The sequence below is a fragment of the Spinacia oleracea genome, chromosome 4 (genome assembly GCF_020520425.1).
Source record: "Spinacia oleracea cultivar Varoflay chromosome 4, BTI_SOV_V1, whole genome shotgun sequence".
NCBI classification, from domain to species: Eukaryota; Viridiplantae; Streptophyta; class Magnoliopsida; order Caryophyllales; family Amaranthaceae; genus Spinacia; species Spinacia oleracea.
In genome coordinates this window covers 170533061-170605149 of record NC_079490.1, presented here as the reverse complement: position 1 = coordinate 170605149, position 72089 = coordinate 170533061, and the positions used below count along the sequence as shown (strand labels likewise).

The 72089-nt window shown below is 33.6% G+C and overlaps 6 protein-coding genes and 1 long non-coding RNA gene across 12 annotated transcripts in view; 3 read left to right on the top strand and 4 right to left on the bottom strand.

Moving 5' to 3' along the window:
* LOC110787862 (boron transporter 4) overlaps positions 1 to 150 on the top strand; it is a 7179-nt gene extending 7029 nt beyond the window's left edge. For all 3 annotated transcript variants that reach the window (XM_056842840.1, XM_021992500.2, XM_056842839.1), the window contains exon 13: positions 1 to 150. This exon is cut by the window's left edge and continues 309 nt beyond it. The gene's annotated coding sequence lies outside the window, so the exon portion shown is untranslated.
* A 1101-nt stretch (positions 151 to 1251) lies between these two features.
* LOC110787893 (coatomer subunit delta) lies at positions 1252 to 9143 on the bottom strand. Its single transcript, XM_021992532.2, has 12 exons — positions 8997 to 9143; positions 8485 to 8555; positions 7370 to 7409; positions 6292 to 6515; positions 5594 to 5836; positions 5301 to 5469; positions 4481 to 4782; positions 3112 to 3301; positions 2858 to 3011; positions 2461 to 2523; positions 2203 to 2299; positions 1252 to 1680 (listed from the first exon to the last, which is right to left on the bottom strand). The coding sequence occupies exons 2-12, from the start codon at positions 8485 to 8487 to the stop codon at positions 1591 to 1593; spliced, it is 1575 nt and encodes a 524-aa protein (XP_021848224.1). The 5' UTR covers positions 8488 to 8555; positions 8997 to 9143; the 3' UTR covers positions 1252 to 1590.
* Positions 9144 to 33754: 24611 nt separating this feature from the next.
* Positions 33755 to 41886, top strand: LOC110787894 (probable boron transporter 7). 3 transcript variants are annotated; one of them, XM_021992533.2, is made up of 12 exons: positions 33755 to 33831; positions 35263 to 35459; positions 36632 to 36821; positions 37185 to 37323; positions 37427 to 37595; positions 37906 to 38066; positions 38344 to 38517; positions 38656 to 38868; positions 39455 to 39768; positions 40698 to 40971; positions 41079 to 41300; positions 41555 to 41886. In XM_021992533.2, exons 2-12 carry the CDS (start codon positions 35273 to 35275, stop codon positions 41576 to 41578), a joined length of 2067 nt encoding a protein of 688 aa, XP_021848225.2. In that variant the 5' UTR covers positions 33755 to 33831; positions 35263 to 35272; the 3' UTR covers positions 41579 to 41886. The 3 variants fall into 3 exon arrangements, with proteins under 3 accessions (XP_021848225.2, XP_021848226.2, XP_056698816.1); XM_021992534.2 differs by having other exon boundaries at positions 33770 to 33831; positions 35254 to 35459; XM_056842838.1 differs by lacking the exon at positions 33755 to 33831 and adding an exon at positions 35079 to 35157.
* A 5636-nt stretch (positions 41887 to 47522) lies between these two features.
* On the top strand, positions 47523 to 57978 carry LOC110787863 (boron transporter 4-like). Of its 2 annotated transcripts, XM_021992501.2 has the most exons (13): positions 47523 to 47641; positions 47998 to 48117; positions 48219 to 48301; positions 49159 to 49348; positions 51141 to 51279; positions 51814 to 51979; positions 52486 to 52652; positions 53322 to 53495; positions 53892 to 54104; positions 54941 to 55266; positions 55857 to 56145; positions 56576 to 56782; positions 56981 to 57977. In XM_021992501.2, exons 2-13 carry the CDS (start codon positions 48014 to 48016, stop codon positions 57002 to 57004), a joined length of 2082 nt encoding a protein of 693 aa, XP_021848193.2. In that variant the 5' UTR covers positions 47523 to 47641; positions 47998 to 48013; the 3' UTR covers positions 57005 to 57977. The 2 variants fall into 2 exon arrangements, with proteins under 2 accessions (XP_021848193.2, XP_056682910.1); XM_056826932.1 differs by lacking the exon at positions 47523 to 47641 and having other exon boundaries at positions 56981 to 57978.
* Positions 53770 to 58910, bottom strand: LOC130459508 (uncharacterized). Its single transcript, XR_008918921.1, has 3 exons — positions 58827 to 58910; positions 55117 to 55237; positions 53770 to 54080 (listed from the first exon to the last, which is right to left on the bottom strand). It is a non-coding gene; the product is annotated as an uncharacterized lncRNA (long non-coding RNA).
* Positions 58911 to 64209: 5299 nt separating this feature from the next.
* Positions 64210 to 66105, bottom strand: LOC130472162 (uncharacterized). Its single transcript, XM_056842632.1, has one exon. The coding sequence runs from the start codon at positions 66103 to 66105 to the stop codon at positions 64210 to 64212; it is 1896 nt and encodes a 631-aa protein (XP_056698610.1).
* A 2377-nt stretch (positions 66106 to 68482) lies between these two features.
* Positions 68483 to 70378, bottom strand: LOC130472161 (uncharacterized). The gene has a single exon (XM_056842631.1). It carries the CDS (start codon positions 70376 to 70378, stop codon positions 68483 to 68485), a length of 1896 nt encoding a protein of 631 aa, XP_056698609.1.
* Positions 70379 to 72089: the final 1711 nt, after the last annotated feature.

Sequence of the window (72089 nt, the reverse complement as noted above, 5' to 3'; positions counted from 1 at the left end):
ATTAGCTTTACGAATCATTGTGGAAAGAATAGAAGGGGAAATTGGGTGTACAAATTTTGTGCAATGTTTCTGCTACAAAAGTGAGAATTGAGAATTGAGAATTGTAAAATCTTCGTTTGTTTCGTTATCTAAGGCTCCTAATTCTTATTACTTGTTAGATCAAACCTAAAAAATACTCACAGAAAACATACAGACCAGATCAGATCAAAATCTAGAAAAATTAGACCATACCGGGTGAAAAGAACACATCCCCTAATTGGTGAGTTGAATTCCAATGAAATCTTAGCCCTATAAATTTCATTAATGGATAGACAAATACTTCCTCTGTTCTTATTTACATGACACAATAAACATAGTCGTAGCAGAAACTTCTGTAGCAGAAAAAAGAACAGAGGAAGTACAATACATATTTTTGTGCAATGTCATGTGGGTCTTATTAGATTCGTCTCAATAAATATGTTTTAAATATCAACTTCTTATAATTTTTCTTATCCATAATGGAAGATATTAACGTTTGAAATCGTGCATTGGCAAACGTGCCTAAATAATTGTGTCATTTAAAAAAAAACAAAGGAAGTACAATACTCTAAAGCGCACCACTTACAAGCCTCATGCAGTCACACTTGCTAAGTTGGCAAATTGGTAGCCCTATCCCCTCTGCTAGGAGGCCTAAAGAGCTCCTGCAGACCCACTTGTCCTTGATTTCCTCCGGACGTACCTAAGCCCTAGGTAAAGATGATTGTTTTCCGGGCCAGGTGGTGGGCTTGAATTAGCCCGGGCCATGTCAAGCCGTCTCTGTATCGGGCAGGGCCGACCATAAAGTTTTTAATAGGGCCCGGCGCAAGCCAATGAACCCTCATGTCAGGCCGGGCCGTCATGTGAATCGTGTGTTAAGCCTAATTTTACTAAATTTAGCGTATTTTGTCATTCTAGGTCGAGTCATGTAGTGCCCTTATCGTGCATTTTTCCAAAAATTATGGCCCAAGGCCCACAACTTCATGCTCGTGCCAGGCCAGGCTTTTTAGTGTTAGGCCGGGCCACAGCCATCTATAGCCCCAGGTCCCCAGCCACGACACCCATTGATACTTCACGTAATCATCTGGAGTATTAGGCAGAATGAATCGATCTAATACTACTTGCCCAGGCAATGATGATTGTTGTCTAGCTTTTCAAGGAACAACACAGATGCAAAAGCTGCTATGTATTTCGTACAACAATTCCATTTTCATGATTAATTGCATACAATAATCCTTCAGAAAGTGCCTATTTCATTCATGTGTTTATTTTTTTTGGTAAAGAGAGTTTTACAAAGCTAGAAAACTTCATTCCAATAACTCTAGTCTTTATCTATTACAACATGCTAATTTCCAACCGCGCTAGTATTTTTAACCAGAAATAAGGAGCTGAATCACTTCAACTGTATAAAACCAATCCTCAAGAACAGGCCACTACACAAACAGAATCAATTTTCACATATAAAGAAATTAACTACATGCGTAAATCAGAGCATGTAAATTAAGAAAATGCATAAAAATGCTACGGGTGCGCAAGCAAAACCATATGATAAATGATGCCAAGATTGTGGTTTTATCAGACCACTTGATAGCTTTCTGTGTGAAGTTGGACTCTCTGAGAAAATTTGGGAGGAGGTCCACCATTTATTGGCAAGATATTGGTAACCTGCACAATAAAAATTAAAAAAAAAAAAAAAAAAACCCGAAGTCAGAACATAAACAAGTACAGAATCAGCAGCCACGGCACAACACTTACAAATGAAACTGTCAATATATACTCTGCCCGGAAAGATACTAACAGGGAATTTTGCACTTTCTTAGGGTTTGAATGTGATTTTCATTCATTCTTATCACAGCTTCAAACAAACAAATTCCAGAAAGTAATGACACATAAGGCGTTGTTCTCTTCACCTTGTTCTTATAGCTTATAAAATCAGAACAGAAAAAACGAAAAGCACTCACAAAACCAGATCAGATGAGACAAAATCAAAAACTAGAAAAATCAGACCAGATCAGGGGAAGAGAACAAGGCGTAAGTCATATATTTTCTTCCCTCGAAAAAAAAGTCATTCCTTTTCTAAGACCAGCATAAACGTAAAAAGGGAGGAAGACCAAGTTATAAGTCACAACATCGTCTATAACAAAATTGGAACAAAATTGGACTTAGGAAAGTGTCAGGAAATCATACCTTTAAGTCACTGAATGTCTTAGTAGCAGTGAATCGCACTGAGATGGGAAAGAAGGCTGACGAGTCTGCTGCAGGTACTACAAACTCCAGAGCCCCACTGCAACATTAAAAAGATAATGATTCAATGTCCAATTCATGATACCTACTAGAGTCCGAATTCTTCTTTTCTACACCGTATTAGTTAATATAATTTTCATTTTCTATACGACGTGTTATCCATTCATAGGGAAGGAATGCAGATACTAGTAAGATACTCACCTGCGATTAGAGTCATCAATCAGATCAAGGGACCACTCCAATACAGAATTTCTGGGATCATACCTGCCAAAGAAAAAATAAATGCATAATTTTCCAACTTAGTAAACAAAGATTTGACCCCAACAAGATAAAAAAACTACAGCAGAATATTGGTTGAACTGTTTTAGGAACGGATGCAAAATTACAATCCTATTATCAGAGTTTCTTAAAAAAAATGTGGGGCACAAACTCAAACACTGTATAACTACAATAAGCACATATAGTAGGCAACTAGGCATTAGTAGGACTCTTGACTGTTTAACTCATGTTAGGCATCTTTTACTAAGATTTTTAAAAAACGCTGGATTAGTCACTTTATTTATTTAATTTGGTAGAAGGATTCATCACTTTCACTCACCTCCAGTCCCCTTCGATTTGTGTTACATTTGGTGCCTCTCTAAGAGCAGGGAGGGGTACTGAGATAACAACATTTTGTAAATCAGACATTGCCGAAGCTTCATACTCAATGCTGACATAAGTGTCATTTCCAGAAACAGAAGGCCAGCAATTGACTGCCAAATAAGAAAAAATAATGAGAAGTTGGAAAATATCAAAATTAAAATCCCCAGTATAAGCACTAAGCAGATAAAGTATGCACATCACTAAACTCACTCGTCAAAGGAACAACAGATTCATCTGTGCTCTGCATTCTCCATCTTAGAAGACTAACACCATCTCCTTGACCGGTGGGAAAAGGCCTGTTAGGATCTTTAAGACCCAAAACACTTTCATTTGAATACAGCTCCTTGTTGATGTTAGGATGCGTTTTGAACAAGACATTAGGATTACCGCCAGACTCAACCTGTATATTGCATAGCATACAAACCATTAAAACAGACTGCATGGGTCCTATTATAAACATACACAGTATTAACCTAGATCTGCCCTTGATGTGTGCGTGGAATGTCAAACGGCATACATCCCAGACTACAATAATATTGAAAACATAAAACTCTTGTACTATGTTTGAATAGCAGTTATGGAAGGAAAGGGACGGAAAGGAAGAATAGAGAAAGAAGGGGAGGTGCGAGGATGGAAGATGGTAGATAACATTTTCCTTCCAAATCTTTCCAACAGTGGAAGGATTTCATTTATTACAAGAGAAAGAAAATGGATCCCTGCGATTCTATTCCCTTCTCTCTCCCCTAAGTAATATCCAAACAAGAGGAGATGAGTACCTCGCTTTCTCTTCCCTATTTTCCCTCCATACTTCTGTATTCCAAAAACACCGTCAGATAATCGAGAGGTAAGGGCATTTTAAGTAGTTCAGATTTTTGATAACAAGTTCACAGGAGCCGAGGGTAGTTTCGGTAGTTCACATGCCCTTGAACTATTCTTCGATTCACGCCGATATAATTCAATAAAATCCAAAAACTTTCTGCCTAGAGGACTTTAAGCTAGGGATGAGATTCAAATTCCCAACTGTTTCTTATCCCATGTTTGCTTAATGGCGTGAGAATTTCTGTTGGGAAGTGGAAGGAGATTGAAACCCTCATAGTCCCAACAGATTAATAACTAGGGAGTAGAGAAGGGGAGGGAGGCATGTATTAAGTGTGGAATAAGGGTTTGTATGCAAAATATCCATGGGAGATAATCTTGGTAAGTTATAGTTTATTTCTTATTTATTCCGCACCTATTCCTACCACATGCCAAACAAGGGATTGGGTATATATTTATTTGATTATAAATGCATTGTCAACCAGTTAATCAGTTGCCCATTTCATACACAGCCTACACTCCTCATCTCACACCACATGCCCTCTGCTGAAAATTTTGGAGTCAAGTATCCTTTCTCATTAAACTAATTACCCAGGTTAAATGGTCACTTTACATTGCAAAGCAGCTTTTTAAAATATCATCATTATCATGATTAAAAAAATATAGCCTATTAAATGGTCAGACACATGGGAAAGTGAACTTAAGGGGTAGGTTGAGACTTGAGAAGGCCATCATATAGCAAAGTTGGAGCAGCAAGAAGTACCTGAACTTGGATATAAGCATCTTTGTCCTCAAGAATCTGAAGTGATAAAGTACCCTGAACATCAAAGTTACTGAGACCTCCATCTCGTTTGAGTGTCACATTGAGCTTCTCCTCCACAGTCAATGTTAGGGGATCAGTAGGTGGTGGAGCAGCAGCCTTAGACTTACTTAAAGTTGGTGGGACATCCGCGACAATCATTTCACCTTCTGCTTTCAGTGATTCCAAGAATTTGTTTGTCCCTTGTGATTTTCCGAGCTTCATGCCAATATTCTGCGGGGCAGAAACAGGTGCTGCTGGACGACCTGATACCACCAAACAAAGAGAATCAGCAGTGGAAAACTGAAAACAGGTCATCATTTTTATCAGAATGCAGAAAGTACTAGTAGTTTCACAATGATGAGTAGAAAAGGCATCATACAAGCAGGATCAACAGTTATGACTGCTATTTAATTAGATCAACCATTTAGCATATAACAAGACAGACAGACAATGGCAACAGCTATTAATGAAATCCATAAAACGAGCCCTAATTAATACAGTTGGCAGTACTTTCTAAACATATACCAACTGCATAGCCATGTACTTCTTTTGATGCATGTATTAGCAACAAACCTACATTATAAGTCGGCTTCAAAAGTATGGGAAAACTAAGTACAATATATTTCTCTCATTCTGGCTTAATTTTAATCAATGCAACATTATCCCAGCGCTTACCTTAATTGCTGTAAGGGAGTCAGATATAAACAACCTTATAGTTAGCTAGATTTTATTTTCAAAAGATAAAGTTTGTGTATTATCAAGTAAAGCATCTAGGACAAACCTTTCGACTTGGTGGAGAACGAATCCTGATCAGTTGATGGTATAAACCCAGAACCACTGCTAAATCCACTATTGCTGCTAGATATGCCCATGTCATTGAAAGTACTTTCAAGTCTTGAAGTACCCATGGACGACATGTAAGACCCTTTGTCACCCCTGTTCTTTTCCATCTGCCAAAGCCAAACATTGTTTTAATGATGAAGCTCCATGTATGTAACGATCCAGTTGCCTGCCAACCATGGACAGATACAGCACAGAGGCAGGATTGAACGAAGTGAGGCAAACAAAGTATACCTTGTTTTTCTCAATTTCATTAGCTTTGCGCTTCATTACATCCCTGGTTTCACTGATCTTACTTGCCATCACCAGCTTGTGCAATTTCTCTTCATGACTTTCCATCTCACAATACTGCTTCACCTGCGCAACGGTGACAGTTTCTTTGTGTCCAAGAGAAATGAGTTCATCGAAGGCAAATATGAGCTCAAATGCTGCTCTACCTATTCCTTCTTCGTCCAATGAGTAAGTATATTCTGGTACCTTTGCATAGTTAAGGAATAACATTCATGGGACAGTAAATTTTAACTAAAACCACATACAACAACATCAAAGAGGAAGAGCTTTAGAATATGGAAGGATCAACAGAACACAGGAACAAGTATATCAGCAGCATGAACATGCATACAAGTAAAACAGGACATAATCAATGCCTCAACCATATAGTTCAATCAGAAAATTGGAAGTGAAAGAGGGAAGAAAAAAGGTTAAGGTTACATTATGTAGGCACGCATTGTTTAAAGAAAAAAGATATAAGAAGAAATTTGAAGGAGGGAGGGGATATCGATCAATCGATGTGTTCAGCTTGACTTTGATCATCTTAATTTTAAAAGTTTCACAAGCAATTTAGTCGTCAAAAGTACAAGTGTTTTAACTTGGAACTCAATTTTATGGAACCTTGGAGTTCTGATCAGTGAGGAAAGACAAATGAAGGATACTATTTTAGAAAGCATTCGTAAAGTCTCCAAGTCCTCCAAAATATTACTCTGCTTGTTTGTAATAACAAGCAAGTAAAGAGCTTCAATAGGCTGGTACACATATCTGACATTCTCAGTCTCAACATAAGTATGCTGCTTTCCTGTCCCAACCAGCTTGGGGAATGCAGCAAGGAGGCCTTCCATTCTTATGCGAGTCATGTCCACAAATTGCCTTGAGACAAGAGCTGCAAGGAAGTTTGAATAAGAATCAATGCCACCACGACAAAACTCAAATGTAAACATAAAACACAGTTACGTCAAATAATCTAAAATAATGCGTGCAATATCTATTCTCTAACCGTCTAACGTACTTATCCTACTTTAATGAGCAAAGAGCAGCGACTGAAGAATAATAAGCAGGATTTCAGCTATATGCAAAGACTAATTCAACTCCAGATTGAGCATCAGGAGCAAATCCCTCAAAATATGTTTTGACAAAAATAAAACATGATTCAAGAACTTCGAAACTGCAGAGGATCCAGGAATTGCATAAATCATTAATATTTGATGATGTATTAGTGTTTATCCTGACATGAAAAGCATAATGTTAACTGCATAGGTGATAGTTCTAAAAATTAAAGGCAACAAGTGAAGTCTGTAATCTGTAAACTGGCAAGTCAACCAAGATTAGAGGATTTTATTATAAAGTTGGAAATCCAGGACAGTGGAACAAAGACAACCATTTTCCCCCAATTGTTGCATAGTTCTTTTTAAAAAGAAATCCGGCAGAAGGCTAGGTGGTTTCTCACGCATATGAGGGGACTAAATAAATATTTCGGGAAATAGTAAGATAAAAAGATGGCAAGATCAATAGAGCTAAAGGCATAAGCTTAGATATGGAAATATCTAATATCCAAATTAACAAATAACCTGCAATCCTAGTTAGGCACCACTAGAAACATGAGAAATGTGGAAAGCCAACAGATACAATGACACTTCGGAAGACACCAACTCGAAGTCATTTTAGAAAAGAAATAACATAAATGCAAACAAAGGATCAACAGGTTTCACATTAAAAAAGCAGAAACAAATATCTTACCTTTGCCAGATTTACTGATGATGGAAGCTGCAAGAACAACCTGTATCATCCAGAATCAAGCAATCAATAACTATGCCACATTGGAAATACAGAACGGAAGTTCAATAACCTCAAAGCAAAGCGACGATGTGTCACATCAACTAAAATCTATACCTAGTATTTAAAAAGCAAAACCACATTTGATTAGATGACATGTGTCACCACATTTGATTAGATGACACGTGTTATCCATTGTTTCCTCCATCAATTTGGTTTTTTAATTTTATTTTTTCTTTGTTGTTTGATATATTATGCAACTCCAACCGCCTCCTTCATACAGCATCAATTCACCAATCTATTAATTCTGCATCTTCCACTCCATCTTCCCGATTAACACTCAATATTAATACACTATTTAATTTACATATATTTTTTCAACCTTCAAAATTTGCCTCTATTTAAATCATATATACTCTCTAAAATCACAAGCTCAATAAAATTAGAACTTTAAAAAATACACTAAATAACCACTATACAACTACCCGTTCTTTGAACGGGCTCAAAAGCTAGTTTCTGTTTGTAAGGATCACAATATCACACAATCTGGCACTCTAATGTCCACAAGAATTATCCTTGACACTTCCCTTCACCAAAACACCACGCGCAGTTACTTGAAGTCAATTAGTCCAGAAAATCAAAAAACAGATTTAACAAGGAGAAATTTACTTCTATTTCACCCCATTATAGAGCACAAGGTGAACAATATAGCCTATGCTGCTGATATGTTATGGTACAACAGCCATTCTCGTCTAGAAAACACATCATAGCACTATTACTCTACCCCTAAGAACCTTTCAAACACGAGGCGGTATTCGGATGTTCAACAGATCCCATGTGATGGGAAAATTACCACTTCATAGTTCATATGCTGTTCAATTCAGTCAAATCCAAACAATTAAAATAATCCAACTAATAGTACTTTCAACATTTTTGTATTGTTCATTACTTAACACCATTCCATACACTTCATCCAAAATCGCATCGAGCTTGAGCAAACTATATACAAAACCCAACACAACATTGGCAATTACAATTTACAATGTACAACAAAGGGAAATGCAAAGAATTTGACTTACCATCTTTACACCTCACAAAATCCCACAGCTCAAATCGATTGAAAAATGGAAGACAAATTCACACAGAACTCCTGTAATACAATGTCACAAATTAATAGGCGTATTTCATAACCTAAACATTGCAATGCAGAAGATCTATAGCTATAATATGTAGATCAACAAAATAATCGACAAGAATACAACATCAAACTCCTACAATGAGCCACAATGCGATGCAAAATTAACTGATTCCCAATAAAACCTACAAATTCTATTCCAAAACACCCTAATCAAACGATTTTGATGATAGAAGTGATCATACAAACACTGATTTTTAAAAAATTCATTCGAAAATTACAAAAATTAAACATTTCGAATCACCAGTGATTAAATTAGATCCGATGATGATTATAATTGAAATCAATCAATAATGGCAGATCTCAAAATGGAAATTCGAAGTTCTGATCAAATTGAACAAAAGAGAAACAACGTTTTGAAGAGAAGAAGGAAAGAGGAGAGAGAAAGACGCTTACTTGAGAGGAATGGAATGGCAGAGAGGTGGTAGATCTCCGAGCAAACGAGGGAGTGAGAAAAGGGAGAGAAAGTTTTACAACTCAATTTTCAGATTTGATTTGCTACACCTATTTAATTATTTTTTGCCTATAACTTGTTTACTTTTAATTGAAGGGAAAATAGAAATTTAATTTCAGAATTTATGAATTAAGTCCCGATTTTGTTCATATTATTTTTATAAAACAAATAAATTCAGTACAAATAAGGGTTACCAAAATATTAAATATGGAGAAGTTTAATACTTCATCTGTTTGGAAATACTCGCAAAATTGGTAACTTTCACGCATGCCAATGCACAATTTTGATCACTAATATCTTAAATTTTCTTCAAACAATAATTATATAAAGTTGATATTTTGAAAATACACATCGAGACGAATCTAACAAGATCTCACGTGACTATGTTTTATCTGACATATAAATCACCAACAATAGTCAAAGTAAAACATACGGAGTATATGAATAGTCGAGGACTTATGTCAAAATATTGCCATTACGTATTGTAGTAAGATTTTCTAAAGTTGGTGTCACGTAATACGTAATAGCAATATTCTGACAGAGAGGTGGTAGATCTCCTTTTCTCACTCCCTCGTTACGTACGTCGGACAAAACAAGTTAATTTCTAAAAGAATTTAGCACAAACAAAAAGTTATTTTCAGCAAGTTCTGTCCAAATAAGTCCAGGAAAACAATTCCCGATTTATTAATATAATTTTATTTAAGTTTCATTCAGGTGAACCAAAAAGAGAATAATTAAGGGTAGCAGTGAATTCAAGGATTATCTCTGACGATGAGACAAGTAAACCCGACTAAGGACAAAAGTAATCCTAACTTAAAGCACCAAACTACTAGAGTGACAAAAAAATAATATTTGTGTGCGGGCTCCCACGTGAAAGTTAATATAGAAACACCCTAAACTTAATGAATTTGGCTTCCATTTAATATTTTTATTGTAAACCGATTTTTAAAATAGTTTATGTTTTTCTTCAAAGCTGGGAAATGATTCTACTTAGGTTGGAAAACATTTTCATTTTTGTAAAGGAGTTAATAGTGATTGCACAATCTTGTATAGAGCTAACAACATTTAACATGACATGAATCAAACACAAAATGTAAAAGGGTTTACGACACGTTTAATTAAACATAGCGGGCCAGTGTTGAGAATCTCAACATGAAACTTACACGGCTTAACCCCCCTAAGAAAAAGCAACCAATAATATTTGGTGATACACCTCTATAATGGAGCCAACATTATTGAAAAATCACGACAACCCAACATGAATCGAGGCGAAAAAAGCCTAGTGTCAAAATTTTCCTACATGATTAATTAAATGGATCAACACGCATTACACATTTAATTAAACAATTCAAGTCAGTATTGAGAATGTCCAACTCTTTTGTATTCGACACGAATACGATCACTGGACACATTTTCCAGCTCTAATTCTATCTAGGCCCTGTTCTTCTGAACTTTATTTGGCTGAACTGAACTGAACTGAACTGCACTTAATGGAGCTGAAATGAACTGAACTTAATGGAGCTAAACTGAACTGAACTGAACTAAACTTAATGGAGCTATACTGAATGGAGCTGAACTGAATGGAACTGAATGAATAGTAAATAATAAATAATAAATGATAAATGATAAATGATAAAAATGATAAATGATAAATAATAAATAATAAATGATAAATAATAAATAATAAATAATAAATAATAAATAATAAATAATAATAATAAATAATAAATAATAATATAAATAATAAATAATAAATAATAAATAATAAATAATAAATAATAAATAATAAATAATAAATAAAATAATAAATAATAAATAATAAATAATAATAATAATAATAATAAATAATAAATAATAAATAATAAATAATAAATAATAAATAATAAATAATAAATAATAAATAATAAATAATAAATAATAAATAATAAATAATAAATAATAAATAATAAATAATAAATAATAAATAATAAATAATAAATAATAATAATAAATAATAAATAATAAATAATAAATAAATAAATAATAAATAATAAATAATAAATAATAAATAATAAATAATAAATAATAAATAATAAATAATAAATAATTAAATAATAACTAATAAATAATAATAAATAATAAATAATAAATAATAAATAATAAAATAATAATAATTAAATAAAAAATAATAAATAATAAATAATAAATAATAAATAATAAATAATAAATAATAAATAATAAATAATAAATAATAATAATAAATAATAAATAATAAATAATAAATAATAAATAATAAATAATAAATAATAAATAATAAATAATAAATAATAATAATAATAATAATAATAATAATAAATAATAAATAATAAATAATAAATAATAAATAATAATAATAAATAATAAATAATAAATAATAAATAATAAATAATAATAATAAATAATAAATAATAAATAATAAATAATAAATAATAAATAATAAATAATAAATAATAAATAATAATAATAATAATAAATAATAAATAATAAATATAAATAATAAATAATAAATAATAAATAATAAATAATAAATAATAAATAATAAATAATAAATAATAAATAATAAATAATAAATAATAAATAATAAATAATAAATAATAAATAATAAATAATAAATAATAAATAATAAATAATAAATAATAAATAATAAATAATAAATAATAAATAATAAATAATAAATAATAAATAATAAATAATAAATAATAAATAATAAATAATAAATAATAAATAATAAATAATAAATAATAAATAATAAATAATAAATAATAAATAATAAATAATAAATAATAAATAATAAATAATAAATAATAAATAATAAATAATAAATAATAAATAATAAATAATAAATAATAAATAATAATAAATAATAAATAATAATAATAAATAAAAAATAATAAATAATAAATAATAAATAATAAATAATAAATAATAAATAATAAATAATAATAATAATAAATAATAAATAATAAATAATAAATAATAAATAATAAATAATAAATAATAAATAATAAATAATAAATAATAAATAATAAATAATAAATAATAAATAATAAATAATAAATAATAAATAATAAATAATAAAATAATAAATAATAAATAATAATAATAAATAATAAATAATAAATAATAATAATAAATAATAAATAATAAATAATAAATAATAAATAATAAATAATAAATAATAAATAATAAATAATAAATAATAAATAATAAATAATAAATAATAAATAATAAATAATAAATAATAAATAATAAATAATAAATAATAAATAATAAATAATAAATAATAAATAATAAATAATAAATAATAAATAATAAATAATAAATAATAAATAATAAATAATAAATAATAAATAATAAATAATAAATAATAAATAATAAATAATAAATAATAAATAATAAATAATAAATAATAAATAATAAATAATAAATAATAAATAATAAATAATAAATAATAAATAATAAATATAAATAATAAATAATAAATAATAAATAATAAATAATAAATAATAAATAATAAATAATAAATAATAAATAATAAATAATAAATAATAAATAATAAATAATAAATAATAAATAATAAATAATAAATAATAAATAATAAATAATAAATAATAAATAATAAATAATAAATAATAATAATAATAAATAATAAATAATAAATAATAAATAATAAATAATAAATAATAAATAATAAATAATAAATAATAAATAATAAATAATAAATAATAAATAATAAATAATAAATAATAAATAATAAATAATAAATAATAAATAATAAATAATAACGCTACGAACTTGAAATTCGGGGAAATTAGGGGGGATTTGAATGCTGATTTTGAGAATGTAGCTAATAACAATCAACCTAGTACAATCAATTCTTCTGTTAATGCGAATGATTCTTCAATTCCATTGAACCCGATAAACTCAGAAACAGAGGATTGTGTTACGATTGTGATGGAGGATATACAGGAGGAGGTCGATTATTGGAATTCGGCTGTCATGCTGTATGTGGTAGGTGCTAATCCACCAAGTCATGTCATGGAGGGATTCGTTCGAAGAATTTGGAGGAATAAGGGGGTGGATAAGGTGGTGTTGGCTGCGAAAGGGGTTTACCTGGTTCGATTCACCACCATGGATAGGAGGGATGAAGTGTTGGCTTCTACCAGACCATTTTTTGATAGTAAACCTGTAGTGCTGAAACCTTGGACTCAGGATATGGATTTCACCAAAGAAGATCTGCGTTCTGTTCCCATCTAGGTAAAGCTGCATCAATTGGCATTCAAGTACTGGGGTGAGAAGAGTTTGAGAAAGATTGTTGGGCAACTGGGGGTGATGCAACATGTGGATAGTGCCACTGCTAAGAGAGATAAACTTCAATTTGCAAGGGTTCAGATTGAAGTCATGGTGGAGCAATCTTTCCCTGATGTAATTAAGTTCATTAATGAAAGGAGGGAACAAATGGAGGTGAGGGCATTTTTTTACATGGAGTAATAAGCAGGCTGGTGATGCTAGGGTGTTTTCCAAAATTGATAGAGTAATGGCAAATGACTTGTGGATTCAATTGTTTCCAAGTGCAGTAGCTGAGTTCTTATCTGAAGGACTCTTTGACCATTGCCCTATGGTGATTTCTGTTTATCCTACTCAAAATGCCAAGAAGCCATTTAGATATTTTGATATGTGAAAAATGGCTGATGGATATGCAAATCTGGTGGAACAAAATTGGAGAGTAGCTGATGCTGGCACTTTGATGTACAAAGTGGTTCTGAAGCTGAAAAGAATGAAAGGTGTTTTTAGGAAATTGAACAAGGATGGCTTCAATGACATCCATGTGGCAGACCTGAGAGCTCTCACTGAGTTACAGCAGATTCAAAAAGAGTTACATGATCACCTAGGTGATAATGATCTTGCTGATAAGGAAATTGATGCAGCAAATAAGTACAGAATCACACATGCGGCATATCTGTCTTACTTGAGACAAAAAGCAAAGGAGAAGTGGATTAAAGAAGGGGATGAAAACAGTGCCTATTTTCATAAAAGTATTCGAGCTAGAGCAATGCACAATACTGTCTACTCTATCCATGATATGCATGGTAATTGGGTGAATCAAGCTGATGCAGTTAACAATGCTTTCCTTGAGTACTATCAAGTGTTACTGGGGTCTGTTAGCTCTCACAGAAGCAAGATTTTATCTGATGTAGTCAGTGTTGGCCCTGTATTGGATCAGCTTCAAGGGCAAAGCTTAACTCTGGCCTTCACTGGGGATGATGTAAAGAATGCCATGTTTTCTATTGATGGTGATAAAGCTCCTGGACCTGATGGTTTTGGCAGCCACTTTTTCAAAGAAAATTGGCACATTGTTGGTGGAGATATTACTGCTGTTGTGCTTGGCTTTTTCAGAACTGGTAAGTTATTAAAGGAAATCAATGCTACTACCATAACTTTGATTCCCAAAACCAAGTGTCCATCTAGTGTAACTGAATTCAGACCCATCTCTTGTTGCAATGCTATATACAAATGCATCACCAAAATGATTTGTGAGAGAATGAGAGGTGTTCTTCCTGGGTTAATTGCTGAAAATCAGGGAGCCTTTGTCCATGGGAGGTTCATTATGCATAACATCATGATGTGCCAGGAAATAGTTAGACAGTATGGTAGGAAGAATGTTACTCCCAGCTGCCTAATTAAGTTGGATATGCAGAAGGCCTATGATACCATAGAATAGGATTTTCTACAAGAAATGCTCACTGGTTTGGGTTTCCCTAAGCAATTTGTTGATTGGATTATGACTTGTGTTACTACACCCAAGTTCTCTCTTATGCTGAATGGCTCATCCCATGGGTTCTTTGCTTCAAGAAGGGGGCTTAGACAGGGTGACCCACTGTCACCCTTACTATTTGTAGTTTGTATGGAATACCTTTCCAGAATTCTGTTAAAACTGGGACAGGAGAGTGACTTCAAGTTTCATCCTAGGTGCAAATCAACAAAACTCACCCATTTGTGTTTTGCTGATGACCTTATTCTCTGTTGCAAGGGGGAGCTAGCTTCCATTTCTATGCTTCTGCAGTGTTTCAAATTGTTCTCAGACACTTCTGGTTTGAAGGCTAATGTTCAAAAATCAGCTATTTATTGTGCTGGTATGCAGCAAGGGGTGATAGACCAAGTTGTTGAGCTGTCTGGTTTCACAATTGGTTCTTTTCCTTTCAGATACTTAGGTGTCCCAATCTACTTCAAGAGAATAACTAATGCTGATTGTGAATGCCTTGTGGACAAAATGCTGGCCAGAATCAAAATCTGGAGTTCTAGAAATCTCTCTTTTGCTGGAAGGATTACTCTGATTAATGTTGTGCTTATGAGCATTCACTCTTACTGGGCTCAGGTGTTTGTGTTGCCTAAACATGTGTTACACACAGTGGAGTCAATCTGTAGAGCCTTTCTATGGCAAGGTACCTATTTTAGCTCTAAACCAGGATATGTAGCTTGGGGAAGAGTGTGTTCTGAGAAGAAAGAAGGGGGGTTAGGGATCAGAAATGTTCAGATATGGAATATTGCTGCACTAGGGAAGTATGTCTGGGCTATTGCTAAAAAACAGGATTCCTTGTGGGTGAGATGGGTGAATGCCATCTATATTAAAGGGGGGAATTGGTGGGAGTATCAGCCAAGGGCTGATAGTGGTTGGTATTGGAGAAAGATTTGTGAAGTTAAGGACACTTTAAAACTGCATTATGATGAGAGTGCTATATGTGCTATGCCTTTTTACTCAGTAAAAAAGGTCTATCAGCAATTACTTCAGCACACTCAGCATGTATCTTGGTGTAGTGCAGTCTGGAATAGATCATCTATTCCAAAAACCAGAGTCATTTGCTGGTTGATGTTACAAGGTAGACTTCAGACAAGAACCAGATTGTGTAAGTTTGGGGTGTGTGATACTACAAGTTGCCTTTTCTGTGACAGTCATGAGGAGACTCATGTGCATCTGTTTTTTGACTGTCTATACAGTAGGAAGTGTCTCTTGGAGGTTAAGCAATGGCTGGGAATACCAGTGAACATTGTTAGATATATGGCTTTGATGAGATGGATACACTGGAAGAGTAGAGGATGCAAATTTCAGAAGCATGTCATGTATGCTGCTATTAATGCAACAATTTACACAATATGGAGAGCTAGAAATGAGGTTCTTTGGAACCAAAAGCTTCCTACTGTGACTCATACAGTTAGATTTGTACAGCAAAGTGTAATAGATAGAATGCAGCAATTAGGGATTCCCAGAATCAGTAGTAGAGTCCAGGATTGGTGGCAGAGTAAAATGCTTGTATAGCTTGGGTCTTTCACATGACTGCTGTCATGTTTTTTGGTAGGGGATGAGCTCTCTGAAAGCATATCCTAGGTTGTAAATTGGTTCAACTTTTTTGCTAATGAAGCTAATCTTACTTATCAAAAAAAATAAAAAAAAATAATAAATAATAAATAATAAATATAATGTTAATATTTATAACAATACTCATGATAATAAATAATAACTACAATAATCATAATTATTTATTAATAACAATAATTACATATAATATTAATATTTAAGTAATAATAACGATAATAATAATTATTATATACTTATATAAGTAATAAATGTCAATTTTAATTGCAATATCAAGAATAAAAATAATTACAAAGAAAGATGAATCCGTTCTTTTGAACTGAACTGAATTGAACTGAATGAAGCTGAACTGAACTGAAATGAACTGAACTGAACTGAACTTAATGGAGCTGAACTGAACTGAACTGAACTGAACTAGCTTAATGGAGCTGAACTGAACTGAACTGAACTGAACTTAATGGAGCTGAACTGAACTGAACTTAATGGAACTGCAAAAAAGTCCAAAAAAACAGGGCCCTAGTCTCTAAATCATTATGTCCCTTATCTCTTCTCCCATCCATTTACTTTCCAATTCTCTTTCATTTTACTCTATACTTTTCTTGTGAGGGGAAAAACAAATTAAAACTACTCCGAATTTTACAATTTTGTTTGCCCTTGAATATGTTTTCCGTTAAAATAAATAGAACCTAACCGACAAAATTGGGCCAAAATATATTTCATTGTGTCTAACTGTCTAAGACATGCTTTAACTAACATTTTGATTGGCCGAATGGAAAAAAGTATCTTGTTAAGGCCGTGAGCCATCTACAACATTGTATTCATTATTGGGCTATGTTGATTGTTTTAAGTCCAACTTCGAATCTTTGATGCCCTTTTTCATCGATCCATCATCCAAGTACTTCATATCATGTATTTTCAATCGTAAGATAATAAACCTTAAAATAATAAACAGATATTTCATGAAATACCCCCGATTTTTGAAGTAATTCACCAATGTCCATCAAGTTCCAATAATTCGCCAAATACCCCTGACAATTGACTTAATGCCCAAACTACCCTTACTGATAACGGTCCGTTAGTCCGCCGTTAGCCTAGTTTCATAATTCACCAAATGCCCCCTTTTTTAAATTTATTTCACCAAATACCCCTATTATTAAACTTATTTTCACCAAATGCCTCAAACTTAAAAATAGTTATTCTGATGTTCCAAAGGCTAGTTTTTCATTTGAAAAGTATTCGTTGGTCTTGCTTGGCTATAAAACTCATTTTCTGAATGTTTCTTGTAATTTAGATGTTTCTTTGCTTTGCTTTGCTAATTCCATTAGATTTGTGTTATGAGTTTTGTTTCAAAATCATCATCCACACACAATGAGTCCACGTATATTAGAGTACCTAACCAATTTTGCTATTGTGGTAGGAAATTTTCCATCCGAAGCTCCCCTCAATCCACAAAGGTTGTACTACAAGTGTGATCCTTGCAACAATCTGAGATGGTGCAAGGAAGTAGTCAAGAAAACAGGGGGCAGCAGCATGAAGGACAATACAGGGGAAGTTTAGACGAAGGAGAAAGTACTGAAAACAGGGGAAACAATAAGATGCAATAGGACTTGAAGCAAATGAAGAAAAAATTGATACTGTAATGTCAATACAAGGCATCTTACTTTGATTTTGAAATGAAGAAAGGCTAATCCTATTAATGTCATGATCTGGGATGGATAGGCAGAACTTAGGACTCAAGAGAGCACGCAAGTACTTTTGGCAAAGAAAGGTCAGGACTTCAGAGAACTCTTAGCAAAGAAATTGGGAGGCAACCAACATGTGAAAGAAGTTCTAGGGCAGGGTCTTATTATTGGTATAGAGTTGGATGTACAAGCTAGCTCGCTAGTTGATGCTTGTCGAATTTCAGGAATGTTAAATTGTTAATATTAACTACTGGAAAAGGAAAAATAGTGAGATTGGTTACTCCACTGACCATATTAGAACTGGAGCTCGAAACATGTTCTAAGATTCTCCTTAAGTGTTTCCCGTCCCTGGGTTGAAGCAGTTGAGTTGAATTTGTGTACGATGAGTCGATGCTTGTCAAATTTCCTTGTGACATCAATAGATCCAAAGCTCATAACTGGCATCGTAGCTGTAAATCAGGAATAAGTTTTCCTACTAGCTTCTCTTTGGATTATGCCTTGGGTTTAATGTACAAATTGTCATTTCAAGATATCCCACTCGTTAATCAGAACATTGATTTTCTTTGATGCTTGGATTCTTTTCATAAGTATCTTTCTCCCTGATTGTTAGGCTTAGTTTGTTATTTTGATACCTATAAATTGCGTAGCTTTGTATTGAGTGGAACACATAATCAACATTATTATTTTCTCTTCTTACTACGTATGTTTGTTCATAGTTAGCCGTTAGATATTATCATGACTTTAGTGGATCAAGAAGGCATAAGAAACAATAAGCAACGGCTAATTTTCAAACGAAAAAACTAGCCGTTGGAACATCAGCATAACTATTTTTAAGTTTGGGGCATTTGGTGAAATAAGTTTAATAATAGGGGTATTTGGTGAAATAAATTTTAAAAAAGGGGCACTTGGTGAATTATAAAACTAGGCTAACAACGGACTAACGGACCGTTATCAATAAGGGTATTTTGGGCATTAAGTCAATTGTCAGGGGTATTTGGTGAATTATTGGAACTTGATGGGCATTTGGTGAATTACTTCAAAACTCGGGGGGTTTCATGAAATATCCGAATAATAAACCTGATGAAAAACCGTAAAGTTAACCATCACGAGTTTGTGGGAAACTCACCATGTGACTTGGAAGTTGGAAGACATGCACAAAGTTGAACCCCGTCAGCTGTTTTGTGCTAGAAAGTTTCTCAAACATTGACCTGCGTATTTAGATTGACTAACCTAGAATAGGTATTGGTTCATTATGGTTATTCTTCATACCTACTGCTTTAATGCATGTTGCCCGTTTTAAAAGTCCTATGATTTAAATTTAATCATGAACTAAAAAAATAATCATACATATAATAATCAAGTTGATTTCGAAAACTGATAATAAAAAACTAAACGCTACTTTTCATGATTTTCATATTTTGGTTTTTTAGTTTCATAAAAATAGAAAACTGAACAATAAAAACGATAACGAACGATCCTTAAACTTGTCATAACTTATTTTAGTTATAATTTTACTTTGGTAACATACATTGTTAATTTTCCCGAATGTACTTATCTTATTGGATTTATTTTTCCTAAAATAAGTGGAAATAAGATGAACAAAACACGACCTTAATATTTCATACTTCCTCCATTCATTTTTACTCGCAACGTTTGTCACTTTCACACATGTCAATGCACAACTTTGATCATTAATATTTTTAATTTTCTTTAAGCAAAAATTACAAAAAATTAATATTTTGGAAGTTCACATTGAAACTAATCTAACAAGATCTAACATGATTATATTTTATCTTACTTATAAATCACCAATAATAGTCAAAGTAAAATATGAGTGTAAAAAATCTAAATGTTGCGAGTATTAAAAATCGGAGGAAGTATCAGACATATAAATACTTCATATTTGTTACATTTAGATAAAGGCCTTTCGCATATAGCTAAAGAATCAGCAAAATACAATTATAATTTCATGCATCCGACATTATTTGCCCCCATTTCCGTTTATAATTCTATGGTGTGAATGAGCTACAAAGTCGGGGATGAGAATCGATCCCAGGATCACCTAGAACCGGGATAGAAGCTCTAACTAGACCTGGTAATCGGGCGGGGCGGGTCAGGGTCGGTGCGGGTCAAAAGAGGGTCGGGTATTGAAAGGGTCATTTTTAGCGGGTCGATAATGGGCGGGTCAAAAGCGGGTCGTGGGTCAATAGCGGGTCATTAGTGGGCGGGTCAATAAACGAGGAATGAAAAATGAAAAACAAAAGAGCCATGTGCAAGTACAAGTAAATACGAAGCTATACACGTAATTTTTTGTATCATTACTATTTTAATTTTCAAAATAATTGTAGTATAAGTTTGACCCTATAATGACCCTGTCCAATAAAGGCCTGTCCAATAAGAGCCCTGCCCAATAAATGCCCTATTAACTTGACCCTAACCCTATATCCATTGGACTACCCTGTCCAATAACCAGATCTAGCTCTAACCAACTAAGCTATCCACCACTCTCATTTACGTTTATAATTCAAAGTAGGGTTGAATATGAAAAGTCTATTATAGTTGTGATTTATGGAGGAACACATTAAACTATATAGAATATATTCATTTAAAAAAAATTGTGGCTGAATTATTGCAATAATTATTGACTATTTATTTGGGTAGAACCGTAGAACACAATTTTCTTTCCCGGTCAATATGTGTCGTTGATATTTCTAGTATGGACAAATCTAGTATATGGACCATTTAAGAATCCAATACGAAGTAAGTGCTACAAAAAAAAAAGTCAGATACAAAAGATGCAATATTGCTATTACGTACTGTAGTATGATTTTATTTATTTATTTGGATTGCTATATGCGAAATCAATAATCACAACCCATTATACATCGTGTATAAATTACTTTCTCTGTTCTCAAATAATTATCATTTTAATTAATCTTCTTAATTATGATCAATGTTTGTAATAATAATGATTTTAATTTTTGCACTTTATGAATAATCTCTTTATGAACTACTCCGACGTAGTACTACGTACGTACTTTCTCCATTCTTTTTTAGACGACACAATTTGACTTTTGATACGGAATACTATTTATATAATTTATTTTGATTATCAATTGTAATTTATACATAAAAGTAAATATAGTCATTTAGGGAAGGGTCTTGTTATAGTCGCGTTGTATAGATTTATAATATCAATGTTTTATACCTATTGTATGTTGGTTCAGTGGTGATTGAGCCTGAACTTGGTCGGGAGGACCCCATGTTCGATCTCCCGCAACAACAATTGGGAGGCGACTGAAACCTATCTACTCAGAACTCGTCCCGAATCCGGATTAGCCCCAAGGGTGAACCGGTTGGTACACCAAAAACAAAAAATAAGCGTTGTATAATTTTTACCCATTATTAATTAAAATACATGAAATATTAATGATTTTATATATTGCATGGCAAGCGTGATAAAAAAAAATTATATCATCTAAAAAAGAAAAAGAAAGTATATGTTTTTAGTTGAAAACTTGAAATCCTAATTAATAATATTCCCTCAGATTCATTTTTAAATTATAAACACCCTTCGTTTCACTTTTTTTTTTTTCCCCTTACACTAACTATTTTTTTTAAGGTACTTACACTAATTAATTATATTCTTTTTCTTACTCTGTATATCTCTTTTGTGAATTTTCTATTGTATAATTAATTACTAACGTGTCAAATTTATTTAATATTTTTTAATGGTTCATGTTTGTTTAGAAAAAAATCATTTTCTTTTAACGTATGACATTATAACTATTCTATAAAAAAGTTAAGCACACATCGTATGCATAGCAATAGTATAGTATACATAGAACACGTTAATGTAACAAAAATACTCCGTAAAAAAATCAAGAGGAAGTACATGATATTTTACTTTTAATTTCTAGGTAGTTCTACTCTTACGAGTTACATTATACCCCATATCAATTAACAAAAATTGTTGTGTGATTGCATAAAATTATTCTATTTGTTCATAAGGGACCAAAATTATTCTTCCCCCTTTTGGACGATCAAATACGTAGTTCAAATTCTAGTAATATAAAGAGTGAATTTTTTGACCTACAACTTTGGAGCTTAATTTGTTTATGCAAGCATTTGTAGAATTGTACATGAGATTTATTTTGTTCAAGTATTGACTCAAAACTTACAAATGCCTCACGCATACTGAATGATAAAGTCAAATTAAATGATACTTTGTATTTTATTTTGTTGAAGTATTGACTCAAAATTCTAAACAATGATAATATTTTCAAGACAAAGTTAGCAACATAATCATTAATTATAAGGAATAGTTTAATTAATTACCAAATTAATTACTGGTCCAAAAACTAATTGTCCAAATGACAATATAATCAGGATAACCGTATAAGCCAACCATTTCGAGGAGTGTTTGGTTGGGTGTAAAACATTTTTCCGTAAAATGATTGCCTTATATTTCTTGGTCAGGAACATACTAAAGCACATCGAGGCATCTATTATGAATTAGGGAGTACATGTTAAGTTTACTATTGTTAAAAGGTTTATGTTTAGGAGTTTACGTTTGTGTTAGAGTTGTGTGACGTTATGTATAATATAAATACGTACAGTGATTCAGTGAATATCAATAGATAAAAGGTTAAGCCGTTTACTCCAACGCGCGGATAGTGCAGGGGCCTGCACGTAGATCTACGTGCACCTGCACCAAAACGCAAAAACATTAAATGAAAACGAAAAAGAACATAACAAACTAACAGAAAGAACATAATAAAGTAAACGAAAAGAACATAAACTAAAACCTGAAAAGAACACTAATGTTAAAAAACTAAAGAAAATATACAAAAATGAAAATAACATATTCTCTCTCCTGATAAACTATAAAAAGAACAATTATTTTTCAAAAAGAACATCGTGTGAAAAATACAACAGAAAAACAAAAAAATAAATATATTATCGATAATGTTATTAAATATTAAAAAACATAAATAAGTTAAAAAGAACACAAAATAATTAAAAAAAGAACAACAACTTTTTTACAAAACAGAAGAAAAAAGAACAAAACACATGGAAAAGAACAACATTTTCTTTTTCCTTATCAAACAAAAGAACAGAATGAAAGGGACGAAAAGAACAACAAATCTATGTTCTTTTATTAGTTGTATTTGTTCTTTTCAAACCACTTAGTGTTCTAATTAAAAAGACGAAAACGACGATATTTTGATGCACTTAAAACTAGATCTATATTTTTATTTAAATGTATTTTTGTTCTTATCCCACGCATCAGAACTATGTTCTTTTATTAAGTGTTATTTGTTCTATTCAAACGATTTTATGTTCTAATTAAAAAGACGAAACGAAGATTTTTTGATGCACTTAAAACTAAATCTATATTTTTTTTAAAAAGTATTTTTTGTTCTTTTACCACAAATCGGGCTATGTTTTTTTTATGTTCTTTTTTAAGTGTTATTTGTTCTTTTCAAACCATTATATGTTCTTTTTTAACAATCTATGTACGTTGATATAAAAGAACAAACTATGTTGATTTAAAAGAACAAACTATGTTGATGACACAGTAAAAGTAAAGTTGTGAAAAGAACATAACAACTTGAAAAAGAACATTAGAGGAAAGAACAAGGAAACGTACCTTAATCACTTGATCAACATGTATCAGGAACATCAATATCTTTTAATAAATCTTAAAAAACTGATCTCAATCCTCGGAAAATATCACACTCTCCAGAGATTCTCTTGCTTCGAAAACTAACCAAATTGAACTAGTGTTTTTTCTTAATTCACTCATTTTCAACAAACAAGAAACATTCAGAAGGAATTTAGAGAGAGAATAAGGAGAAAATGTTTTTTTTACTTTATCACTCACCATCTCACTCTTTCTCTTTCAAAAAATCTCTCTTATGTTGAGAGAATATAAATCATCTCCTCTTTCTCTCTCTAAAATGTATTTATAAAATGACTAATGATTATGACTCATAAGTACAATTATTATATATATAGTTGCTAAAAAATAGAAAATGAACAAATAGGAAGTAGAATCAAATAATTGAAGAACAAAGAAGGAGAAAGGAAAAATTGTTAAAGAGTGCATAATGAGAACTGTGCACGTGTTTTTATTTTGTTATTTTAACAGAGTATTATAAAAAGAACAAATGAAAAGACTAAAAGAACAAATATAGAGACTAAAAAGAACAAGTCAAGTACTTTGTCCCACAATAACATATGATTCGGAATCATCATTTTCATCATTCTGTTATGAATTATCAAGCACATTATTCTTAATATCTGAAAAAAATAATAGGTTAACATGTATAAAAACAAGAAAAAGAACGCAATCAAAAGAACAAAGGATAAATAAAAAGTAACAAGAAAAATAACACAATAAAATAAAAGAACAAGTTATGAAACGCAAATGAAATTGAAAATAATAAAAAAGAAGAACACAGTAAAATAAAAGAACAAATTATGAAACGCAAATGGTCTATTTTTCTACTATAATGAAACTGTTCTTTTAATACGAGCATAATGAAACTGTTCTTTTAATACGAGCATATGTTCTTTTAATAGGTAAAAATGTTCTTTTCTGGGAAAAAAATCGTAATTACGTAATCAAAATCTTCAAAATCAACGATTTCAACAAAATCAGCGTGTTATTACATAATTTGATTCATTAAAATCATCAAATTCATCAAAACACGATTATTACAAAATCAAAATCATCAACATAGTCAAAATCATCAAAAACACAATTATTACAAAATCAAAATCATCAAAACATACCATTTATTATTACAAAATTGAAAAATTACCTCCCAAAATCAGATTACCAGCTGCAGAATTCAGGTTTGAAGAAGAAGAATCAATTTAATTTGATGTTGAAGCAGAAAAATCAACGAATTTTTGGGGATTTTCATTAGTTTCTCTCTCTAAAACTCATTTAAGAAAACCTAGTTCACACTTTTTCTCTCCTCTTCATAGTTCGAATTCAAAATATAAAACCCAGAAGAATATATATCGCAAAAATAACAACGAATCAAATAAAAACGCGATAAACATAGCTGAAAAGAACAGAGCCTTTAATGTTCTTTTGTTTAGGGGAATTGTTCTTTTGTTCAAGGGCATTGTTCTTTTTTCTGGGAATTTAATAAAAACGCGCGTTTTATGTTTAATGTTGGTCGTTTTGATCCCGGTGCACCTAGAGCTACGTGCACACGCCTGCACCATCCAATTTGCGCCGTTTACTCGAGCAAGGTGTTTCCGAGCAATGTCTAGGTGGCGCTACAACATTTATAAAGTCTAGTATTTGAGATCATTGACGACGTCCCCAAATAAGCAAAGAGTAGCAGAATAGAATGCATGAGAAGTTTGAATTAGATAATTCCTTTTCCTTTTTAAAGCAAATTTAGATAATTAATTTGACTACAAAATTTCAACTTATGGTGACGATTTAATATTTGAAAAACTGCGATAACAAAATGTCACTAATTATGTCATTTAAATTACTTTTAGGTCACTTTTTGAATTAGAATGACACTTATCATTTGATGAGCTTGCTAAAAATGTCTTTATCTTTTGTGATAGTTGCTACAAATGTCTTATCTATTTTATTTTATTTTTGGACGAAAATGTCGTATCTAATTCATCATGGCTGACTTAAATGATAAAAAACACTCGATATGCCCATTTGCATAGACTAAAGATCTAACTTGGGACGAAAGTAATACATATGGAGTACATAGTTGGTGATTTTAATACTTCATTCGTTTCATAAATATCGCAATATCTTGTTTTTATACTATTTATATTAGACATTTGATCATCTTTTGAAATTCATATGTAAGAAAAATTATAGTCAGCGATATCTTGTTAGAATCGTATCGATATATATATTTTATAAATATAAACTACTTTACATAATTCGATATATTAAGAGTCAAAGTATCACTACAAAATTATGCATCAATTAGAGATGGATTTTGAGACGGATACAACAAACGTCTCAAAATAAAGACGGATTACTAAATTTCGTCTCTAAATTAAAATTGAGATGAAATTGTATAGGGAGTTTCAAAAATTCCGTCTCAAATTTGTAATGGATTTGCAAGAATTCCGTCTCAAATTGTTTTGAGACGCTCTCTATAGAGACGCCTTATTTTCGTCTCAAATCCGTCTCTAAGCATCATTTTGAGACGGATTTGGACTATATAGAGACGAAATTCCTCGTCTTTATAAAATGATTATTTTGTAGTGTATGTGTTTAAAAACTTAAAGTCAACCATTGTGCGATATTTAAGAAAAGGAAGAAGTATATTAAATTTAAAACTACGCAGGCTGTCAAGGTGAATATATATAATAAATACTAAAATACATCACTCAATGCTACTTAGCTTAGTAGTTACTAGTCTTATATGCACGCTATGCGTGCGAAATATAAAAACTAAAAATTGTGTTATGACAACTTGTTGGAAATTCTCATTGGGAAACACAAAGGAAAAAAGGGTGAGTGAAAATTCAAGAGTCCCACATTGGAAAAACTCTTCATATTCCTCTTGTTTATTAATTGGGGAATGAGTGTAACTCTTGTTTAAGAAAGTGTGAGAATGGTATGGGTGGACACATCACACACACGCGCGCGCGCGCCGGGCCGGGCGCGGGCCGCGGGCCGTGGGCCGTGGGCCTTGGGCCGTGGGCCGTGGGCCTTGGTCCTTGGGCCTTGGGCCTTGGTCCTTGGGCCTTGGTACTTGGTACTTGGGAATGCGGTTCGCGGGCGTGGGGTGGGTTTTGTGGGTCAACCCTATTCTTTTTGGTAACTGGACCGTTTTGCTTAAGTCATTGTTACGGGAATCTGTATTGATTACGTAACCGTTGGATTAATTACCATTAATTACGTCCGTTACTACATTCAATGTCTCTGACCGTTTTTGGCTGTTGCAACATTCATTCCCTCAGCCGTTTTTGGCTGTTGCAATGCTTTCCTTCTAATTATTTAAATCAGAGTTTCAGTTCCCTTCACACAGAAAATCATACACACAAAATACGAAAACACATTCTTACTCTCACACAAAATTGCTCTCGGTTTTGGGCATACGTTCTGACTCCATCCGGCTTTGTGAGTGCACACAACGTCGGAGTTGCGCTAATCCTGGAGGGCGACCGCATTCTGTTCTACTGCACCGGGAGGTAGCGCGGAATCGTCTTTTAGGACAGTGGGTGTCCACGACGCAACAATTGTTCTTCGTTCAGTTCATCGAATCAGATAAGTTTGTTCTAATTTTCGCTTTAATCGCAACAATCTAAAAGACGATTATTATGGCTTTGACTTCCAAATTCATGATTCCTGATATGTCTAAGTTAGAACCTCTTGATGGCAAGAATTATAAACGTTGGGCTGTTAGGATGCGATTCTATTTAGAACAAATTGAGATTGCTTATGTGCTTGATGATGTTGTCGAACCTGATGATGAAACTGAATTGCATGCTTTTGAGTTGAAATTTGCTAAAGATGATAGGACATGTAAGGGCATGTTGCTGCATCATATGTCGAATACCTTGCTTGATATCTATATGGGGTTTAATCATGCTAGGGATATTTGGGATGCATTAGAAAAGAAATATGGAACTGATGATGCTGGTACTAAGCGTTATTGTGTCAGTAAGTGGTTAGCTTTTCAAGTCCAAGATGATAAACCAATTATTGATCAGATTCATGCTTATGAAAATATTTGCATTGCTATGGCTGCCGAGGGTTTGAGTATTTGTGATATTACCCTTGCTATAGTTTTAATTGAGAAACTCCCACCCTCTTGGAAAGATACTTATTCTCCTGTCACTAAAATTGCTACTATTAGAACTTTGATTGCTCTTGCTTGCATTCATGATCTTGTTGTGCATCAAATGGATGTTAAAACTGCATTCTTAAATGGTGATTTGGATGAGGAAATTTACATGGTTCAACCGGAAGGGTTTGTTGTTCCTGGTCAAGAGAATAAGGTTTGTAAATTAGTCAAGTCCTTGTATGGGCTTAAGCAAGCTCCAAAGCAATGGCATGACAAATTTGACAAGACTATGACAGGTAATGGGTTCCATGTAAATGAAGGTGATTCTTGTGTTTACTCTAAGCATGATTCTGATGGTTGTGTGATTATTTGTCTTTATGTGGATGATATGTTAATTTTTGGGACTAATTTGGATCGAGTAAATGAGACAAAAAGTTTTCTAAGTTCTAAGTTTGAAATGAAAGATATGGGTGAGGCAGATGTGATTTTAGGAGTGAAAATCAAGAGAACTCCAAATGGCATTTGTCTTAGCCAAGCTCACTATGTTGAAAAGTTACTTAAAAAATTTAACTCTTTTGACGTCGATCCAGTTAGGACTCCCTATGATCCAAGCATCCACTTAAGGAAAAATAATGGTGATCCTGTTAGCCAATCTGAATATGCTAAGATTATTGGTAGTGTTATGTTTCTGATGAACTACACTAGACCTGACATTGCTTATTCTGTGAGTAGATTAAGCAGGTATACTCATAACCCAAGTCATGAACATTGGGATGCTTTGAAGAGATTGCTCAGGTACCTTAAGGGTACCATGGATTGGAGTTTGCACTACTCCAAGTTTCCAGGAGTTTTGGAAGGCTATTGTGATGCTAACTGGGTTTCTGGCAATGATGAAATTAACTCTACCAGTGGTTATGTTTTCACCCTAGGGGGTGGAGCTGTGTCTTGGAAATCTTGTAAACAATCTTGTACTGCTATGTCTACTATGGAATCTGAGTTTATTGCTCTTGAATTGGCAGGTCATGAGGCAGAATGGTTGAGAAATGTGCTTGCAGATATTCCGCTGTGGGGGAAGCCAGCTCCTTCAGTTGCACTTCATTGTGATTCGCAAGCGGCTATTGCTGTGGCAAACAACCATGCCTACAATGGGAAGAAAAGGCACATTCGTTTGAGGCACAAGGCCATCAAAGAATTGTTGTCAAGTGGGGTGATATCACTAGACTATGTAAAGTCTGAAATGAACATTGCGGATCCGTTAACGAAAGGCCTATGTAGAAAACTAGTTTTGGAAACATCGGAAGGGATGGGCCTGAAGCCCGTTGAATGAATTGTAAAATAATGAACTCCTACTCACAGAGTTCAAAGGACGACATTATTGTTATAATTCGGAAGCACAAAATTTTATTTTTTTTTGTCCATCCCCTAGATGTTATAATGTGCTTGCTACAATAGGAAAGAGGTTGAGCATACGGCTCTTAATGAACCCATACCATATGTTTGGTGGTGTGAATGTAGCTCACACTTGATGGGATTCACCTACGTAGGTGTGGAAGTGTGGCCGCTTCCTATGAGAATTGCGATATGGGCTATTCTCTAGAGCACCTATGAGCATATCCAGGTCGGACGTATGGCCAGTATAAGGCGTCACTTTATTCGCGGAGTCAGAATGTCATACATATTCAGTTGCGTGCTTTAAGTGACGGGTTTCTATCTCCCTATCAAGTTCAATACGAAAGTCACTTGGTAGGAAAGAGATCATAGCTTAAATGTCACTAAGTATTAATTCAAGTCGAAAGACATTGACACCTATTCAATTGTTTTGTTTGCCCAAAACCAATATCCTTCTCCTTTCTTTTCTTTCTTTTCCGCATATTCGAACCTGTGGGGGATTGTTGGAAATTCTCATTGGGAAACACAAAGGAAAAAAGGGTGAGTGAAAATTCAAGAGTCCCACATTGGAAAAACTCTTCATATTCCTCTTGTTTATTAATTGGGGAATGAGTGTAACTCTTGTTTAAGAAAGTGTGAGAATGGTATGGGTGGACACATCACACACACGCGCGCGCGCGCCGGGCCGGGCGCGGGCCGCGGGCCGTGGGCCGTGGGCCGTGGGCCTTGGGCCTTGGGCCTTGGGCCTTGGGCCTTGGGCCTTGGTCCTTGGTCCTTGGTCCTTGGTCCTTGGTACTTGGTACTTGGTACTTGGTACTTGGGAATGCGGTTCGCGGGCGTGGGGTGGGTTTTGTGGGTCAACCCTATTCTTTTTGGTAACTGGACCGTTTTGCTTAAGTCATTGTTACGGGAATCTGTATTGATTACGTAACCGTTGGATTAATTACCATTAATTACGTCCGTTACTACATTCAATGTCTCTGACCGTTTTTGGCTGTTGCAACATTCATTCCCTCAGCCGTTTTTGGCTGTTGCAATGCTTTCCTTCTAATTATTTAAATCAGAGTTTCAGTTCCCTTCACACAGAAAATCATACACACAAAATACGAAAACACATTCTTACTCTCACACAAAATTGCTCTCGGTTTTGGGCATACGTTCTGACTCCATCCGGCTTTGTGAGTGCACACAACGTCGGAGTTGCGCTAATCCTGGAGGGCGACCGCATTCTGTTCTACTGCACCGGGAGGTAGCGCGGAATCGTCTTTTAGGACAGTGGGTGTCCACGACGCAACAATTGTTCTTCGTTCAGTTCATCGAATCAGATAAGTTTGTTCTAATTTTCGCTTTAATCGCAACACAACTAATCACAATAAATAATATGTTAGAAAAATTGTTCAAAAGGTTCATATGAATAAAAATTAGCTAAATAATTTCTAGATAATTTTTTTTTTACATAGTAAAACAATGTAATACATGTATTATATGACGAAAAATCTAAATTGTAGTATTAACGTAAAGAAAATGACATAAAGATGAAGCCCATATTTCAGAAATGAATGAAATTGTGTGTTTCACATTGATGTTAATCACATAATATATACTACTTACATTGCTTGATGGAAGCTTGATTTCTAGGAGTATCTTTGACAACTAATATAAAGGAGTATAATTAGCTAGCTAATATAAGTAATTATTTGTCGTGATTGATTTACATAATAAAATCAAAGATGTCATTAAAACATAATAAAATCAAAGATGTCATTATTTGGCGTGCCCCATATCAGATACGAGTATGTTTTTACAAAAACATATCACCCCACTAAACGATAAAATAGGGATAAGAAAGCATTAAAACATGTGCCATTTTTCAAAGAACATGTGCCATTTTTCAAAGAACATATGCCATTTTTCAAAAACAGATGTCATTTTCCAAAAAAAATTGATTTTGTTCTTTAACGTTTGTCTTTAGTCTATTTTATCGTTTAGTGGGGTGATATCTGAGATGGATTTATACTTCCTCCTCTTTGACAGGCCCGGCCCTAGGGGGTAGGCGAGGGGTGGACCGCCTAGGGCCCAAGGCGGAAAGGGGCCCAAAATAATTGTCTATCCAGTAATTTAGTACTAATAATAAACAACACATTAAATACACATGTTATTTCCTTGGTTCATTGGTAGAAAGTAGGTTCTAAAGTTTTGATATCTACTAGAGGTCTAGGGTTCGACTCCCCTTACTAACTCTTTTCTTTTTAAACTTTGTCAATATTTTTATTTTTGTGTTTTACGTTGAGTTTATGTACGTAGTATTTGACTTTTAGTACTCAATTCTAATTGATATAACTATACGTGAGCAAAAAAATGCTTATTTGATGGACTATGGGTTTATAAGTTTTAAAATAGATAAGCATTTTAATGAAGACAAAATTAACTGATATTTTTATATGCTCAAAATAAACCTCTATTTTCAAAAAATATCTATTTACGCAAATTAATTATCTTGTAATTAAGTGAATATTTATTTTATTGAAATATTTCAAGAAATCGACTAGAGCCGGATTTTGAAATTATAGGATCCTGCAAAGGAGATATAGTAAGTTTTTATTGATTTGAATTCAACAATATAATGGATTTTACAAAAAAAATATATTATTTCAGTTAAAGACGTACTCCGTATTATTTTGGAGGGGCCCAAATCCCTTTTTTCGCCTAGGCCCCCAAAATGTCAGGACCGACCCTGCTCTTTGATGGCTCCGCCATAACCACTTTATGGAAAGGAAAACTTTTAGGAGAGAGATTAATTAACAGCAGCAGCAGAGTGTTTGTTGCTTATAATTAACGTCAATGTGTGATGGGCATTTAAAGTGTATTAGTAAATCAAACATCTTAGGTTGGGTTGATTAGGTCAACTCTTCTAGTTTCCGTTTTTGGCGTAGGAATGCTTAGTTTCTAATAGGTATATGTTTGTTTTTTGACTTATGAATCTTAATACTTAGGAAGAATCCATTTCATTTTACTGTTTGAAACGGATTAATTTGTATACATGGTCGGTTAGACGGTTACACCAAAATATTAAAATGATATCTTGACCTAGTGTTTAAGACAAAGACTTGTACTTTCGTAGTATATAATACGGTGAATGTCTGAATTTTCATCTCCCAGTTATAATTTGTATTATTAGGAAAATTTGTTAATATTAATTCAACATTTGACCGATTTTCTTTTATTAAATCCACATACGACATATTTTTTAGGAAATATTGATTTTAAAAATACAATCTTTAAGCGATCTATTTAAAAAGGGTTAACTTTTCATTTAACTAAGAATAACACAACTTTTTAGACTTGTTTTCCTTTAAAGGGTTCCCCTCATAAATGACTTGCTACAATAGGTAATATGAAAACCAACCTCATAAATTAAACATTTTTTCTTTATATAATTAACAAGAAGATTAAAAAATATTGTACCATATTACCTGTTTTAGCAAGTTATTATAAAGGAGAGACTTTTAAAAGAATATAGGTCCAAAAGGTTGTGTACGTTATTCTTAGATAAACATAAAGTCAGCCCTTTTTAAGCAGATCGCTTAAAGATTGTATTTTTAAAATCAATTTTTCCTATTTTTTAATAATCTCACTTTTATTACCCAATAATTTTTCCTTATATTATAAAAGTCGTTGGTGGTAAATGTGAGATTATTAAAAAATATGTCGTATGTGGGATTAATAAAAGAAAATCGGCCAAAGTTTGGTTTAATATTACCAAACTTTCCTTAATATTACAAGACACTTTATATGTGCGAATGAAAAAAACTTGTCAAGTTGTGATGTCTCATTTTCCTTTTAACACTAATGGAGTTGCAAGTTGTTACAAATTGACATATTAGCCAATTTGAAAAGGGCTATTTGAATTATTCTTGACAATAATCGTAAGTGATAACATGTGCTAATAAAAATACATAAGAATGATATAAAAAACTTCAATTCATACAATCATTATATGTCATCGATCTCCAGCTAGCTTAGAAGATCCAAAAAAGTCATCATTTAACTTCCATGCTTATACAAATGTATATATATAGACTTTTCAAAACAAAAAATGGACAATATATTAGAAAAATAGTGATACATTTTTACAAAGATAGGTACGTAACGTACCGGCGTCTTAATTTATTTGTCAATTTAATTATCATTTCAAATTACACTATCTCTATAACAAACTAACATAGTACCATAGATATATGGTCCATACATGTCAAACATATACTTTGTACGTAACACGTTGTTAATTTCAATTCAAAATTTAATTGAAGTTTGCTAATTATATGTATTATTGACCGCTAATAAAAGTGGTCAATTAAAAGTAGTACGTAATAATTGTCCACTAGGGCAGATATGCACTCTATATAAACCAATAAATCCTGTGCATTCTTTCACAAGTCTCTCTTCAAATAAACTTCCTCTAAATTAACTCCAATTTTCCATCTTTTATTAAAGGCTTCAACGAAACGTGAGAAGTAAGGTATGTAAGCTTCTCTAGTCATTTTACACCAAACATGTTACATTAACATGCATAATGTACTACTAGCAATATTTACGTAATACTGCGTATAAAACTTAACAAGAGTATAAGAAGCTACTAATTCTCTAATTAACTGTATATCGAACACATCGAGATATGTATACGTGCTTAATTGGTAAATATTGGTTAAACATGAGTTTTTGGAGGGTCGATCTCTTACCCTAAGAGGTCGATTGATGACCTTAAGACCCCCTCTTAGGAGGTCTATTAGGATTTAATGTTTTTTTTTAATTTGTAGTGATATTTTACAAGTTACAAGTTAAGGAAGACGTGTTTTTTTTGAGAATAAGAGTCACTGCATTACTTAAACATAAACATCAAAATAACAATATAGTTTGTGCTGATAAAATCAGCTTCCACTCTTTGTGGAACAAAAATACAGCCATCTAGCTATGAAAGACGTGTTTGTTAACGTACGCCCACATATTTTGTGGGTACGGTGTTTAAATTTTGTAAAGGTTTCATTTTTTTGAATAGTAGGAATTGAATTGTAAAAATGTATTTTTGTCTAAGCCACTCTTTTCTTTCCATATAGATTGAAGACAAGTTCTTATATATAGAGAGAGAGATGGCCATATGCCTATATGATTTAACTTAATTAAGTTTATGATTTTACAAATTGCAAGCCAGCGAGCTAATTAGATAGGTACACCGTACACTACAAGAATTCGTGTATTGAACGTAGCTACCGCAAATTACCGACAGCTCTTAAATCGGTAGATAAACTATAATTTACCGACTGTTTTTTGATGTCTACCGAACGTTTTTGTGCAGGTAGGTAAAATCGCGAATTCTTATAGTGGTATTAACTCAATTAAATTGCCCAAATTTATGTGTCAGTCAAAACGTGTTAAGTAAATATATGGCGAGGGAGGAATCGGTGTACCCGCTCCGTATTAATTTATTAGAGTACATGATTTTACAAATTAACCAATGAGGTCGATCTTTACGTAGTGGTTAATGCTGATTATTATGTATTCGTAATAAATATGGCCAAAATTAGTAAGTGAAAAGTCAAACTGATGTAGTATGTCCGTAATATTTACTTAAGTTCTCGAAGCTAATTAGAAGCTAGAGCACGCAGTTGCATGAAATTAATAACGTTTTTTCAACATATATAAAATTTTCAACAATGTTGTGAGTTATTTTGACATTTTTTCTTCTCTATTGACATATTCTCCTTAATTATTACGAAGTATTTTTATTTTAAAATTTCCCCCTATCATTTTTCTTTTGATCTCTTCAACATTTTCAAGATTATAATACGTTAGTTAACATTATCACTGAGAAATACGACTTGATGATCAAGTATAAAAACTATTTTCTCGTTTAAAATTGTTGGTGAATATTAATTAATTGCAGATTTTACAGGTGATTAAAGATGGAGAGTATAAAAACTCCATTCAGGGGAATTAAAAACGACGTACGAGGAAGACTTGCATGCTATAAACAGGATTGGGTTAATGGTATCAAATCTGGAGTTGGGATACTTGGTCCAACTGCCTCTACTTTTTTTGCTTCAGCACTTCCTGCTATTGCCTTTGGGGAACTCCTCAACATGAAAACAGGTTAGTGACCAACGTTACGAAAGCAAGAGGTCCTGCACGCACAAGCTGTATAATTTTTTTTTTTTTGGGTTAGTATCTGGTTCACCCTTAGGCTAATAAGGTGTATAATAAAAAAACTGTATATTGTGATAATTTTTACCAACTTTTTTTTGTAATTTTTAATATATTTTTATTAACTTTTATATTATGTATAAAAAAGTAGATGGATAAACATTTTAAAAGGTTAATTACATGATTAATTTTATACATTATAAATGATTTGAAATAATAGTTTTTATTAAATTGAAAAAAATTTATTACTAAAAAATAAATAATTTTTACATATATTGGGGTAGCTTTTAATTATTTTGAGTTACCTTTTACTCTCACTACAAAATTATGCATCAATTAGAGATGGATTTTGAGACGTATACAACAAACGTCTCAAAATTGAGACGGATTACTAAATTCCGTCTCTAAATTAAATTTGAGATGGAATTGTATAAGAAGTTTCAAAAATTCTGTCTCAAATTTGTAATGGATTTGCAAGAATTCCGTCTCAAATTATTTTGAGACGCTCTCTATAGAGACGCCCTACTTTCGTCTCAAATCCGTCTCTAAGCATCATTTTGAGACGGATTTGGATTATATAGAGACAAAATTCCTCGTCTCTATAAAATGATTATTTTGTAGTGTCTACTGTACAATATTTATTATTAATACCTTTAAATATGAATTTGTAACAGACACTGCAAGATTTTGTATCTTTAACAACAACCTAATAACAACGGGTTAAAAATCTCGTCGCAAAAGCCTTTTGCGAAGGGGCTAACAACCAAAGAAAGACGGGAATAACCGTAGCAAATGTCTTTTACGACGGGTTAACGACGAGATTTTTCATTAATGACGACCTTTTTTATGACGGGTTCGCGATATAAAATCCCGTCATTAATCAACGGTTATTGACCTTTAGCGACGGAATTTCCCGTCGATAATGGTACAATTTTTTTGTAGTGAGAGTTGTAATAGGTTATATAAGTTAAATATTTTAGTTTCCAATTTAAATTATGACACATAAGCATGACATGTTATCATTGTGACACGGCTTAAAGGTCGCATGTTGCTACCTTTATCATTTTCGTTAAAAAATAGTACGTAGTGACCGAGTTTAATTTGTGATTAATTTTTGACAGGTAGAAGGCTGAGTTCAGTGCAAACTTTGTTTTCAGCAGCAATTTGTGGCGTTATACACACACTAGTTGGTGGACAACCACTTCTAATACAAGGAGTTGCAGAACCAACTGTTCTTATGTATACCTTCTTGTATGATTATGCCGAAAATCGGGATGATCTATATCCTCTATTTTTGGCTTGGACCGCATGGTAAGCATCGTCTCTACGTAATCCTTACACATAAAATAAAGGGAAAAAATGAGATTTAAGTCACTTTAAACAATTAACAAACGAAAGAGATATCTTAGTTTTAAAATGAGAAAATTGTAAATCGACAGTGTTAATTTCCTAATACAAGAACATAGAGGTAGTTATTTACAAAAAAAAACAAAGTAAAAGGTAGTTGTTCGTGAAATTGGTGAACTAAAAGGTACTCCATAGTTGTTCAATTCGCAAATAGTTATATAGCATAGGCTCTGTTTCACAACCCATTTCAGGTTCAATTAATTGTCCGAACTTTTATTCTCTAAATGTCAATTAATTAATTAATTAATTCATGGTTATATTTTGCAGGGTTTGTGTATGGACGGCTTTTTTGCTAATGCTAATGTCAATATTTAACGTGTGTGCCATCATTGACCGATTCACAAGAATAGCCGAAGAACTTATTGAAATGTTAATTTCTGTTCTATTCATCCAAGAGGCTATCAGGGTAATTAATCAATAATCACTCCAATTTAATTATATTACATACATATATATACATGTTATTGTTTAGGGGTGACTTATTAGTTGATCATCGTCTATTATTGCAGGGGATTGTAACCGAATTTCAAGTTCCCAAAGGAGTTAATGAGCCAAACAATAGGGCTTACCAATTTCAATGGCGTTACGCAAATGGATTGTTTGCAATCTTGTTCTCCCTAGGCTTTATCTACACTGCTTTTAAAAGTAGAAAGGCTAGGTCATGGTTGTATGGAACAGGTTAGTCCATTATGCAGTACTGCCTATGTAGTATAGGAAGTATATAATTAAACCAAAGAGGTTATAGCATAGTGGTTAGTCCATTATCGAGCCATGCTTTTTTTGTGCCCGTGTCAGGCTGTGCTTTTTACGTTGCTCATTTATGTGCATTGTCGTGCTTTTTCCATAAAAATGATACCCACGACTTAAATTCGTGTTCATGTCGAGCCATGCTTTTTCCATGCCCGTGTCAGACTGTGCTTTTTACATTGCTCATTTGTAATTTGTACTGCCTTTATAGCTAATTCGCCCCAAATTAATGCTTGTGCAGGTGGTATAAGAAATTTCATAGGAAATTTCGGGGTTCCGATGATGATACTAGCGTGGGCAGGATTGTCATATGCTGTACCGGGAAATGTTCCCACCGGCGTTCCTAGAAGATTATTCAGTCCTCATCCTTGGCATTCTTGGGATACTTGGAGTGTTGCTAGTGTACGTAATCGACATATCTTTCTTAAAACTATGTTAAAACCTTTTAATTTTAACTAAATGACTAAGACTATGTTCTGTTTGATTTATTTCAGAAAAAAAAAGAAGCTTAATTTAGATAAATTAAAAAAAAATATCAGAAAATATTACACACAAATAAATTTATTTCAGACAAACTGAGTTTTTTTAGATAGAATAAATTAAATAAGTTTTTCAAATAATTGAAGTATAGACAAAATAAGTCGAATCGACCGGAACTAACCTGCTTGAAATTTCGCAGAGAATGGGGGATGTGCCCGTAAGATACATCTTTGGGGCAATAATACCAGGAACAATGATAGCAGTACTATTCTTTTTTGAGCACAACGTGGCTTCGAAAATGGCACAACAGAAGGAATTTAATCTTAAGCACCCTTCTGCTTACCATTACGACGTCTTTCTCCTTGGCATTATGGTTAGTGTGATCACCCTAATTATATATATAGTTATATGTTCTTATAATCTACTTAATTCTAGTTTAATTTTTCTATTATAAAAACGCATGCACTAATGATTCATGTTTAAAACATAATTAACGATCGATGTTTCACAGACTTTGATTTGTGGGTTGCTTGGACTTCCTCCTTCCTACGCTCTTCTTCCTCAATCTCCTATGCACATCAAGAGCCTTGCTGTTCTTAAAAGACAGTTGATCAGAAGAAAGATGGTCGAAACTGCCAAAGAAAGCATACACAAACGTGCTACTAATTCTGAAATTTATGGCAATATGCAAGCTGTTTTCCTAGAAATGGACAGGAATAAATCGGTAATTTAAGCTAACTTTGTACTAGACATAATCAAAAGCCGGGCGAGGCCGGGTTCGGCTCAGCCCAAGTCTAACCGCATGCCGTTTTTTGTGCCCAGAACCCGCTATTTCGTGCCAAATTTGCGGGTTTTTGGGCCATTTTCGGACCGGGCTAAATATATAACTAAAATTGTTTTTTACGTTGCCCAAAGTCCGTAATTTTTTTTTAAAAGTTCGGGGTGGTTTGGGCCGGGCCTGAAAATCAGGCTGAAATATTATGTCCAAACCCGGTAATTTTTGGGTTGGGTCGAGTCGGGTCAGCGGGTCGGGCCCATGTTGATCCGCTCTACTTTGTACTAAGGCTCTATTCTCTTCATCTGCTCGATCTGATCTGGTCTGGCATGATCTAATTTTTCTAGTTTCTGGCTTTGTCTGGTCTGATTATTTCGGGTCAGGTCTAATTTTTCTAGTTTTCAGTCTAGTATGCTCTGGTCTGATTATTCTGAGTTAAGGCTATTTTTTCTAGTTTTTAGTCTGGTCTGGTTTGATCTGATTATTCCTGGTCTAGTCATGTTGATCATTTAACCAACCAGCATTAATTTTTCAGGTAAATAGAGTGGTGAAAGAGCTAGAAACCTTAAAGGAAGTGGTAATGAAAGGAGAAAGTGATGGAAAAGATACATTTGATCCAGAGAAACACATTGAAAACCATTTACCGGTCCGAGTTAATGAACAAAGATTGAGCAACCTATTACAATCTCTTCTCCTAGGAGTTGCAGTTTTCGCTATGCCTGCCCTCAAAAGATTGCCATCTTCGCTTCTTTGGGGTTACATTGCTTACATGGCTATTGATAGTCTTCCCGGCAACCAGTTCTGGGAAAGAATCCGACTTATCTTTGTTAATAAAACTAGATTATACAAGTGAGTTCTATATACTTCGTATTATCTCCGTTTTATAAAGATCTTTATGGTTACTATTTGCATGGTTGAATATAACAAAATATGGATAAAGTAAGAGAAACGTGTATAAATGTGGGTGGATATAAGAAAAAAAATAAAGTAAGAGAAACTGAGTGGAAATTATAAATAACTAATCCCTCCGTCCCTTAATACTCGCACTATTTTCACAGGATACGCTTGTCAATGCACAACTTTGATCGATCACCAATATGTTTAACTACATATTATAAAAACTTATAAAAATATTAATATTTTGAATATATATATAAAGATGAAGCCAACAATTATTATATACTAACATTTGTTTTCATATATTAGAATAAAACAGGATCAAAGTGAATTATGTAAATAGTTCAAAAAGTCAAAACGGTGCGAGCACTACAAGATATTGTACTATTAACGACGGGAAATCCCGTCGCGAAAGGCCAATAATTGTTGATTACGACGGGATTTCCTGTCGCGAACCCGTCATAAAAGGGGGCCGTCGTTAATAGAAAATCCCGTCGTAAACCCGTCATAAAAGACATTTGTGACGGTTATTCCCGTCTTTGTTTGGTTGTAAGCCCCGTCACAAAAGGCTTTTGCGACGGGATTTTTAACCCGTCGTAATTAGGTTGTCGTTAAAGATACAAATTTTTGTAGTGGAGTATTAAAGGACAGAGGGAGTAAATATTTTGGAGTAAGAAGGATAATAGAGTAAATTTACTCGTTCTAAAATAGAATAAAACAAAGTGTAAAGAATATTATGAAACAACTAAATCGAAAAATGTTAATATAATTTGAAACGGAGGTAGTAAATGTGTCTGATTTACTCCATCTCAAAATTATAGGCCACATTGGGTAATATATGATCATTACCACTAATGTGTTTGGTTTATGAATTTTGGCAGGATTTTGGCAAGGAATCATGCTTCATACGTGGAAACAGTGCCATTCAGATGGATTTTGGGTTTTACACTGTTTCAACTAACGTACTTGCTTGTTTGTTATGGAATGACTTGGATACCCTTAGTTGGGATAATATTTCCCTTGCCATTTGTTCTTCTTATAATCATAAGACATCTTGTATTACCAAGGATTTTCGACCCACAACACTTGCACGACCTAGACTCTCACGAGTACGAGGAAATCCTAGGCACTTCAAGGCGCGCAATCTCTTTCAGGGTACGTACAAAACTACAAATCTGATCATAATCAGTGACGCATCTTGAACAATTTAAATTTGGTCATAATAACAATAATAATGCTAGCTAAATGCATGTTACGAACAGGAAAATGGAACGATTTATGAAGACGGCTATGAGAATGAAGAAGAAATGGAGGAAGAAATATCTGATTCAGAAGTGTTAGATGAGTTAACAACTAATAGAGGAGAAATAAAGATTAGAACTCTGAGCCTTCAACGCTTTCGTAGCGAAAGACGGGTTCTCAGTGGAAGGATGGAGATGAACCCTAGGGCTGCTATGAGCATGCGACATGACCGAAATTTCAAGGTATATATCATCATCCTCTTTCATATGTTAATTAGGTAACCTTTTAAAATATTTATCCATAAAAAAAAATTATAATATAAAAGTTAATCAAAATAGGTTAAAAGTTACATCGATGAATGATAAATTTATTGTACACTTTGTTCGTGCAAAACCTTTTTGGATTCACCTTAGATAATACGGAATATATAAAAGTGTTCATCGTCAAATATATGCTTAATTGAGTATTAATTAGCATTAAATTTGTATATGAGCAGGTTTTTCCAGAGAACATTGCATAAAAGGAGTGATCAAAACAAAATGAAGATACTCTTGGAAATGAAGTGACTACTAATAATTGACTTAATAGTATCAAATGTTAGCCTAAGTTGAAGTTGTAAAGAGAAAAGTGCAACAAAGTATTTTATGTTTTTGTATAATTCGTTTTAATTCTTGTAAAACACTATCTGATAGACTGATACTACCTTCATAATATTTTTACCATTTTTTTATACTACTCCCCCTGTTTTAGAATACGTGTAACATTTGTCTTTTTCGGCCGGTCTTGAATACTTGTAACACTTTTATTTTTGGTGAAATACCACACTTATTTTTATTATTTCCTTCTCCAATTGTCCCCATAAATAGTTAGTAAGTTGTGCAACAATAGTAAAAAAAAATGATACCCCAAACACCCCCCTCACACCAACAAAAGTAAAGGAGTTCGTATATATGATCATTTTTTTATGTAACGCGTAGGCATTATTTACTCGTACATATGGTCATTAAAATGCAAATAAATTAAAAATTCAAACAAAGTGAATGGATTATAAATAAAAAAACTACACATTATTTCTTTTATATGTAACTGAATGGATTATAAAAAAGAATTTACATAATTCTGTTAAAATGATTAATAGTATCAATTAAATTAAATTTTATTATGATTACTCTCATTTGTTAGTTTTTACTGACTTGGAGATTGAATTATTTAATTCTAAAATAACTTGGATATCTCTTTTTTCATTCGCCAAAATAATTACCCTGCTTATGTGACGCTCTACTATCTTAAGAAAATATGTCCGCTTTAATTATAATATACGGGGTATTAGATTTATTATTGATTCCACACGAAATATTGAACGGAAGAAATATACTACTCCACCTTAGTTAATTAAAAAACCAATAGTCAATCTCACACTTAAAAATTACTAAGTTTAATGTGCATTGTACCATAGTATTAACAAGTAACAATAAGTTATCAATTTGTTCAAAAGTCAAAGAAGATAACTCCACCTTGGGAAACTTTTTTTTTGTCCCAATTGTGTTTTATAGATCAAGCTAGCTACCAAGTTCCTATAAATTGTAATCAAAATGGCCAACAAGCTTATTATTATACACTTATAGATGGTTGCTAACTTAAACTTTCAAAATTAATGCTCAAAAGGTTCTAGCGTAGCTAATAACAAGCGTAGTTATCATCAACTAATGTTAATTATTTCCAACTAATATTATAATTAATTATCAATTGATTAATGGCCCCTCTAAACATCCGCACGCTTTGCGTCCATTAGAGAATAGTACAATAAGTAAAAACAAAGGATAAAATATAAATAAATTTATTAATCAACGAGTAGAAATATATAATTGATAGTTGATAATTAAACTTGACTTTTTTTTGACAATGTCAAAATTTACAGGCATTATTAAATCTATAAGCTAGGCAGCTAGCTATGAATTGATAAGAGGTTCAACGTTTCTGATGGATAAGCATATAAAGTCATAGATTATATCACATATATATACGAGCACTTGGCTATTAGGTGTACGCTTGCTTATCACGGAAATATCTCAGGCTTCTAATCTATTACTCCGTACTATACACTAAAAGAGACATCAAGAATGACACGTGTCACTTCCTGGTGAAAAATTTTCCCGCCAAAAACTCTTTTCTAAAAAGACATATTTATTTTACTAGATTAGGTCCCGTGCACGCACGGATATATGAAAATCATTATTTAACTATCTTTTTTATAAAAAATTTAATTGAATTATCTATCCTTTAAATCGATTTCGTAATTAATAATCTCGAATGTACTCATTTATCATATTTTAACTTACTACGTTATATATTTATATGTTTAATGTATTGATCTGACTAAAATATTTAATATATTTAATATGCTAATTTGGCCTAAATATTGAGTAAGAATATTTTCTATTATTGATACGACAATTTGACTAAAATATTATCGAAATTTTAATAATGGCATATTCCATAATCCTATATTTTTTTCCATACAAAAGGAGAGAAAAAAAAGGGAAAAAGTAAATATATCTTTTTAGGAAAGAGTTTTTGACGAGAAAATTTTTCAGCAGGAAGTGACACGTGTCATTCCTGGTGTCTCTTTTAGTATTAGTAATAGATAATAGATTCTTTTTTTTTATTTTCTCTCCTTTTGTATAAATGTTTATATATGGAAAAAAAAATATAGGATTATGGAATATGCCATTATTAAAATTTTAGTCAAACTGTCATATCAATAATAGAAAATATTCTTACTCGATATTTTGGTCAAATTAGCATATTAAATATATCAAATATTTTAGTCAGATCATCATATTAAACATATAAAATACATAATACGTAGTAAGTAAAAATATGATAAAATTAGTACATTCGAGATTATTAATTACGCAATAGATTTAAGGGATAAATAATTCAATTAAAATTTTTATAAAAAAAATGGTCAAATAATAATTTTTAAATATCCGTGCGTGCACGAGACCTAATCTAATTACAGAGTATTATGCATCCCAATTTAATTGTCACATCAGGTATATATATGTATGAGTATTCTCAAATAGTTTAGAAAGTAGATTTAGAAATTCCAATAACGAGAAGAAGAGTTCAGTCCACTATAAAACTCAAAGAACATCTCGTACTAAAATCAATTTAATTGGTAATACTAAGAACACGGATGCACATAATTACATAAACATGACCTTATTTCGATAATTTTGATATGATTAACAACGTCGTACATCATTTTTGACGTCGACTTTATGGATTTGTTGTACACATGATTTATGAATTACTAGTATATTGTTGACCTTCAGATTTGTTTGATTATATAATTTGTCAATAAACCATACATCACCTATATTATTTTCCTAGATATACTTCGTATAAGAGTATAACTGTATAAGACATCTTACCAAGACATCACATATATAGAGCTGGCTAAAGTTGAGAAAGTCCCATCCTACTACAAAACCTGAAAAACGAAATTTTTTGATATTGACCCATTTATCATATTTTATAATTGCATAAGCTTTTCAATTTATAAATGTTACGTTACCTCTACATAATTAAGGTACTCGTATCATATTATTTGGCTTAATTGATTAGCAAAAATAATATGAGATGATGAATGTTTAGTGATTTGATTCTCAGTATCATATTATATCTGCATCATTATATATTGTCACTACAAGAAATTGTACCATTAACGACGGGAAATCCCGTCACTAAAGGCCAATAATCATTGGTTAATGACGGGATTTCCTGTCGCGAACCCGTCATAAAAGGGGGCCGTCGTTAATGTAAAATTCCGTCGTTAACCCGTCGTAAAAGACATTTGCGATGGTTATTCCCGTCTTTGTTTGGTTGTTAGCCCCGTCGCAAAAGACTTTGACCGTTATAATTAGGTTGTCATTAAAAATACAAATTTTTGTAGTGTTTACTAGTTATTGGCTCGAACAATATACCACACAAAAAGTGATCTTTACTTAATGATAAGAATGAATGGATCGAATTGATCATAGTTTGACTGAAAGTACGAAAGTCAACTTTTCTCTATTATGGCCAACTTACATTTAGCTCGACTGTTGCTGGCAACGACACTTGCAAACATCAGTCGATCCATCTTATCAGATTATGACGATGCAATATGAATTAAACAAATTGGATTAGTTTAATCTCATTATAATCATGGTTAATTAACTTGTAGAATAAGATTAATTAAAGTGAAGGAAACATGGGCGCTCGCCATTTGATCTAATGTCGGGTCTCGCGGGTGGCTATATAAGTCAGCGCCTTCTTCAAATTCATTATCGTTGACTTTTTTTTAACTAAAAATAGAGGACAAATTACATGTTCTCTTCTTTTTTCTTCTTCTATATATATGATATGATGATCAAAGACTTTGAATCCGATGAAGCTAGAGATTAATTCTTCAGTACTTTTTACGCACACATTCTCTTACTCTTTTTCCTAGACAAGTTGTGTACAACTAGCTATTACGTACCTTCAATTTGGCTCTGTCTCAGTGTCGTTTCATGAAGTTTTACCCAATCGGTTTACGTTCACGAATTGACTCAGTCGGAATTATGAAAGAAAATCAAGCGCTAATCTTTAGAGCAAACGAACAAATTTACAAGCCATAAATCTGTAGAAATCGGAATCCATCAGAAAATAGATAAACTCTCGGAATTTATATTCAAAAGAATAGTTGATTTCTAATGACGAAAATAAAGTGTTTAAATAGTTAACACGAAACCCTTATACGAAACGGAATTAAAATCAAAAGTCGAAAATAATTAAAGTGCAGTTTCGAGTCCTAAACAAACTCAAATGGCCTAAAAAGCCCATCAATAATCACAGCATAGTAGTCATTTGAACTCGTGGGCCCGTTTCCTTTCCGAAAACATATTCTATTAAGCAATCGGACACCGAGGGCTGACTAGTAGAAATCGTTTCAACAGTTTTAGACGATTTGCTTCTTTGTCGAATCGTGCAGTCATCCTTCCTACGTCACGAATATAGTCAATCAAGAAATTCATTCTCAACTGGGTGTAACTTTGTCTTTTCCACTCTTACAAGTGTATTTTAATTAGTCTGATAAATTTTGGTGTCCTAATACTTCCTCCGATTTTTAATACTCGCAACGTTTGTGTATTTTACACTATTTACATATTCTATTTTGACTATTGTTGTTGATTTATATGTAAGATAAAACATAATCATGTAGGATTTTGTTAGATTCGTCTCAATTTTTATTTTCAAAATATTAACTTTTTATAATTTTTGTTTAAAGAGAGTTAAAGATATTAATGATCAAAGCTGTGCATAGACATGCGTGAAAGTGACCAACGTTGCAAGTATTACAAATCGGATGAAGTATTATAAGGAAAAAAGACAAGACAAGCTTTAAAGGACAAACCAAAATAGAATATGGGGCAAACAAATAAGGACGAATGAAAGTAATAAATATAAGCATTTATATATACATTTTCTAAATTAGCTATACAAATTATCAAAAGCCATGTACCTAACTCTTACCCAGTTAGTTGATTATTCAACATTATATGACAGTTAAGTAAGTATCAGACGATCTGATAGAAGGCGAATTATTTCATTCAAAGTAATAAAGATATACTATAATTAACTCTTTGCCTCCTAGGATACTTCCAATGTGTATATGGACAATGGACATATGCATGGGCGCATGCATGGTACGTAGCTAGCCAACTAAGATAGTATATCTCGGCTAATAAAGTTACTAATATAATCTTATCCATCATATGATTTAATCCTATCTCATTAGTTCATTACCACCTTTGATACTACTAAATTTGTCCATCCGCAGTATAAATTACGCCGCCCACGTTTCATTTAATCAAGTAATTACTCCCTCCGTTCCGGAATACTCGACCCGGTTTGACCGGCACAGAGTTTAAGGGACTTGAATTGACTTATTTAATTTAATAGGTAGTAGTTGATAGTAGGGTATTATTTTAATGTAGTTAGTGGGAGGTGGGTTAAGTGGTGGGGTTGGGGGAGAGTATGGGTTGAATTTTTAATTATTTTTTGTATGGAGTAGGGGTTAGGTGGGTCAATAGGGGTGGAGTGAGAAATAATATAATATTGTTAGAATATTTCCATTTTTAGAAACAAGTCAAGTATTAAGGGACGGCCCGATAAGGAAAACAGGTCAAGTATTCCGGGACGGAGGGAGTAACATACACTAAAAACAAACAAAGAAACAAACAAAAGGGAACAAATTAAGAATTGGTTGCTTAAACTTGCAAAATAATAATGCTGAATAATAAAAATTAGCAACTAAATTGCAAGTAGTTATCATTGACTAATCACAGAATATCTATCTCTCTTGTGTCCACTAGTGTTCGTTTGCACTCTATAAAAGCAATCCTTTGCATTCTTCTTAACTCACATTTATCACATAATTACCTAAAACATAAGCTAATTAGTAATTAATCTTCCTTAATTAAGCCCTTAAACCTTTGTTTAAATTTCGATCTCATCCACCAGTTATAGCCTTCAACTTCGTTCCATAATTAAGGTACACTAGCTTACTTCTTTGAATCATTATTCCTTAGCAATGCACCACTTCTGTAACGTTCTTCAATTAACCGAGTGCATGTGTACGTATACATAATCTAGGATTTATTTTGAAAATGAGTCATTTGAAGCACGTCGTTTGCTTAAGGCTCTGTTTGGCAAATACTAGCTGAAAGTGAGCTGAAATTGATAAGATAGCACATTAGCACCTGAAATTAATAAGGTGCTGAAACTGATAAGTTAGCTAATTATATAATTTTTACTTAGCAAAAAAATATCTAATTAACACATCACATTCTTTTTGATCAATTAGCACTAAATTTGATCTTTAATTTCATTTTTGACGCAAAATTGCAGTCTAAAGGTCAATATAATGGAGAATATAAAAGCTCCGTTTAGGGGAATTACAAGCGATATACGAGGAAGGCTTTCATGTTATAAGCAAGATTGGATGAATGGTTTCAAACATGGACTTGGGTACGTAATATGCATGTTCTTAATTTGTTGCTAATTAAGTTTTTAAACTCTTGTTTAATTTTCTTAATTTATCTAATTATGCCTCTAAAATGTAATTATAGGATACTTACTCCCGCTGCCTCCATCTTTTTTGCTTCGGCTCTTCCTGCTATAGCCTTTGGGGAGCTATTAAAAAAGAAAACAGGTTTTGTTTCTCTTCATTATTACTATCACTACGGTCAAACTTATACTTCCTCCATTTATTATTAGGGGTGATGATAAAGGTCGCAAGTTGCGACAACTAAATGTTGTCATCATAATATTTTTACTATCAATGCAAATTGGTACATTTAGGCGCCACGTAGGCTATGAGTCATCATAATATTTTTACTATCAATGCAAATTTTTTACTATGAAAACATGTACATAAGGTAATCGATATAAAAAAAGAAACAAATTAAAATATTAAGATTTTCTTACCTTTATTTTAAACAGGTACAATAGGATATATAAGTTAAATATTTTAGATTCCAATTTAAATCATGACACATAAGCATGCCATGTCATTATTGTGACACGGCTTAAAGGTCGCGTGTTGCGACCTTTATCATTTTCGTATTATTAGATGACAAATTTTGATTTTGACACTATTTACATAAGCTCATTTGACTTTCTTTTATGATTTATATTTAAAGAAAAATATAGTCATATACTCATATTAGATCTTATTAGACATGTCTCAATGAATATTGTTTAAATATCAACTTTTTATAATTTTTTCTTATCCATAATTGTGTATATTTTAATTTTTGAAATCGTGCATTGACAAACATGCCTAAAAAATTGTGTCATCTAAAAAAGAATGGAGGAAGTATAATGCGGAGTACTATGTACATATTATGTACTTCCGTACTTAATTCCTCTGTTCCATATTGTTCTTTGCATTTAGGTGATTTGATATTCGTGTGGTTAAAGATTAAAATTTTTGACTGTAGTTGGTAGTTTAAATATTAGAAAAAACATTAACGTGTAGAATATCATTGGATTTGTTTCAATGTACAGGTGGAAGCCTGAGTTCAGTACAAACAATATCATCAGCAGCAATTTGTGGAGTGATACAATCAGTAATTGGCGGACAACCACTTCTAATACAAGGGGTTGCAGAACCAACTGTTCTTATGTATACTTTCTTGTACAATTTTGCTAAAGATAGAGAAGATCTTAAACCTCTGTTCCTGGCTTGGACAGCATGGTAATTTTACTCAATGTCACATTATCAAATACATTTTGACTAAAAATCACTTAAATAGTACTCCCCCGTCTAAAAATACTCACAACGGTTTGACTTTTTGCATTATTCACATAATTTATTTTGATCCTATTTTATTTATAGTATATGAAAACAAGTGTTAGCATATAATATATTATTGGCTTCATCTTAATGTATATTTTCAAAATATTAATATTTTATAAGTTTTTATAATATATAATTAAAACGGATTTTTCATGAAATGCCCCTGAGGTTTATCTTAATGCACCAAATACCCCTAAATTTTCCAGAATGCACCAAATACCCCTGAGGTTTAGTATAAATACACAAAATGCCCACAAGGCTAACGGACGTTAAGTACCCGTTAGCGTATGTTTACCTTTATGCCCTTAATAAACCGTTTTCTCTACTTATCCTAACATTAACCCCTTAATTATATTAATCAACTCTTAATTACATTAATTAATCCTTAATTAAATTAATTAACCCTTAATTACATTAACTAATCCTTAATTAAATTAATTAACCCTTAATTAAATTAATTAATTATTATCTAAAAAAACCAATTACCCCCAAATTTTTTTGGATTCTCCATTGCCACCCTGTTGTTTCCTTTGGTCTGTCTCCTCAATTCCCACCACCACCATGTCAACCCTCTCTCCATTATCAATACCAACCATAACTCTTGCTTCTAAGTTCCACCTCCATGCCTAATCTCTCTCCTTCCCTCACCCTCCACACTGATCGAATTTGAGGAGTTAAGCAACCACATGACCTTCATCCTCGCAGCACCAACGAATTAGAGGAGAGAGAACGCCACCACCACCAAACCCCACCGCCGCCATGCCGCCACCACCAAACCCCACTCCCCCTTCCTCACCGATGACGTTTCCCTCCCCCGCACTTCCCCCATCTTCCTCATTGCTCCCCACTGCCGCCGCCACCACCAAACCCGTGTTTCCCTTCCCTGCACTTCCCCCACCTTCCTCATTGCTCCCCACTACCGCCGCCACCAAACCCCACTCCCCCTTCCTCACCGGCGTCGTTGCCCACCCCCCACTTCCCCCTCCGTTACGATAATTGCGACTAGATTGCTGATTTGGGGGATCAATTTTTTTGGGATCTGGATTTTGAGGAGAGAGGAAAATCGATGTGCTTATCTGCCGTGGAGCAGGCTGGTGTCGGTGGCGGTGTGGGGTGGTGGTGAGGAAGAGAAGGGGTTAGCAGGGTGGTGTGTGTGGTGGTGGTGATGAAGAGAAGGGCTGCCATGGAAGACAGGGAAGAAGGAAGGGGAGAGAGAAAAAAACAAAAAATAAAAAATAAGAAATTAAAAGGGAAAGAGAAAAAATAAAAATTAAATAAAATTAAAGTTAAAGTTAACGGATAAGTTAACGGAGTTAACGGAAAATAGTCATTTTGGGTATTTTGTGTATTTATACTAAACCTCGGGGGTATTTGGTGCATTCTGGAAAGTTTAAGGGTATTTGGTGCATTAAGATAAACCTCAGGGGCATTTCATGAAAAATCCGTAATTAAAATTATTAATAGTCAAAATTTTACATTGACAAGTGTGTCTAGTCAAAACGTTGCGAATATTCCGAAACGGAGGAAGTACAAGTTATAAATGCATCAAAGAAAAAATTAAACTAACATAATATTTTAGATGTCAAATAACTTAGATGGTACCTTGTTTTGGGTAGTACTGTAAATCCTAGATCAAATCCTGTCTTCGTCATTATTTTAATAACATGTCATCTCTAATCATATATTACAGGGTTTGTGTATGGACATCTCTATTACTGATGCTAATGGCAATTTTAAACGCGTGTGTTATCATTGATCGATTCACGAGGATAGCTGAAGAGCTTATTGAAATGTTAATTGCGGTTCTTTTCATCCAAGAAGCTATAAAGGTACTACTTCTGTTTCAAAAATGATCTTTACGCCTTCCGTTTTAGTCCGTTTCAAAATGATCTTTACGACTTCCGTTTTAGTCCGTTTTATAAGGTTCTTTACACTTTGTTTTATTCTATTTTTGGACATGAAATTTTACTATCTTACCATTTGTACCCCACAATTATTTACAATTTTCACTAATTTTCTCTTACTTTATTCATTTTTTTTTTCTTACACCCACCCACTTTTATTTTACCCATTACTCTTATTTTATCCATCTTTTATTATATTCAACCAACTTTTCTACTTTTGTGTTAATATTTGTTTAAATAATAACCATAAAAATCATTATGAAACGGAGGTAGTACTACTTAAGTGAGCTAAGTCAATATAAAATATAAAAATTAAAAACTTTTTTTGTCAAAGGACCAACCTCACCAAAAGCTCAAGCTGATGGTCGAAGTCCCAGATTTAGTTTTATACTCTATAACATCATATTTGATTGATATAGAAGATTTGCTAATGTAATTAATCAAATCTAATTATAATAGGGGATTATAAGTGAGTTTCATGTACCCAAAGGGAAAGATTCAGACATTAAGGCATATGAATTCGAGTGGCTTTACTCGAATGGATTGCTCTCTATCATATTCTCTCTAGGCCTTCTGTATACAGCCTTCAAAAGTAGAAAAGCAAGATCATGGTGGTATGGAACAGGTTAGTACGTGTTACTCAACCAAAATCAATTATACAATAACATATATTAACATTAATTAATTCAGATATATGAGACTAAAGATGACCGTGGGCCGGGCCGGCCGGGCTTCAGACCGAGCCACCGGGCCGTTGCCTAACCGGGCTGGGCCCCGACGCACGTTCTATCGGACCGGGTCGGGCCGGAAAGTCCAAAGTAGACCTGACCCCGGTCCAAGCCGTGACTAAGGCTAATTTTACTAAATTTAGTGTGCTTTGCCGTGTCGGGTCAAGTCGTGTCGTGCATTGTTGTGCTTTTTCTAAAATATAAAGGCGCAGGCCCGACCCACGACTTCGTACCCGTGTCCAGCCGTGCTTTTTTCGTGCTCGTGCAGGCCGGACTTTTTTCGTGCCGGGTCAGGTCGGGTTTCGGGCCAGCTCGAACTACAGTCATCTTTATATGAGACTATCTCACAATAACTTATTGCGAATAGGCATGAACTAATTAATACTGGGTGATTTTTGTGAAGGTTATATAAGAAATTTCATCGCGAATTTTGGGGTTCCATTGATGGTATTGGGGTGGACAGCATTGTCATATGGTGTACCAGGCAAAGTTCCTGATGGAGTTCCTAGAAGGTTATTTAGCCCTCATCCTTGGGATACTGATTCATTGCATCCTTGGACTATTGCCAAGGTATAATCTCCCTCAGTTCTTCGTTTTTCAAATCGTTCTTAGTTCTTAGACGGTTATAACAGAAGTAAGAAATATTATAAATAATGTAAATGAAAAACACAGAGATTTAGCGTGGTTCACAAACAATGTATAGATGGAAGAAAGTTTTATTGATCTTGAGGAGTATAGATTACACTATTACAGAATAAAACTATGTTATGAACTAGAGAGTTTATATAGTACTGATCTCTAGACATATACGGAAAAGCCAACACTACAAGAAATTAAAGGCCAATAATCGTTGATTAAACACGGGATTTCCTGTCGCAAACCCGTCATAAAAGGGGGCCGTCGTTAATGGAAAATCCCGTTGTTAACCCGTCGTAAAAGAAATTTACAACGGTTATTCCCGTCTTTGTTTGGTTGTTAGGTCCGTCGCAAAAGGCTTTTACGACGGGATTTTTGACCCGTCATTATTAGGTTGTCATTAAAGATACAAATTCTTGTAGTGCAAGAAAATAGGCACAAAACAGATAAGTCTGGTGTAAAATAACAGATCTCTGTGTTGGGGCGTTGCAGTAAGGGATTTGACCGATTCAAGACATATATATTCTAATTAACATAGATTCAACCTAATTCATTTTGCTACTACTCAAGATGACGTACTAAAATTGCATGAAAATTTTGTAGAAAATGGGGGAAGTACCAGGAAGACACATCCTAGGGGCCTTCATACCTGGATTAATGATAGCAGGACTATTCTTTTTCGAGCATAACGTCGCTTCGAAGATGACACAACAAAAGGATTTCAATCTTAAAAACCCTTCTGCCTACCACTATGACATCCTTCTTCTTGGCTTTACGGTTTGTCACTCTCTTCCTAATATTAATTACGTACTTTGGTTCGACATTACAAGAAATTGTACCATTAACGACGGGAAATCTCGTTGCTAAAGGCCAATATTCGTTGATTAATGACGAGATTTCCTGTCGCGAACCAGTCGTAAAAGGGTGGTCGTCGTTAATGGAAAATCCTGTCGTTAAAGAAATTTACGACTGTTGTTTGGTTGTTAACTCTGTCGCAAAAAACTTTTGCGACGGAATTTTTAACCCATCATAATTAGATTGTCATTAAAGATATAAATTCTTGTAATGCGAGTTTTTTGATTACAATTAGTACTTTTGAACATTTTGGTCTAGAAATTAACATAAATTAGAGCCTTGATTATTAATTAATTAATTAAACTTGGTTGTGTACAGACTTTGATTTGTGGGTTGCTTGGACTTCCTCCTTCCTATGCTCTTATCCCACACTCTCCTATGCACACCAAGGCCCTCGCCGTCCTCAAACGACAATTGCTTCGCAGAAAGATGGTTGAAAGTGCTAAAGCTAGCATACATGAAAGGGCTAGCAACTCCCAAATTTATGGCAATATGCAAGCTATTTTCCTTGAAATGGACAAGAACAAGCTAGTAAGTTTTGCACTATTAAAATTTTAATCACTTAAAACGTTTCTAATTAATAACTTAAAACGATTAAGAAACGAAAGTGAATATCATAAAGCGTTACTCCGTAAAAAAAAAAAAAACAAAGTAAAAAAAGGTAGATGTTCACAAGTTGGTAAACTAAAAGGTTGTTGTTTGCAAAGTTTAATTAATTGCATTTTTCACTACTAACGTGTAATTTACGTCTTTTGCGTACTCCCAGTGCATGAAATAATCGCGATAAATTGGTATTGTACGAAGTAAATAATAAACTGTTGTATATGTAAGAGTATTCTCCCACAAGGAGAAAATATGTTGTTTAAAACGTCTGTAAATATACTCATGTGCTTAATATATTGAATAGGAGATGGCTTGAGTTATTGGGCCAAGTACAACATTGAGCTTGGTGTGCTAGTACCATATTGGTAATATGGCTATATATTATTAATCAAGACATACACACGCACGATTTATTTAATGACTTAATTAATGTTAATCTAATTATTTATTTTAATAGGATAATACCAAGGGCAGTTATTTAGTAACTGTCATATTAATTTCCTATTTAATCTAATGCTAATTACCTTTTTTAAATATTTCTCACAAAAGTCAATTTTCTTCCAAAAACATGTTGATAAGAATGGATGATCTTGTTGTATTCCGTTTATATGATTAGGGAATATTGAGAGTAGATTAGCTTTGAATACCATCAACAATATAGTGGCCGGGGACTAATATTATCCTAAGGACATAAATTAACTCGTACTAATCTAGTTTCTGTATTTTCGTTTTCATAATTTCCTTCATTGGGTTTCGTTTTGTAGACAAATGCAGTGGTTAAGGAGCTAGAAGACTTGAAGCAAGTAGTGATGAAAGGAAAAACTAATGACAAAAATGGCAATTCCACAACATTTGATCCTGAGAAACACATAGAGAGCTACTTACCGGTCCGAGTTAACGAACAAAGATTAAGCAATCTATTACAATCCCTTCTCCTTACCATTTCAGTTTTCGCCATGCCTGCTCTAAAGAGAATTCCATCTTCACTGCTTTGGGGTTACTTTGCTTATATGGCCATTGATAGTCTCCCTGGTAACCAGTTTTGGGAAAGAATCCAACTTCTTCTTGTTAACAAAAGTAGATTACATAAGTAAGATCCCGTTCTTTTGAGCTGAATTTTACTAAACTAAACTGAACTGGAAAGTCATTGAATTCAAAAATAAATAGAAAAAAGAACAAGATCTAAGTCTTACCACCTCTGTTTCAAAATGATCTTTACACTTTTACTTTTAGTCCGTTTCATAATGTTATTTTTGCTTTGCTTTATTTTGGACATGAAAATTTACTACTTACACTTCTTACGCTGCAATAGTTATAATTTTCCACTTATTTTCTCTTACTTTATTCATTTTTTTTCTTACATGCGCTACCTTTTTACACATTTCTCTTACTTTATCCGTATTTTATTATATTCAACCAACTTTTTCATTTTTGTTTTAATATTTGTGTAAATAGTAACCGTAAATATTTTTATTAAACGAAGGTAGTATATAGGTATAGTTGAAGTTATAAGAAATATTTCTTCCGTTCTTTAATACTTGCGCCATATTTTGTTTATTTATTACTACAAATATAAAAATTTAAACAAATTTCCACCCTAATTGGTGTGATTATAATGTTTTATCGCTTCAACTTTTATACGGATTACTAATTTGTGTATTAATCTATGTTATTTTGTAGGGTTTTGAAAAGAAATCATGCTACATATGTGGAAAATGTGCCATTCAAATGCATAGCGGCTTTTACAACATTCCAACTAACATACTTAATCATTTGTTATGGGATGACATGGATTCCATTAGTAGGAATAATCTTCCCTTTGCCATTTTTTCTTCTTATAATCATAAGACATCTTATACTACCAAGGTATTTTGAGGCACACCACTTACACGAACTCGACGCTCATGAGTATGAGGAAGTTGTAGGTGCTTCAAAGCGTTCTTTCCGTCATATGTCACTCTCTTTCAAGGTATAATTAATGTCTATACGTAGTAGTACGTAGTACGTAGTACCTGCTAAAGATTGTCGTGGGTCGGGTCAGGCTTCGGGTCGGGCCCACATCTAGGCCACATTCTATCATGACGGACCGTGTCGAAAAGTTCAAAACAGGGTATGGGCCCGGCCCAAACCCAAAGGACTTTCGTACTTTGTCGTGCCGGGTCAAATCTTGTCGTGTCTTGTCGTGCTTTTTCTAAAAACTTAAGGCCCAGGCCTGCCCCACGGTCCACGACTTCGTGCCCATGCCGGGCCGTGCTTTGTCCGTGCTTGTGTCTGGCCGAGCTTTTTTGTGCCGTGTCGGGTCGGGTTTCGAGCCGGCCCACCCCAAGCCATCTTTAGACTACCTGCTTATATACTCGGTACATATGTTTTGCTATAATGTTGCAAATTGTTATGAACAGGAAAATGGAACATCAAATTACAACATTGATGATGAAGAAGAATTAGATGAAGAATTTTCTGATTCTGAGATTTTAGATGAGTTAACAACTCATAGAGGGGAGCTAAAGATTAGAACTATGAGCTTTCGTAGCGAAAGATGGACTTCGAGTGGTAGGAAAGAGGTGAACCCTAGAGCTATGAGTTTTCGGCATGACCCACCTTCCAAGGTACGTAATCATTATAATGTTAAATAATAATGTTAAAAACTTTGAAGCTGCTAATGGTGCGTTTTATTTACGTGATTTTTTTTTTTAAAATTTTACTGAATTTATCTGAACTTATTTTTCTGAAATAAGATGAATAGAATAGTGACTAAATGTTCGTCAAATAGTTGATAGCTCATCTATAATTGTAATTGCGCGCAGGTCCATCCGGAAGACATTGTATAATAAGAATAAGTTGATGAACGTACATACGGTTTTACTTGAAGAAGTGATCGGTAACTTGACGATGATGACCACAATGGAATCAAATGATAGCCTTATTTGAAGTTTTACGTTAGCAAATTAGTGAACTTTGTTATACATGTACATAAAATGTGATACTCCGTACATAATACATGATATAATATGTTTAGGATGATATTAAAATGGCTACGATAATTTTTTTTTTTGGTGTAAATGGCTACGATAATTTTATATCTACTATAAATTTTTAATCTAAACTTTATATTTCATTAAATTAAATCTACACCAATTGACTTTTGGATTTTTTTAGAAAAATAAAACAAAATAATAAGGATAATGATAATATAAACTTTTGTATTGTCTATTAGCAAAGGTTAGGCCTTGGGCCTAGGCATCTTGGACTTGGGCGAATAAACATTAACTTCAACCCAAAGTGTCTTTTTTGTATCATCGCGGGCCTCCTTATCTTTAAAGTTCCCTCCTAATTGCATGTTGCACACTAGCCTAAAGACCACCAATCCCAAACTTGAGATAAACAAGCTGCTCATATCTTTCTAATGCGGAAAAATTAATACTAACTAGCTCCAGGGGCGAAGCCAGACTCGGTTATCAAGGGGGGCCGAATACTAATTAAGCAAGTGAGTTTAGCCGTTTAGGGGGGCCAGTCCAATAGAAACTATCTAATGTTAACTTGTTAGTCTTTTATTTAATAGGTGCGGTTGTGATTTTAGTGATACACCTTATTTAAATAGAGGTGCAAATTTAGGTTTAAACAATATATAAATTAAGTGGTAAATGTATTGAGCGATAAAGAGGGAGATGGAATGGAAAAGGTTGATTGAATATATGAATTAAATGGTGAATTGATGTTGAATGAAAAAGATGAAGTGGAAAAGGCGTACATTGGAGCTGTAAAATATAGTAAACAACAAAAGGAAAAATTGAACAAAAACAAAAACAAATTGATGGATAAAAAGAAGGGATAATCATCTATGAATAACAAATTGATGTAGTATATACGTTACTATTAATTCTAAACGGACCGAATTTTTTGTATCTATAATACCTCGTACGAAAATGATAAAGGTCGCAACATGCGACCTTTAAGCCCTGTCACAATGATGACATGTCATGCTTATGTGTCGTGATTTAAATTGGAAACTAAAATATTTAAATTATATAACCTATTATATATATTTCAAAAAAAAAGTAGGAAAATCTTAATATTATAATTTGTTTCTTTCTTTATATCGATTTCCTTATTTGCATATTTTCATAGTAAAAATATTGCATTGATAGCAAAAATATTGTGATGACGCAAACCTACGTGGCGCCTATATGTACCGATTAGATTCGAACACGTAAGATTGCGACAAGTAAATGTTGTCGCAACTTGCGACCTTTATCATCACCCTCGCTACTTCGTATATGATAATTGTTCAATCTAAGGTTGAAGATGAGACGATTCTTTGTTAACACCTCATGAACATGCCAATGCCACAAAAGCCAGGCATTATTGCCGACCATAGGACAGAAAAACAATATGGAGCATAAAAGATAATAAAAATAACCAAGAAATATCAAATCTTGAATTATTTTTTACGCTAAAAAAACCCAATAATAACTTGAATTAAACCACCATGCATATATATTTGCATAACAACCATGATCTAAAGACACTCCAATGCACATGGAATGCCTATTAAGGGATTAATAAAGGAATTAAATCTTAATTGATTCATTGATCTTTGTATTATAATTATAAATTAATATAATGTCTCAAAGTTGAATAATTAGATAATACCTGGTTTATGTCTCGTTCGTATCTGCTGTTTGTTGACCCCCTTTGATTTTTCTTTTCTGAATTAATTAGTCAAATTATTTGTGGGTTTGATTGATTCTCAAAGTAACTCTTATGGTTATAAAAATAGATTTGCTAGTAAAAGTTTAAAATAGCTGAGCACATAGCTAAATATTGGTATAGAAATTACGTGATCAGCTATCAAGATATTGTACTTTTTTTTAGCAGGTAGTTGGCAAAAAAAAAAGTGGAAAAGGTAAAATAAATCAAATATTATAAGGAGCTACAAGGTATTGTAGCCAATCAATGAGAAACTTTGCAACTTAAATGCATTATGCCCAGAAATTTGTTGCGACAAATTTAGTTACACCAGTTTGTAGCTAATCATTAGAGTTGCTCTTAGATCTTTTCATTATCGCTTCCTCTTTTCAGATTTTAGTTGTCAAATTTTAAAATTAACATGATTATTATAACTATTACGTACGAAAAATAACTTTTTGTTCTAAAGTATAAAGTAAAAATTGAAAATTAACTGTGACATCAAACTAATTTCTAGTCCTTCGAGTATATTGTTATTTCTAAGATGGTTCGCAAGAAAATCCAAACAGTTCTGCAAATCTAAACTTCCATGTGGTTCATGCACGTGAAATAGTGACTTATGGATTATATCTTGTTTTCGGTGATTCATAAATCATGCATGATCAAGTATCATTGATTCTTTGGTCATTGGACATCTCATGCTTTCAACTTTGCACCAATTATTTTAATTTGTTTCACTGACAAAACCAATTAAAAAGGTTACGTAATAAGTTACCAACTTGTAGTCATTAACATAGTATATAGCTTACATACACTACAATAATTTGTATCTTTAACGACAACCTAATTACGACGGGTCAAAAATCTCGTCGTAAAAGGCTTTTGCGACGGGGCAAACAACCAAACAATGACGGGAATAACCGTCGTAAATGTCTTTTACGACGGGTTTACGACGGATTTACGACGGGATTTCTATTAACGACGGCCCTCTTTTATGACGGGTTCGCGACAGGAAATCCCGTCCTTAATCAACGATTATAGGCCTTTCGCGACGGGATTTCCCGTCGTTAATAGTACAATTTCTTGTAGTGATATTACGTACTTACTAATCCTCCCTAGAAGGCTATAAGTTGAATTTGAGTCACCTATCTATAAGTTTTCATTTTTGAATTATGGTCTGAATTCTTCTCCATTGGAATAATCTGATATGGATTATTGTGTTAAACTATAGAATAATAATATTGATTGACGATATTTATAGAAACTAAAGCAGATTGCAGAGAGAATTTGGGAGAGAATTGTCTTTAATCAGTGTTATTCTCACACGAGCAAACTGTATGCCACACTTGGCTTAAATAACAAGCAACAATAATGCCACATCAGCAACTACTCTAACAAACTAACAGAATGAATAACTAACTTCTGTTTTAAATAAAAGGAAAAATAAATATACTCTCCTATACTCCCCATTCAAGATGGACCTTGGAAATAAGTCCAAGCTTGGCGGAAAGAAGCTGATGTTGAGATGAAGATAATGGCTTAGTAAGAACATCAGCCAGCTGATCTGAACTTGAAACATGGACAGTGTTGATGAAACCAGAATCCACCTGCTCCCTTACATAGTGCATATCCCTTTTAAGATGCTTGGTTTTGTCATGGAAAACAGGATTCTTGGCTTAATGCTCAGCAGACATGTTGTCACAATATAAATTAACTGGTAAAGGAATGTTCACTTGAAGATCTTCAAGCAAACCCTGAATCCAAACAAGCTCACTTGCAGCAGCAGACATGCTTCTGTACTCAGCCTCAGCTGAAGATTTACTGACACTCCTTTGTTTCTTGGTCTTCCAAGAGATCAAATTAGGACCTAAAAACACAGCATAGGCACTAAGAGATCTACTGCTGAACTGGCAAGAGCTCCCGTCAACATCACTGTATGCAGAAAGGTTGAAATCATTGCTTGCTGAATACCAAATACCCTTAGAAGCTGTTTCCTGTGGAATTTTGACCCTTAGAAGCTTTTATGGAATTGTACCAATCAGGATACCCTATGAGTTTGAAACATTGATCAGCAGTGTGACCTTTCCCTTTGCAGTGAGTACAAACACGATTCATCTTTTCCCTCTTGATTTCTTTCCAATCTTTCTTGCCTGATCCAGTATTATTCTTCTGTAACTGAGATTGATTTCCTCTGTAAGCTTGAGCAGCCATAGCACTGCTTGTCATAGCATTGCAATCTGCAGTAGCACCACTCAATTCCTTCTGTTTCTCAATTTGTTGTGTTATTGAGAAAACCTTGTTGATGTTAGGCAAGGGATCAACATTTGTCACAGTGTTATCAAATCCTACATTTAGGCCAAGCAAGAACTTCATCATCTTGTCCTCTTCCTCAAACTCAGCAACCTTTTTCATAAACTGACAGCTACATTGCAGCATTGCTCCACATGTACTGCTAGGAAATGCTCTTAAATTTTGCATTTCATCCCACAGTTTCTTGAGCTTACCATAATAAGCCACAATAGTCATATTCTGCTGTGTCAGATTCTCAATTTCTTTCTTCAGTTGGTAAACTAATGGACCATTTGATTGTCCAAATCTCTCATTCAATTCACACCACAGATCAGCAGCATTATCAATGTAACCAAAATCATCAGCCAGATCATGATTCATTGAACTCAATATCCAGCTAACCACCATGAAATCAGTTCGTTTCCATTTCATATAATCTTTGTGATTTACAGCTGGTTTTGTTATGTCACCTTTTATGTATCCTTCTTTATTTTTAGCTACTAAGGCACGTTTAACATTTCTACTCCATCTAACAAAATTCACACCAGTAAACAACACAACAACCAATGAAGAAGTAGGATGATCAGAATTGGCAATGAAATAAGGATCAGAATTATCAGCATTACCTCCATTGTTGGTGTTGTTGTGTGAATTGTCACTTTTAGAGTCAAGAATCGCCATTATAGAAGATCAAATTGCTTCGAACAGCGCAAGAAATTTCGCAATCGCACACATAAATCGCAAGAAATTTCGCACCAGAATTTCTGAAAATCAATCACTCTTAGCTTTGATCTAAGAGCTGATCAGAAGAACTCAAAATGAGCAAACCTAAATCTCAGATTCGAGATTGATTGCTCTGATACCATATAGAAACTCAAGCAGATTGCAGAGAGAATTTGGGAGAGAATTGTCTTTAATCAGTGTTATTCTCACACGAGCAAATTGTATGCCACACTTGGCTTAAATAACAAGCAACAATAATGCCACATCAGCAACTACTCTAACAAACTAACAGAATGAATAACTAACTTCTGTTTTAAATAAAAGGAAAAATAAATATACTCTCCTATACTCCCCATTCAAGATGGACCTTGGAAATAAGTCCAAGCTTGGCAGAAAGAAGCTGATGTTGAGATGAAGATAATGGCTTAGTAAGAACATCAGCCAGCTGATCTGAACTTGAAACATGGACAGTGTTGATGAAACCAGAATCCACCTGCTCCCTTACATAGTGCATATCCCTTTTAAGATGCTTGGTTTTGTCATGGAAAACAGGATTCTTGGCTTAATGCTCAGCAGACATGTTGTCACAATATAAATTAACTGGTAAAGGAATGTTCACTTGAAGATCTTCAAGCAAACCCTGAATCCAAACAAGCTCACTTGCAGCAGCAGACATGCTTCTGTACTCAGCCTCAGCTGAAGATTTACTGACACTCCTTTGTTTCTTGGTCTTCCAAGAGATCAAATTAGGACCTAAAAACACAGCATAGGCACTAAGAGATCTACTGCTGAACTGGCAAGAGCTCCAGTCAACATCACTGTATGCAGAACGGTTGAAATCATTGCTTGCTGAATACCAAATACCCTTGTCCAAAGTTCCCTGAAGATATTTAAGAACATGCAAAGCAGCACGCAAATGAGGTATTCTAGGAGAGTGAACAAATTGACTCAGGTGTTGCACACTGTAAGAAAGATCAGGTCTGGTAATACCCAAGTAAAGAAGTTTACCAACCAATCTTCTGTAAATGTCAGGTTCAGTAAGGAGGTCTCCAACATCTGTAGAAAGCTTTAGGCCACATGACAATGGTGCTGATACAGAGTCACAATTTTCCATTCCTGCATCCACTAAAATATCTTGAATGTATTTCTTTTGAGAAAGAAATATACCAGCAGAACTTCTGAGGATCTCAATACCAAGAAAGTAAGCCAACTGACCAAGGTCCTTAATAGTGAATGCCTGATCAAGAGCCAATTTGACACTCTCAATTTGAGATGATGAAGTTCCAGTGAGCAAAATATCATCAACATACACAAGCAACACTAGAAATTCACCATCAAGAGTTCTGGTGAAAAGAGAATAGTCCTGAGTAGATTGTTTGAACTGCAAAGTTTTGAGGAATTTGCTCAATTCTTTATTCCATTGTCTGGAAGCCTGTTTTAGTCCATAAATGGACCTTTTAAGCCTACATACTTCACCAGGTTGGGCCTTAGTGTAACCTGCAGGAGGCTTCATATAAACTTCCTCATCAATAAATCCATGTAGGAAAGCATTATTAACATCCAATTGACACAAAATCCAACCTTTCATAGCATCCAAAGCTATTACAGTCCTCACAGTAGCTAGTTTGGCAACAGGAGAGAAAGTTTGAGTGAAATCCTGTCCTTCAACCTGTTGATAACCAATAGCAACTAATCTAGCCTTGTATTTGTCAATTGTATAATCTGGGTTCAGTTTTGTCCTGTAAATCCATTTTGATCCAATTGCCTTTTTGTCTTTGGGTAAAGGTGTGAGATCCCAAGTGTCATTGTTTTCAAGAGCCTGAATCTCCTTTTCCATAGCATTCAACCAGTTTTCACTAGTCTTGGCTTGGTTGTAATGTTTAGGATCAGAAGAAGATGCACTCACAGAGAATGCAAGAGATTCCCAAGTGTCATAGTCATGTAAAGCTAAGTCAAGTAGCCAGTTGTGATCATGTGTAACCACATCAGTATGATCATCCAAAATTGATTCAATGGAGAAAGATAGATACCCACTATCAGAAGAATTTTTCACAATTTCCCTGTGAGGAACATAAGTGCCCACAAAATCCTTGAGAGTAGAAGAAGGTTTGATTGTTCTAGTTGAATGCCTAACAGTGGGCATAGCACCAACATTAGTGTTGGTAGGTGATTCAAGATCAAGAGTGTGTAAATCATTAGCAGAATGAGGAGTGGAAATGTGAGATATGAAGGAGATAAGTCCAAGTGGTTCTACTATGATCATCCAGAATAGTCAGAAAATAAGAAGCACCATCAATACTTCTTATCTTGTAAGGACCCCACAGATCCAAGTGGATCAAATCAAAACATGCATCAGCTCTATTTGTACTAACAGCAAAAGGCAGTTTATGATGTTTTGCTTGATAGCACACAACGTAACACAGTTGTATTCAGATAGACCTTTACAACAATCAGCATCAATGTATCTCATTTTAGACAAAGATGGATGGCCTAGTCTAGGATGAAACATGTGAATCTTATTTTCTGTTGACATTTTTGCCTGTGAAGCACTAGTAGCAGTCTTATTTGGAAGAACCATAACACTAGAATCAGTCATGTTCTCTACATTATTACAATTTGATTGTTTGGAGACAGTACCTGTGGAGAAACCAGCATGAGAAGGTAGTACAAAGTAGTATAGACCATTTGTTCTTTTGCCAGCACCAAGCAACTCAGAATTAGCAGGGTCCTGGAAAGTATATCCAGCACCAGTGAATAAGACATGCAGATTAGTACGCTCAATCAACCTTCCAACTGACAAAAGGTTATGTTTGGAACCCTGAACCAACAGAACATTATGTAGAACCAGCTTGGTACTCAAAGCAGTGTCTCCTATGGTGTCTACATTCAATTGAGAACCATCAGGTAGACCAACTTTGATAGGCTTAGTCAGGGTTCTGATGTTGGTTAATATGGTTTTATCATAAGTCATATGATCACATGCACCAGAGTCAACTATCCACACACTTGCATCATGCAATTTATCCACAGTACAATTGAAAGAATGAGAAATTATACCTGCATAATTGGCATAAGAACAATGAGCTCCACTTGTTTCAGTACCCTGATTCTGTTTTCCCTTCATCACTTTCATCACTTCTTGACAAATAGCATTCAACATCTCATTGTTAACCATTCCATTCTCATTGTCTGCATTACCTAGTGGTTCATCTCCAATCTCAGCATTGTAATTGACATGTGCTGCAAGTCTGTTTCCTGTGGAATTTTGACCCTTAGAAGCTTTTATGGAATTGTACCAATCAGGATACCCTATGAGTTTGAAACATTGATCAGCAGTGTGACCTTTCCCTTTGCAGTGAGTACAAACACGATTCATCTTTTCCCTCTTGATTTCTTTCCAATCTTTCTTGCCTGATCCAGTATTATTCTTCTGTAACTGAGATTGATTTCCTCTGTAAGCTTGAGCAGCCATAGCACTGCTTGTCATAGCATTGCAATCTGCAGTAGCACCACTCAATTCCTTCTGTTTCTCAATTTGTTGTGTTATTGAGAAAACCTTGTTGATGTTAGGCAAGGGATCAACATTTGTCACAGTGTTATCAAATCCTACATTTAGGCCAAGCAAGAACTTCATCATCTTGTCCTCTTCCTCAAACTCAGCAACCTTTTTCATAAACTGACAGCTACATTGCAGCATTGCTCCACATGTACTGCTAGGAAATGCTCTTAAATTTTGCATTTCATCCCACAGTTTCTTGAGCTTACCATAATAAGCCACAATAGTCATATTCTGCTGTGTCAGATTCTCAATTTCTTTCTTCAGTTGGTAAACTAATGGACCATTTGATTGTCCAAATCTCTCATTCAATTCACACCACAGATCAGCAGCATTATCAATGTAACCAAAATCATCAGCCAGATCATGATTCATTGAACTCAATATCCAGCTAACCACCATGAAATCAGTTCGTTTCCATTTTATATAATCTTTGTGATTTACAGCTGGTTTTGTTATGTCACCATTTATGAATCCTTCTTTATTTTTAGCTACTAAGGCACGTTTAACATTTCTACTCCATCTAACAAAATTCACACCAGTAAACAACACAACAACCAATGAAGAAGTAGGATGATCAGAATTGGCAATGAAATAAGGATCAGAATTATCAGCATTACCTCCATTGTTGGTGTTGTTGTGTGAATTGTCACTTTTAGAGTCAAGAATCGCCATTATAGAAGATCAAATTGCTTCGAACAGCGCAAGAAATTTCGCAATCGCACACATAAATCGCAAGAAATTTCGCACCAGAATTTCTGAAAATCAATCACTCTTAGCTTTGATCTAAGAGCTGATCAGAAGAACTCAAAATGAGCAAACCTAAATCTCAGATTCGAGATTGATTGCTCTGATACCATATAGAAACTCAAGCAGATTGCAGAGAGAATTTGGGAGAGAATTGTCTTTAATCAGTGTTATTCTCACACGAGCAAATTGTATGCCACACTTGGCTTAAATAACAAGCAACAATAATGCCACATCAGCAACTACTCTAACAAACTAACAGAATGAATAACTAACTTCTGTATTAAATAAAAGGAAAAATAAATATACTCTCCTATACTCCCCATTCAAGATGGACCTTGGAAATAAGTCCAACCTTGGCAGAAAGAAGCTGATGTTGAGATGAAGATAATGGCTTAGTAAGAACATCAGCCAGCTGATCTGAACTTGAAACATGGACAGTGTTGATGAAACCAGAATCCACCTGCTCCCTTACATAGTGCATATCCCTTTTAAGATGCTTGGTTTTGTCATGGAAAACAGGATTCTTGGCTTAATGCTCAGCAGACATGTTGTCACAATATAAATTAACTGGTAAAGGAATGTTCACTTGAAGATCTTCAAGCAAACCCTGAATCCAAACAAGCTCACTTGCAGCAGCAGACATGCTTCTGTACTCAGCCTCAGCTGAAGATTTACTGACACTCCTTTGTTTCTTGGTCTTCCAAGAGATCAAATTAGGACCTAAAAACACAGCATAGGCACTAAGAGATCTACTGCTGAACTGGCAAGAGCTCCAGTCAACATCACTGTATGCAGAAAGGTTGAAATCATTGCTTGCTGAATACCAAATACCCTTGTCCAAAGTTCCCTGAAGATATTTAAGAACATGCAAAGCAGCACGCAAATGAGGTATTCTAGGAGAGTGAACAAATTGACTCAGGTGTTGCACACTGTAAGAAAGATCAGGTCTGGTAATACCCAAGTAAAGAAGTTTACCAACCAATCTTCTGTAAATGTCAGGTTCAGTAAGGAGGTCTCCAACATCTGTAGAAAGCTTTAGGCCACATGACAATGGTGCTGATACAGAGTCACAATTTTCCATTCCTGCATCCACTAAAATATCTTGAATGTATTTCTTTTGAGAAAGAAATATACCAGCAGAACTTCTGAGGATCTCAATACCAAGAAAGTAAGCCAACTGACCAAGGTCCTTAATAGTGAATGCCTGATCAAGAGCCAATTTGACACTCTCAATTTGAGATGATGAAGTTCCAGTGAGCAAAATATCATCAACATACACAAGCAACACTAGAAATTCACCATCAAGAGTTCTGGTGAAAAGAGAATAGTCCTGAGTAGATTGTTTGAACTGCAAAGTTTTGAGGAATTTGCTCAATTCTTTATTCCATTGTCTGGAAGCCTGTTTTAGTCCATAAATGGACCTTTTAAGCCTACATACTTCACCAGGTTGGGCCTTAGTGTAACCTGCAGGAGGCTTCATATAAACTTCCTCATCAATAAATCCATGTAGGAAAGCATTATTAACATCCAATTGACACAAAATCCAACCTTTCATAGCATCTAAAGCTATTACAGTCCTCACAGTAGCTAGTTTGGCAACAGGAGAGAAAGTTTGAGTGAAATCCTGTCCTTCAACCTGTTGATAACCAATAGCAACTAATCTAGCCTTGTATTTGTCAATTGTATAATCTGGGTTCAGTTTTGTCCTGTAAATCCATTTTGATCCAATTGCCTTTTTGTCTTTGGGTAAAGGTGTGAGATCCCAAGTGTCATTGTTTTCAAGAGCCTGAATCTCCTTTTCCATAGCATTCAACCAGTTTTCACTAGTCTTGGCTTGGTTGTAATGTTTAGGATCAGAAGAAGATGCACTCACAGAGAATGCAAGAGATTCCCAAGTGTCATAGTCATGTAAAGCTAAGTCAAGTAGCTAGTTGTGATCATGTGTAACCACATCAGTATGATCATCCAAAATTGATTCAATGGAGAAAGATAGATACCCACTATCAGAAGAATTTTTCACAATTTCCCTGTGAGGAACATAAGTGCCCACAAAATCCTTGAGAGTAGAAGAAGGTTTGATTGTTCTAGTTGAATGCCTAACAGTGGGCATAGCACCAACATTAGTGTTGGTAGGTGATTCAAGATCAAGAGTGTGTAAATCATTAGCAGAATGAGGAGTGGAAATGTGAGATATGAAGGAGATAAGTCCAAGTGGTTCTACTATGATCATCCAGAATAGTCAGAAAATAAGAAGCACCATCAATACTTCTTATCTTGTAAGGACCCCACAGATCCAAGTGGATCAAATCAAAACATGCATCAGCTCTATTTGTACTAACAGCAAAAGGCAGTTTATGATGTTTTGCTTGATAGCACACAACGTAACACAGTTGTATTCAGATAGACCTTTACAACAATCAGCATCAATGTATCTCATTTTAGACAAAGATGGATGGCCTAGTCTAGGATGAAACATGTGAATCTTATTTTCTGTTGACATTTTTGCCTGTGAAGCACTAGTAGCAGTCTTATTTGGAAGAACCATAACACTAGAATCAGTCATGTTCTCTACATTATTACAATTTGATTGTTTGGAGACAGTACCTGTGGAGAAACCAGCATGAGAAGGTAGTACAAAGTAGTATAGACCATTTGTTCTTTTGCCAGCACCAAGCAACTCAGAATTAGCAGGGTCCTGGAAAGTATATCCAGCACCAGTGAATAAGACATGCAGATTAGTACGCTCAATCAACCTTCCAACTGACAAAAGGTTATGTTTGGAACCCTGAACCAACAGAACATTATGTAGAACCAGCTTGGTACTCAAAGCAGTGTCTCCTATGGTGTCTACATTCAATTGAGAACCATCAGGTAGACCAACTTTGATAGGCTTAGTCAGGGTTCTGATGTTGGTTAATATGGTTTTATCATAAGTCATATGATCACATGCACCAGAGTCAACTATCCACACACTTGCATCATGCAATTTATCCACAGTACAATTGAAAGAATGAGAAATTATACCTGCATAATTGGCATAAGAACAATGAGCTCCACTTGTTTCAGTACCCTGATTCTGTTTTCCCTTCATCACTTTCATCACTTCTTGACAAATAGCATTCAACATCTCATTGTTAACCATTCCATTCTCATTGTCTGCATTACCTAGTGGTTCATCTCCAATCTCAGCATTGTAATTGACATGTGCTGCAAGTCTGTTTCCTGTGGAATTTTGACCCTTAGAAGCTTTTATGGAATTGTACCAATCAGGATACCCTATGAGTTTGAAACATTGATCAGCAGTGTGACCTTTCCCTTTGCAGTGAGTACAAACACGATTCATCTTTTCCCTCTTGATTTCTTTCCAATCTTTCTTGCCTGATCCAGTATTATTCTTCTGTAACTGAGATTGATTTCCTCTGTAAGCTTGAGCAGCCATAGCACTGCTTGTCATAGCATTGCAATCTGCAGTAGCACCACTCAATTCCTTCTGTTTCTCAATTTGTTGTGTTATTGAGAAAACCTTGTTGATGTTAGGCAAGGGATCAACATTTGTCACAGTGTTATCAAATCCTACATTTAGGCCAAGCAAGAACTTCATCATCTTGTCCTCTTCCTCAAACTCAGCAACCTTTTTCATAAACTGACAGCTACATTGCAGCATTGCTCCACATGTACTGCTAGGAAATGCTCTTAAATTTTGCATTTCATCCCACAGTTTCTTGAGCTTACCATAATAAGCCACAATAGTCATATTCTGCTGTGTCAGATTCTCAATTTCTTTCTTCAGTTGGTAAACTAATGGACCATTTGATTGTCCAAATCTCTCATTCAATTCACACCACAGATCAGCAGCATTATCAATGTAACCAAAATCATCAGCCAGATCATGATTCATTGAACTCAATATCCAGCTAACCACCATGAAATCAGTTCGTTTCCATTTTATATAATCTTTGTGATTTACAGCTGGTTTTGTTATGTCACCATTTATGAATCCTTCTTTATTTTTAGCTACTAAGGCACGTTTAACATTTCTACTCCATCTAACAAAATTCACACCAGTAAACAACACAACAACCAATGAAGAAGTAGGATGATCAGAATTGGCAATGAAATAAGGATCAGAATTATCAGCATTACCTCCATTGTTGGTGTTGTTGTGTGAATTGTCACTTTTAGAGTCAAGAATCGCCATTATAGAAGATCAAATTGCTTCGAACAGCGCAAGAAATTTCGCAATCGCACACATAAATCGCAAGAAATTTCGCACCAGAATTTCTGAAAATCAATCACTCTTAGCTTTGATCTAAGAGCTGATCAGAAGAACTCAAAATGAGCAAACCTAAATCTCAGATTCGAGATTGATTGCTCTGATACCATATAGAAACTCAAGCAGATTGCAGAGAGAATTTGGGAGAGAATTGTCTTTAATCAGTGTTATTCTCACACGAGCAAATTGTATGCCACACTTGGCTTAAATAACAAGCAACAATAATGCCACATCAGCAACTACTCTAACAAACTAACAGAATGAATAACTAACTTCTGTATTAAATAAAAGGAAAAATAAATATACTCTCCTATAATAATATATATGATTGAGGAGCTTAATTACAACTTGGTTACATCATTGGTTTATATTGGAAATTATAACATTACTCTATTAGGTTTAAGACTCTATTAGATTCTTAAACTAACACAACTCTACTTTCCTAAATATACTAGATCCTTAGATATATCATAATTCTAATATATCGCGAGCTTTTACTATGTAAAATTGTAGATTCACTCAAACAAAGTATTATATGAATTGAAGTTTTTTATTTATATATTTATTAATCTAGGTCGTAATCTCAAGCAAGAACTAGCGGTTCAATCCATTAAAATCCGCCATAAAAATCCGTTATATTAGGTCTTGTTCGGAATCACTGCCAATTTTTTAGGTTTTGGTTTTTTAGATTTTGAAAGTTATTCTCATATGATTAGATAGAATCATGAACTAAAAAATAGTCATACGTATATATAATAGTCTTAATTTTGAAAACTGGCAACAAAAAACATGAAACTACTTTTATCCGGCACTGTTCTGTATCAATCGTATCGTTTTTTGTTTCCAGATTATTTTATTTCTTTACAAAACTAAAACCAAAACATGAAAACCACAAAAAGTTGTTTTCAGATTTTGTTGTCAGCTTTCAAAATCAACATGATTGCTAGCCATAAATATTACTTATTAGTTCATGATTCAATCTAAATCATATGACTTTTAAAATCAAAAAAATTAAAAACTGGCAGTGATAATTTTCACATTTTTGTTTTTTTAGAAAAACAGAAAAGTGGAAACAAAAAACTATATCAAACGATCACGTTTGCAAGATCATGTTCCCTTTAAACCTATTGTCGTACTGCACCAATCCATGGTCATGCCCAAACGTTAAATATATACTAGTCTTATATGCACGCGATACGTGCGAATATAAGATACAAATTTGTATTATTACATTTAAACATGAAATAACATGTAAAAATATAATATAAATGCGATGCATGCGAATGTAATAAACATATAAGTTAGATATATAGAACCGAACGCACAGACCGATTGATTATAATGGTAAGAATTTATTTAAGGGTTAGATTGATTAAAATGCTTCTTTGGCATTTCCTATTAGTTGTCATTATATTCTCTATTCTATAAGTGTGGTGGGTATTTTAGTAATGCAAGGGGGACACCAAAAGTAGATTTACTAAAATAACCTCGGCTCTTCACTTATATAATTTGTATGCTACCGGCATCCGAATGTAGTAACAATCTAATATTTTTGCAATTAACGAATGTAGATATTTAATGTTATAGGAGTAGTGTGATTCTATGAATATTGTGATTAAAAATTATAATGACAGTG

Bases quoted from the DNA above. Each gene is read 5' to 3' on its own strand.
- LOC130472161 (XM_056842631.1), bottom strand. From the start codon at position 70,378: ATGGCGATTCTTGACTCTAAAAGTGACAATTCACACAACAACACCAAC.
- LOC110787894 (XM_021992533.2), top strand. From the start codon at position 35,273: ATGGAGAGTATAAAAACTCCATTCAGGGGAATTAAAAACGACGTACGA. The intron at 37,596-37,905 runs GTTAGTCCATTA...ATGCTTGTGCAG, and splicing joins GTCATGGTTGTATGGAACAG to GTGGTATAAGAAATTTCATA. The intron at 38,067-38,343 runs GTACGTAATCGA...GAAATTTCGCAG, and splicing joins ATACTTGGAGTGTTGCTAGT to AGAATGGGGGATGTGCCCGT.
- LOC110787863 (XM_056826932.1), top strand. From the start codon at position 48,014: ATGGAGAATATAAAAGCTCCGTTTAGGGGAATTACAAGCGATATACGA. The intron at 49,349-51,140 runs GTAATTTTACTC...CATATATTACAG, and splicing joins TTCCTGGCTTGGACAGCATG to GGTTTGTGTATGGACATCTC. The intron at 56,146-56,575 runs GTATAATTAATG...TGTTATGAACAG, and splicing joins ATATGTCACTCTCTTTCAAG to GAAAATGGAACATCAAATTA.
- LOC130472162 (XM_056842632.1), bottom strand. From the start codon at position 66,105: ATGGCGATTCTTGACTCTAAAAGTGACAATTCACACAACAACACCAAC.
- LOC110787893 (XM_021992532.2), bottom strand. The intron at 2,524-2,857 runs GTGAGTGAAAGT...TTTCTTTGGCAG, and splicing joins CAAATCGAAGGGGACTGGAG to GTATGATCCCAGAAATTCTG. The intron at 2,300-2,460 runs GTGAGTATCTTA...TTAATGTTGCAG, and splicing joins ATTGATGACTCTAATCGCAG to TGGGGCTCTGGAGTTTGTAG.